This window comes from Rosa rugosa, chromosome 4, assembly GCF_958449725.1.
Source record: "Rosa rugosa chromosome 4, drRosRugo1.1, whole genome shotgun sequence".
NCBI classification, from domain to species: Eukaryota; Viridiplantae; Streptophyta; class Magnoliopsida; order Rosales; family Rosaceae; genus Rosa; species Rosa rugosa.
Window position 1 is genome coordinate 18,415,639 of NC_084823.1, and position 71,744 is coordinate 18,487,382.

The 71,744-nt window shown below is 39.2% G+C and overlaps 4 protein-coding genes and 1 pseudogene across 6 annotated transcripts in view; 3 read left to right on the forward strand and 2 right to left on the reverse strand.

Moving 5' to 3' along the window:
- LOC133707228 (histone H3.3a-like) overlaps positions 1-676 on the reverse strand; it is a 966-nt gene extending 290 nt beyond the window's left edge. The window contains exons 1-2 of the mRNA XM_062132779.1: positions 596-676; positions 1-315 (exon numbers count right to left, since the gene is read on the reverse strand). The exon at positions 1-315 is cut by the window's left edge and continues 290 nt beyond it. Coding sequence (XP_061988763.1) covers positions 1-294 — 294 coding nt within the window. The 5' untranslated portion in view covers positions 295-315; positions 596-676. The remainder of the gene's footprint in view (positions 316-595) is intronic.
- A 15,871-nt stretch (positions 677-16,547) lies between these two features.
- Positions 16,548-20,542, forward strand: LOC133744453 (uncharacterized; annotated as a pseudogene).
- A 132-nt stretch (positions 20,543-20,674) lies between these two features.
- On the reverse strand, positions 20,675-26,073 carry LOC133743454 (YTH domain-containing protein ECT3-like). Of its 2 annotated transcripts, none has more exons than XM_062171396.1 (9): positions 25,793-26,073; positions 25,643-25,704; positions 25,070-25,148; positions 24,013-24,077; positions 23,507-23,872; positions 22,665-23,174; positions 22,154-22,366; positions 21,629-21,802; positions 20,675-21,043 (listed from the first exon to the last, which is right to left on the reverse strand). In XM_062171396.1, the coding sequence occupies exons 1-9, from the start codon at positions 25,818-25,820 to the stop codon at positions 20,930-20,932; spliced, it is 1,611 nt and encodes a 536-aa protein (XP_062027380.1). In that variant the 5' UTR covers positions 25,821-26,073; the 3' UTR covers positions 20,675-20,929. The 2 variants fall into 2 exon arrangements, with proteins under 2 accessions (XP_062027380.1, XP_062027379.1); XM_062171395.1 differs by having other exon boundaries at positions 24,992-25,148.
- A 30,431-nt stretch (positions 26,074-56,504) lies between these two features.
- On the forward strand, positions 56,505-58,806 carry LOC133746176 (small ribosomal subunit protein uS2y-like). The gene is made up of 5 exons (XM_062174339.1): positions 56,505-56,752; positions 57,325-57,587; positions 57,769-57,966; positions 58,086-58,299; positions 58,524-58,806. The coding sequence occupies exons 1-5, from the start codon at positions 56,608-56,610 to the stop codon at positions 58,616-58,618; spliced, it is 915 nt and encodes a 304-aa protein (XP_062030323.1). The 5' UTR covers positions 56,505-56,607; the 3' UTR covers positions 58,619-58,806.
- A 7,485-nt stretch (positions 58,807-66,291) lies between these two features.
- LOC133746051 (WAT1-related protein At1g25270-like) lies at positions 66,292-69,441 on the forward strand. Of its 2 annotated transcripts, none has more exons than XM_062174212.1 (7): positions 66,292-66,790; positions 67,220-67,282; positions 67,774-67,890; positions 68,174-68,435; positions 68,537-68,695; positions 68,825-68,976; positions 69,116-69,441. In XM_062174212.1, exons 1-7 carry the CDS (start codon positions 66,594-66,596, stop codon positions 69,336-69,338), a joined length of 1,173 nt encoding a protein of 390 aa, XP_062030196.1. In that variant the 5' UTR covers positions 66,292-66,593; the 3' UTR covers positions 69,339-69,441. The 2 variants fall into 2 exon arrangements, with proteins under 2 accessions (XP_062030196.1, XP_062030197.1); XM_062174213.1 differs by having other exon boundaries at positions 66,571-66,790; positions 67,207-67,282.
- Positions 69,442-71,744: the final 2,303 nt, after the last annotated feature.

The following is a 71,744-nucleotide window of genomic DNA, read 5'->3' on the forward strand; positions in this document are numbered from 1 at the left end:
AGAAGCCTCCTGCAATGCCATCACCGCATGGCTATTAAAACGCAGATCACTCTTGTAGTTCTGCGCAGTTTCACGAACAAGCCTCTGGAATGGCAGCTTCCTGATCAAGAGATCAGTACTTTTCTGGTACTTGTGGATTTCGCGAAGAGCAACAGTACCAGGGCGGTATCTGTGTGGCTTCTTCACACCTCCAGCGGTGCTTGGGGCAGACTTATAAGCAATCTTGGTGGCCAAACTCTTCCTTGGAGCTTTCCCTCCGGTTGACTTGCGAGCAGTTTGCTTAGTACGAGCCATCTCTTACTCTTAATTTGCAACCTGTTAAATTTGATGAGGGAACCGTTTATCACAATAAACTTCTTGATGTACAATTTATTCTTCCTCCATGTTGGAGGTATATTTATAGAGAGAATCAAATAAAAGCAAAGCTAGAGCATGAAAATTAATACAACCTAATTAACTAGAAATATAAACATAATCCAATTAGGAATGAGAGACCTAGTCAATAATAGTATTTAGCTAGGTTGGGGGTTGGTTTGAATTGTAATTGATCGATGTAAAAGAAGTTTGCCTTGATGATCAATATAAGTTCACTAACCTTTTTCTGGAGTACCTCGCGTTCTTGAAATGACGAAGAGAGAGCTCTTGAGACCTTTCTTATTCTCCAAATTGTTGCATGCAACTGGTATGAATTTCATCCAACAGTTAGCCCCTTTATATAGCAGTTCAATAGGATGGATCATTGGGGAAGCAAGCTAATCCTATTGGTTGAACCTTGAGGAACCAATCAGATTAAAACAACTGCTCCAAGTAAATGATTCTCATTGGTTACAAGAGAGGTCCAATGAGAAGCAGACACTTGTTACAGGTTAATTGGCTGCTCATAAATCAAAACATATATCTAATTTGAACATTTTCTTCTATCGTTGGGATTAAAAAGAAAAAATTTCTCTGCTATAGCTGTGAAATACTGCTTTGCCCTCAATCTCATATAGGAAATTGAGTACCTGAAGGGTCTTTTAGGATTGTAAGTATTTGATAAATTCTTCATCTGGCTAAACATATATATATGATTCATCAGTCTACCACCCTTGATAAGTTGATATACATGCACACATGCATTGTTCAACCAAACCATCACGCCTTGTATCATCATGGCCTAATTGCCTTGCACGAACCAGTTGATCATCAGAGGATGTTAGTGTGTGGTTATTTTGACGTGGCCGGGATGCAAATGAAGCGCATTCCATGTGCTGGCAGATGCTGCACATCTACAAGGCTTGATTATGGTAATTCAAGACGGTTTTGCAACAGACATCAGATGGCTTTTCTCATTAGCTTTTGACGGTGAATTTTTGTTTGTAATTGTCGTGTTCAGTAATCGCTTGCTGCCTGAACATTCTGAACAACTGTAAACGAAGCTGTTAATGTCGAAATAGGCCTGACAACTTTCTCCATATCAGCGATTTGTTCTGAGGATAACAAGGGGCCGGGGTGTTTGAGGATAACTTATTAACTCCTTCATGGAGAACAAGTTGCTGATCGATCAATAAAGCTTAAAGCTAGCAATTTATCAATGCGAGCACACTTGGAAGTTGGCACAGCTATTTCCTATGAGGCTATGACAATGCAAGTATGTTATTAACATAATTAAGCAAGACCAAATTAAAATTTGGTATTATCGTTAATTAAAAACGAACATTGAAGAATTTAGCCTTGGACTCTCAATCAGAAGGTTGTAATGACTGAGTTAGATTAGAGTCTTAGTAATCTCATGTTGGAAAAGTGAAGTTTCCTACTACTATACAAGCATACTAATGCAAATGGAGGCGTACGTTTATGTTGGAAACGGTGGCTTTGATTAGAACCTTAGGAAACTAGTGAAGTCTTAGATTAGAACCTTGGATTAGACAAGTGAAGTCTTATCTTAGTTTATTAACGTAACAAATTAGTTAGTTAATTAGCTGCTCCTTTTATAATCACAGTTTTCGCTTAAAGTAGCTTAATCTTCCACATTTCTTGATTCAAATCAATGTGGGAACTAAAACTCAAGTGGGCAGGCTAGCCAGTCTTATTGAATGATTAATAAGTTTTGATCGAGCTATAATCATGTCTACGTAAGTTCAGGCAAATTGAGCAACAATATAAATCTGAAAATCAAGGTTTTACAACAAAATTGCACTTTTCGATCAATCGATCGGTTGCTAGTTAGAGCCTAAACTTTCTTTAGGGTACGGTATATGAGCTGAAAGGTCCTATTCACATCTTCTCTGCACTTTGCACCTGTGATAAGTTGATAACAACTTTTCCGGTTTGATGGAGGTCTAGCTTGCAATATTCTAAGTTAACGGTGGATATCACATTCTGGATATTGGGAACAATATCAGTAGGGGAATGGTGCAATTCCATCATAGAATTGGAAGGTGTTGGAATGTTTGACTGAAAGAGTGTATGAACAATTGGGTGTTGGGATGTTTGACCGAAAGAGATAGAAGACAGGAGACGTCAACTACCTGATTGCCCTCCTCGCCAGAGACACATTGATTCTCACATGATTAGATGGTGATGAGCTTGAATTTGGGTGGCGTGGTCAAAGAGCACCATGTTGTTGACCTTTTCTATCTGCTTTCCTTGGCTTCACATCATCTTCTTTTGCTCAAGATCACTGCCCAACAGAAAGGACATTGACTGTCAGTAAAATCATACGAAAGGTGAGCTAGGCCAAGGAAGAGAGCTTCCTTAATCAAAGCTCCAAATCTCTATCAATTTGCAAAATGGCAGACCAATTATCTATAAAAAACAAGACATCTAACAAATATCTTGTTTGGCTCCAATTTCGCTGCAGCTGGTCATTTCGCTGCAGCTGGTCAACAGTCTCTTTTCTGCGCGGGCGTGCCAGCACCGTTCGGGTGCGGTCGTCGGGGGTGTCCCTTGACCTGACTTCTATCAAGCGATGGTAGACGAGGAGAGCACCAACCTCGTCGTGAGGATTCTTTGTGCCTCGTGGCGAGGACTTTTGCTGAGCTTCTTGAAAATCACAATCGATACTCGATGTTGTAGATCGAGCAGAGCGAGAACCACTGGGAAGTGAGGAGAACTTGCTAAAGCGTGACTTTAGCTTGGCTGAGTTGCTAGGGCGTTACCCTTGCTTGGCTGGTTCTGTAACCGTTGTGGTCGCGGCACTACCGTCGGCTCCCGAGGAGACTAGGACCGAAGCACGTTGACAGAGGGTTTGGTGGCACTGAAAGTCGGCTTCTGAGAAGACTAGGACTAGGAGTGTGATCACCGCTAAGAGAAAGAGAAGGAGAGGAGTTGCTCTTAGAGAGGTTTGCTCTAGAGAGAACTTAGATCATCTTAGAGATGTTGTTGTTGAATGTGAATGGGTGTTTTAGAATGAGAAGAGAAGGTGTTTATATAGGGAAGAAAAAGAAGAGTGAAATGATGAGTGGAAGAAAAATAATGAAAGTGGAATATGAAAGTGATTTGTAAAATATGGAAAAGATAGAGAAATGATGAAATGAAAGCAAGGCATGAAGGTGCAACAACATGGAAGTGATGATGATCTATTAAAGAGATTGTCTTGAAAAATATATCAAAGGAAAAGAAGAAAAGCATCTAGCTTTCTTCATGTGGGTAGGAAACATGAACATGTGAATATTGAGCTGGTTTTAGGTCAGTTTCTGCCCCTTTATTCCTTCAATTATTTCTCCAACAAGACTTCATTATATTCCTTCGACTTCTTCATATGAAATGTTCCACTATGAGTGTAGATCACCCTGGTAAAATTTCAGATTTTTATTCCATGTGGTTGGGCCGAAAATGCTGCTGGACCTCTTACAGGTCCAGTTTTCCAGTTTTGCTTCTGTAGAAAATTGGTGCTGATTGTTTGAAGGCCTTCCACTCAACAAAAGTTCTTGCACTCTTCATAAGAAATGATCCTTGGGCTGTCTAGAATGGATCTGGAAAGTTTCAACACATTTCGATTTCATTTGGTTAGTCTGCCACCCCTCCTTCCTTGTCTAGCTCGGTTTTTCCTAGCCGAAGTAGGAAAATATGCTAAAGTTGACTTGTCATACTTCCATAGTAGGCTTTATTTAGCCTCTAAATATATATTTCGAGCTTGTCGACAATATATAGCTTGAGCCACTGATATTGGCTCAATTTCTCCAAGACGTGCCTTGTCAGGCCAAAATGTTCATTTTGGGTCCAAACATTGCCCCCCAGACCTCAAAGTCAAAGGTCCTCGTCTTGACTGAAGAGGTCTTGAATCAGCACTCCTCTTATAATGTCGTTGCTCCAAAGCCACTTGTATTGGCTTGACTGTTTCCATATAGGCCTCTAAATAGGCCATAAAGCTTGAATGCCACTATTGAATTGCCTTTGTCATGAACTGACGCTTCCTTTGCCAACTTTATTGCCCCCCATGGATCTGGCAAAACTTGGGCAGGTTGTAGGCATAGTGAAGAAATGATTATGGGCCTCAAAAACAGGCCTTCATGAATGGGCTTTACGAGTGTAGGAACACTAGAATTGTCCCCCATGTCTTATGCGAATAAACTGTCTACGACTCCTCCGAGTCCCAGACATTAGGAAAGTATTTCTTCAAGTATCTCCCATTGATAGGGTTATGATGGACATCTCCATCCAGGTCCTTGAGATGAAAAGCTCCTTTCTCTAAGATTTTATAGATGATGTACGGGCCTTCCCATCTTGGAGTCCATTTGCCGCGACCATCTAATTTTTCGCCAAGCGGGAGAACTGCTTTCCAAACCAACTCTCCTTCGCTGTAACTCCTTCCCCGCGTCCGCTTGTCATAGGCGCGAGCGACTCGTTGCTTTTCCATGACCAAATTATCTAAAGCCTCCAAGCGCTTTTCGCTAAGGTCTTCATGTTCCTGCCACATAGCCTGAACGTAGTCTTCTCCAATGAGATGATGTTGCTCTTGAACTCGTAATGATTGGACGTTGACTTCCAACGGCAGAACTGCATCATGGCCAAACATCAAAGCATAAGGTGTTGTCGCGGTGGGATTCCGCTTAGAGGTGCAGTAGGCCCAAAGAGTTTCATAAAGTGTGTCATGCCACTGTCGTGGATTAACTTCCAACATTTTCTTCAGCAAATTGATAATGATCTTGTTGCTGGCCTCTGCTTGACCGTTAGACTGAGCATAATATGGACTAGAATGGATGAACTGTATTCCCCATTCTCTTGCCAGTTTATCAACTTCACCACCCATGAAAGCTGCCCCCCGGTCCGAAACAAAAACTTCTGGGATCCCAAATCTGCAGATGATGTTTCTGAATAGGAATTGTCGCAACGTGCCACCAGATGCTTCCTTCAAAGGTTCTGCTTCAACCCACTTTGTAAAGAAATCAGTCGCGACGATGATGAACTTGTGTTGAAGTGATGAATGTGGGTGAATCATCCCAATTAAATCCAGCGCCCATCCTCTTGCGGGCCAAGGCTGTATAATGGGCTGCATTGGAATATTAGGAACATGTTGGACCGGCCCATGAGCTTGGCAGTCCAAACAACCTTTAGCGAACGCGATACAATCCTTCAAAATACTGGGCCAAAAATATCCGTGTCGTCTGAGCAACCATCGCATCTTTGGACCTGCTTGGTGGGCGCCACAAATGCCAGAATGAACTTCGCGCATGAGTTGTTTCGCTTCGTGGCCATAAACACATCTGAAATCCATGCTATCTTCTCCTCGTCTGCGAAGTTCATCACCTCTGAGGAAGTAGTTGAGGGCAAGATAGCGAATCCTTCTATCCGTGGCCTGATCAGGATGCTTGAGATAATTGATCAAAGGGATACGCCAATCCACGTCAATGGATTCCAAGGTCGCGACTGAGGTATGATCTGGAGGATCTCTTCTCGCCATCCATGAAGGAAGCGTGTGACGCTCGACTTTAAGGATTCTCTCCCGCACGCCATATCTCAATGTTACCCCTGTTGCCAGCTGGGCCAACTCGTTCGCTGCAAAATTTCGCTCGCGAGGAATGTGCTCAAGATGTATGTTATCAAACTGGTCCAACAGGTTTAATGCCCTGTTCCAATAAGGAACCAACGTGAAGCTATTGCATCTAAACTTGTTACACAACTGATTGATAACCAAGAGAGAATCGCCAAGTATTTGTACATCTCCGATTCCCATTTCCAGTAGTACTTCTAGGCCTATAATGAGGGCCTCATACTCTGCTTGGTTATTGGTACACTGGAACTCCAACTGGAAAGAGTAGGAAAATCGATCGCCGGCCGGGTTTTCCAAGACAACCCCTGCTCCTGCTAGCGTATCTGTTCTTGACCCGTCAAAATATAACAACCAGGGCTGGAGTGAGACTGTGCCTTGATGCAGTACAGCGTACTCTGGTACGCACGCCAAATCTGGGCGATCTAAAGTTGTGGCAGCGACCTCTAAATCTCTAACCGCGGGGACATCCAACATAGGGTGATGTGCCAGAAAGTCCGCGATGGCTTGCCCCTTTACTGCTTTCTGTGGGACATACTGTAGTGAGAATTCTGATAAGGCGAGCACCCACTTGCCAATACGGCCTCTCAGGATAGGTCGCGATAGCATATACTTGACTAGATCGGTTTGAGCAATGATGCAAGTAGTAAAGGACAACATGTAATGCCGCAACTTGCATGCTGAGAAGTATAATGTAAGACACAGCTTTTCCATTGGAGTGTACCTTGTTTCGCAATCTGTGAGTGTCCTACTGAGGTAAAAGATGGCATGTTCAACACCATTTGCATCATCCTGAGCGAGGAGGCTACCAATAGAAGCCTCAGCTGCTGAAACATACAACTTTAATGGAAATCCCGCTCTAGGAGGAACAAGCACTGGCGGGCTCACCAGATAGGCCTTGATTTTGTCGAAAGCCTCTTGATGTTTAGGTTCCCACACAAACTCATTCTGTCCTTGCAACTTCAACAGTGGTGAAAACGGATGGATTTTGCCTGAAGAGTTAGAAATGAATCGTCGCAAAAAGTTGATCCTACCCAGTAGTCGCTGTAACTCTTTCTTCGTTCGCGGGGGAGATGCATTGATGACCGCGTTTGCTTTATCCTCAGGGACCTCAATGCCTCTTTGATGGACAATGAATCCCAGGAAATCTCCTGCCTGAACTCCAAAAACGCACTTGGCGGGATTCATCTTGAGCTTGTGTAGCTGCATGCGCTCGAAAACTTTTCTGAGATCCGTGAAGTGATCTCCACTTTTCTTAGACTTCACGACGACGTCATCAATGTAAACCTCTAAGATCTTTCCAAGTATGTCGTGGAAGATCAAGTTCATGGCTCTCTGATATGTTGCTCCCGCATTCTTCAGTCCAAAAGGCATGACCACATATTCAAAAACTCCTGTAAACCCAGGGCAGCGGAATGCGGTCTTGTGTCTATCTTCTTCCATGACCGGAATCTGGTGATATCCCGCTGTACCATCCATGAAAGACAACAGTTCATGCCCTGCAACTGCATCTACCAACATGTCCGCTACAGGCATGGGGTAGACGTCTTTAGGTGTAGCCAAATTAAGATCTCTGTAATCTACGCAGATCCTCATCTTGCCATTCTTCTTGCGAACAGGCACTATATTGGACAGCCACTTATTGTACTTAGCTACCCTAATAATGCCCGACTTGTACATCTTTTCGACTTCCTCTTTGACCAGAACTTGGGTCTCCGAGTTCATTCTTCGCGGCTCTTGCTTCACAGGCCTCTTATCAGGCAGCGTTGGTAGTTGGTGGCATACCAAGTCTGGTGATAGGCCTGGCATGTCCTCGTATTTTTCCGCGAAGCAGTCCTTGAATTACAGCAATAATTCGACGAGCCTCTGTTTCTCGCTAGGCTCTAAGTAAGTGTTGATAGCCACTTCTATAGGCTCATCAGTTGTTCCCAGATTGACCTTTTCAGTAGGGTCCCTAACCTTCGGAGGTGTGTCATCCAATGCCGCTGGAGCAAGCTGAATCTCTTCTTCCTCCTCTTCTTGGTCCGTGAACTCTTCATTAACAATTTCTAAAGTCGCGACTCGATCATAGGCCTCTTTTTCCAACAAGTATGAGGATAGCCTCTCATACAAGGAATGGACGGCCTCCACCTCTTCCTCCATGAGTTCGTGATCCATTAATCAGCACTTGGAGATGGCACCGCATATCCAGGCCTTTCGAGGTCGTTTTTTGCGACCGCGAGCCCCCATTGTGCCAATTCAGAGGTCGTCACCCCTGTGGGGCGGCCCTTATCATCAATACCAACGACTTGTAAAGGAGAGATTGGTTCTAGGTAATACCTTGCGTCCAAGTAGTTGGCGGACACCGAAAAAGGGCGCGGGTCTGCTTTAACAATTTCTGCCTTGTCCGCGACTCTGTCCCATATGATCAGCTCCTGATGAAGGGTGGATGGGACACAATAACTCCTGTGGATCCAGTCGCGGCCCATAATTGCGCTATATGCCGCATAGCAATCTGTAACAAAGAAAGCGTAAACCCCTTCTGCTGGACCCACCTTGACTCGTAGGAAAATCAAACCCAATGTTTTGGTCACAGTCCCCGCGAAGTTCTTTAGCGTAAGGGAAGTGGATTGGATCTTCTCTTTCTTGATCCCTAGTAGATGCATGGTTCTGGTAGTAATGACATTCACAGCCGCGCCGGTATCAACCATTATCTTATTGACCTTAGTCCCATTCATTTCTGCTGTGATATACAAAGGTCGCATGTGTTGCACCATGGCGGGTGTGGGTCTTGTGAAGCTCATGAACAAACCCTTGTTGTTAGCATCTTCAGTCTCAAGGAACACTGCTTTTTTCACCTGCGTTGTTGCGGCTGAAGTGATCTGCAACTGCTGTTCTCCAATCGCGTCAGTTTCTAAACATTCCTGCGCAGCGACTGGTAAAGCATATTTAGCAGGGAGCACATAAACCATATTGCAAGAGGTATCCACCATTTCTGTCTCGTCCATGTCATCATCAAGATTGAGCTTGGGTTCATCTGCTGAGATTTCGGTGTTGAACTGTTTAGCCATGAAAGCAACCAATGATTCCTCTGCGGGGATTACCGCATTGGCTTGTTCGTGCTCCTGTACCATGGGAACCTGGTTCAACGACTCTGAAATTTGTTTCGCCGTTGGCACTTCCTCTGGGAGAGCGACCACCAAACTTTGAACTTTCTTAGGCCTCCACTGCACAGTTGCGGACCGATTGTCTTTGCCCCCCAGCCTGTCAAAGATTGAAGGCTCGCTATTTCTTCCTTCGTGAGATATTCTCCGCCAAACATTGACTTTACTAGCTGGCGGCGGTTCCCGCCTTGCGGGAACCAGGGACTTCTCCTGAGCGCTGCTCTTGGGGGCCCGTGGCTTTCGCTCTTCACGCGATACTTCGGGCTGCTGTTTCTGAACTCGCGGGGAAACGAATCTCTTGGAGGCCAGTGCCTCCACTTGTCTCTGATACTCTTCTGGAGATTTTAGTAATTGCGATGGTTTGATCAGTCCTTGATCTAGTGCTTCCAAGGTTCGCTTTGCTTCTCCAAACCGTCGCTGGAGTTTTCTCTTCCTTGAAGAGCTCATCTCCACCGCCTTGCCCTTCTTCTGTGTATACCATCTCCCTTCTTTGATGGAGGACGTCGACACTGGCGGAATGTAAGGTCTGGTTAAAACCCCTTGCCGCTTATCTACTTGCTCTTCTTCCCTCGCGGTCTTCAACTTTTTGAATAAGTTTGAGTCCCTTGGAGAAAGAGTTTCTGAACCACTGTATACTCTTGGGCTGCATGGTTGGAAGTTTCTAGAGGATGATACTAACCGTATTGGCGGCAGAGATCCAAAGCGGACAGTCTGGGATGTTTCCTCATCTAGGGCTTGAGTGTCACATTCTTCCTTGCACCGAGAGCATAGGATGATGGGTAAACGAGTCTTGGATTCCCGCTTCATGACTTTGTCTCCAACCCTTTTCAAATCCTTAGCCGCATTGTCTGGACTTTGATTCTGCTGATCTTTTTCACCCCATGCCACGTCCACCATGTTGATGCCGGTATCTGGGAAGGGATCTAGGTCTACCAACGCTGCTGCTGTTTTCGGTGCCTCTACTTGCAAACTACCGTTATTTAACCAGATTTGGATCTGATCCTTCAGCTTAACACAATCGGCTGTATTATGATTCCACATATTATGGAGTTTGCAGTATTTCTTCCCCCTTAGCTGCTCTGGTTTGGGAAATGGGCCGAAGTCAGTTTTCACCATCCTTGCGGCGATCATTTCATCCAAGATTTCATGCGCTTTGTTCGCGTCGTAAGTATAACTTGCAAACTCTGGTTTGGTGAAAACCACCTACTTGAGCTTCACCGGCTCTTTGCACAGTTTCAGTTGCTTTAACGTTGAAGCCTTTTTCCCGGTGAGTTCCAGCGCAGCTATCTCGTCTTCTTCAGACTCGTCAGCCTCTGCCAGGCCGGATTCCTCGCTCCTATAGTAAGGATCATAGGAACTTGATTGATGGCTGAGCGCAGCCACAGTTCTATGCTTCCCAGGCATGTATGTTCCTTTGGATGAGTTTCTCATGGCGTCCATTTCCCTGAGGAGATGCTCAAAGCTCCCTACTTCTGTGATCAGTTCCCCCATAGAGTTGAACATGCTTCCATGCTGTTTTTTGCGTTGGCGGGGCTCTAAGCCTTTGATTGCCAACTTTACCAGTTCTTTCTCCGGTAGAATCACGTTCAACTTTCCTTTCTGGATCTGAAAGCGCTGAAGGTACATGACAGCGGATTCAGTTGGCTGCTGAGCCATCTGAGTGAGTGAAGCCAGATCTACTTCCGGCTCGATAGTCCCGAAGGTTTCCTTGAACAGCTTCTCCATCACGGGCCAACTTGCAACTGATCCCGGTTGCAGCTTAGTGAACCAGGTGAAGGCAGACCCCGATAAAGAAGTAGCGAAGATGTTACACTTCAGATTGTCATCGTTCTGGTATTGGCCACACTGTACTCGAAACCTAACCAAATGTGCCGCGGCATTTTCGACTTCCTCTCCCGAGAAAGTAGAGAACGTAATGTTCTTATATCCCCTAGGATAAGGTGTCTGTGTAATATGCGGTGGGAAGGGCCCCTGGTAGGCCTCCTCCAGGTTAGGCCTCTGGTTCGCGGCCCTGATCATTGCTTCTACCTCCTCTCTCCTTATATATCTTGGATCAGGAGGAGGTGGGTGAACCACTGTATCATCAACTGGCCAGATCAGCGGTGGCGCCTGTGAAGCCTGATTAACCAAAGATATGCCGCCTCCATGGGTCATTTTGTGTTGGGTTGACATCTGCGACATAAAACCCACTACTGGCTAACCCTTTGTGGCTGTGGTGACCTTCGCTGGACTTTCAACCCGGTCAATACCATAATGGCTTGCTGGACGTGGATCGTGGTGCACGTATTCAACTCCGTCGCTGTCATATTGGGGAAACTGGCTATGACCAACAGAGGCCCCTTCATTGATTTTCAAAGTCCTAGTTCCTTGCGTGACTGATGACGCGGCGTTGTTCTTCCCGCCCGTTGCCACAGTAGTTTCTTTACCTCTGACTGATACAGCAATAACGGATGTGGCTGTACTGCCGCCGCTTGCTTTTTCTCGAGCATTTGGTGGTATGTACTTGCCTGACCCTGTAGGCTGGCCGAGGGACCCTAGAATAGCATTGGGGTCCCCTAACACCTTATTCAGGACATCTCTTGCCTGATCCATCTCAGTTTTTTGCATGGCAACTTGGATCGCGGTATTGGATCCCTCACTGCGAATAGCCGCGACTTCTGTGAGAACGACCTTAGTCTGCGCAGCTTGGGCATTTATCAAGGTCACGAGCTGTTCATGTTGCTCCTGGGCTTGTCGTGACGTGTGGTCTATATGCCCTTGCAACAGCTCCGCATTGCGCTCCATCTCCAGCTGGACTTTCGTTATTAGATTGTTGGACATCCGTCGCTGCTCCTCGAATCTTTTAGCCGTCTTTGCCCAGAATGTACTATTGTTTTTTCGCATGATGTTAAGTTGCGCTTCCAGGCTGGTGTTTTCTGGGATAGGGATGGGTACAAAAACATCCGCTCTCACCTCGTCCTCAGCCACCCTGGTGGTATCAGACGCTTTTCCGGCCTCATTAGGCTGGGCGGTGAGAACTGCCTCGCCCTCAGTAGTGGGCTGTTGACCTTCTCCTCGTTCGGTCGTCATCTCTGTTGATGGCGTGTGGAGAGAAAATCTTTGAATTACTAATTCTTCTAAAAGACCACGACAGTCTGCACGCGAGTGCGGTCTGTAACTGGAGGTCTTATGTTTCGGGCAGTTAACGTAAACCTTTTGATAAGGGTTTGCGCTTGACTTCCCAATGGCTTCTGGAAGTCTGAATTGAAAGTAGCTGAATTCAATAAGACACTGTGAATCAAGGTTTAGACGTGCGGCCCAAGTATAGTCGCCTAGACACAAACTTTCTTTCAAATCCTTTGGGCAACCTTACTGAAATGGCCAGGTGGGGGAGGGCGAACAAAAGAGGCAGAATCCATTTTGGCATGAACTACTCCCACATAGTGGTTGAGGCCCATTTGTACGCACTTCTGGATTCAATAACCTGTTATGAACGTTGTCCCCTTTCTAGACACCAATTCACATAGGCTATTCTTACTAAGATGAGAAAGATCATAAGTGTGAAGACAGTTCAACAAGTGTTAATAAAAACCGCCCTTAACCTTAAGGGACCTGAACTAGGCACCAATAAGGAGTTTAGGTCAATATTAACAAAAGAGACTTCACCTATTCCGTTATGATTCACAACCCCTTACTAACCTCAACTTCTTAATAGTGGTGTGATTTACAGCTCACAGTATGTCCCACTGGGCGTGCCAAAATGTTTGGCTCCAATTTTGCTGCAGCTGGTCAACAGTCTCTTTTCTGCGCGGGCGTGCCAGCACCGTTCGGGTGCGGTCGTCGGGGGTGTCCCTTGACCTGACTTCTTTCAAGCAATTGTGGACGAGGAGAGCACCAACCTCGTCGTGGGATTCTTTGTGCCTCGTGGCGAGGACTTTTGCTGAGCTTCTTGAAAATCACCAAATCGATACTCGATGTTGTAGATCGAGCAGAGCGAGAACCACCGGGAAGTGAGGAGAACTTGCTAAAGCGTGACTTTAGCTTGGCTGGGTTGCTAGGGCGTTACCCTTGCTTGGCTGGTTCTGTAACTGTTGTGGTCGCGGCACTACCGTCGGCTCCCGAGGAGACTAGGACCGAAGCACGTTGACAGAGGGTTTGGTGGCACTGAAAGTCGGCTTCTGAGAAGACTAGGACTAGGAGTATGATCACCAGTAAGAGAAAGAGAAGGAGAGGAGTTGCTCTTAGAGAGGTTTGCTCTAGAGAGAACTTAGATCATCTTAGAGATGTTGTTGTTGAATGTGAATGTGAATGTGTGTTTTAGAATGAGAAGAGAATGTGTTTATATAGGGAAGAAAAAGAAGAGTGAAATGATGAGTGGAAGAAAAATAATGAAAGTGGAATATGAAAGTGATTTGTAAAATATGGAAAAGATAGAGAAATGATGAAATGAAAGCAAGGCATGAAGGTGCAACAACATGGAAGTGATGATGATCTATTAAAGAGATTGTCTTGAAAAATATATCCAAGGAAAAGAAGAAAAGCATCTAGCTTTCTTCATGTGGGTAGGAAACATGAACATGTGAATATTGAGCTGGTTTTAGGTCAGTTTCTGTCCCTTTATTCCTTCAATTATTTCTCCAACAAGACTTCATTATATTCCTTCGACTTCTTCATATGAAATGTTCCACTATGAGTGTAGATCACCCTGGTAAAATTTCAGATTTTTATTCCATGTGGTTGGGCCGAAAATGCTGCTGGACCTCTTACAGGTCCAGTTTTCCAGTTTTGCTTCTGTAGAAAATTGGGCTGATTGTTTGAAGGCCTTCCACTCAACAAAAGTTCTTGTACTCTTCATAAGAAATGATCCTTGGGCTGTCTAGAATGGATCTGGAAAGTTTCAGCACATTTCGATTTCATTTGGTTAGTCTGCCACCCCTCCTTCCTTGTCTAGCTCGGTTTTTCCTAGCCGAAGTAGGAAAATATGCTAAAGTTGACTTGTCATACTTCCATAGTAGGCTTTATTTAGCCTCTAAATATATATTTCGAGCTTGTCGACAATATATAGCTTGAGCCACTGATATTGGCTCAATTTCTCCAAGACGTGCCTTGTCAGGCCAAAATGTTCATTTTGGGTCCAAACATATCTTATACCTTAAAAGTTTTGTGTAATTATTAGTACATTCTGTAATGCGGGAAGTGTGAACACGATAGCAAGAGGCTCTGTCAAACGTCGAAAGCTATATGAGATGAACTAGAATCCACTAGCAATTACGGGCACAGCCGTAAGAAATATAGAGAAACTTTTCTAATATTTTTTTTTTTATTGATAACTTGAATGAAAATTACAATCTAAGAGGTGCCTTATATAGGGCACATAGCATAAACCTAATACATATTAGAAAACAAAAAGAACAATTTATTTTAGACTAAAACTAGGAAACCTAATTAAACCTCATTAAATAAAAATCAGAAATAGAATTCTAGATACTAAAGAATATTAGGCAAATATGTATTTAGAATCTCAATCAAGATTTTGCTCGAGAATCCCGATATTCAAAAGAGTAACTTATGATTAATTTCATCATTAAGAAGCCTATTTGAATACCAGTTTTCAATATTCAAATCATTCTTCTTAATTTGAAGACGCTTCTTTCTTTTCGAGATTCTTTGTTGAAATTGGCTAAAATCTCGTCATACATCAGTCTCCTCCACTTGAAAAGAACTCGACCTTGAGTTCCTCTTGAATGCAGCCCGATCATTAGTAGGAATAAAACATGATAAGCCATCAACTTCAACATTCTCAAATTTAAAAGGTATCACCATGAATCTAATACCGTAGACAAGTTTAGAATAAGCATCTTGAAACTTCAACTTCACCACTTGAAAAGGAATGGACATTGACTTCTCCTTGGGTTGATCTTGAACACAATTTGCATGACATGGATATCGATGTGATGAATGAATCAGCTCCCTTGTCTTTAATGACTTTCTCTTCAATCTTCAAAGTGGCTTCTTCATGTTTCTTTTCAGACACCTCAGGATGGTCATTCTTGATGTTCTTCCTTCCAGGCTTTATTTTAATTTTGTGTGACTCCCACCTAAATAAATATGTGTTATCTTTGCAATAACCACCATTGACGCTTTCATGCCATGATCTTCCAAAAAGCACATAAGTGTCGTCCATGTCAATCACGTAACAAGTAATCTCTTCTTTATAAAATTTTTCCATAGAGATGGGAACTTTACAAACCTCTGTTACTTGTGCATATTCATTCTTCCCAAATGGAATCCAGTATGTATCACTCAGCTTCACTGTCATAATTAAAAATAATCTACAACTTTGTTTGCTACAAAGTTCTCTCGTAGACCACTGTCAATTATCACCGAGTATACCTTGTCTTTGATAATACATGTTGTTCGGAAGTCGTCATAATCTGGCGTTGTGAATATCCAACGTTCCATGTTTCTTTTTTTTCTTTTTTTGGATTGATGAAGTTATCCTAGGGCGAATCCCTCGGCATGTTCCTCTTCAACGAAACTTTGATAGATACTCTACAACCAGCGTCGTTGAGGTTGGCGGTAGTGAACTTCTCCCTTGGATTGTCCTCTGCTAAGGAGCGGGCTATACTCGCTCTGATACCAAATAATGGTGGAAGCGTGAACACGACAACAAGAGGCTCCGTCAAACGTCGAAAGCCATATGAGATGAACTAGAATCCACTAGCAATTACGGGTGCAGCCGTAAGAAACATAGAGAAACTTCTCTAATATTTGATTTTTTTATTGATAACTTGAATGAAAATTACAATCTAAGAGGTGACTTACAATTAGAAAACAAAAAGAATAATTTACTTTAGACTAAAACTAGGAAACCTAATTAAACCTCATTAAATAAAAATCGGAAATAGATTTCTAGATACTAAAGAATATCAAGCAAATATGTATTTGGAATCCCAATCAAGATTTTGCTTGAGAATCCTAATATATCCAAAAGAGTAAATTATGATTTATTCCATCATTAAGAAGCCTATTTGAATACCAATTTTCAATATTCAAATCATTCTTCTTAATGTGAATATGCTTCTTTCTTTTCGAGATTCTTTGTTGAAATTAACTAAAATCTCGTCCCACTCACTCAATTTGGGGTGGCATGATTGAAATGAAATTGATCTATCTGATTTGATACGATGCATGTATCCGATTCCAATTAATCCTACCCAAATTAAAGAGAGTGAAAGTTTGTAATCAAGAGTTTAGGCTCAATGTCCTCCCCCCCCCCCCCCCCCCCCATCTCTTCTCCTTGTATTCTACAGTTTCATTAATCAATGTTTGATGGCAACCGCTCTATATATAGGGTCCGGATCATGGGACACTCTATTTTACATAATTTTGACACTCCTTATAAGCCATTAGATTTTATAACATTTAATGGTTTAGATTAATTGTGTATATGCATGATATCAACATACAACAAGGTGATATGGAAAATGACATGGAATTAGATTTATCTGAATTTAGTCTACTGTATTAAAGAGCTTATTAGTTCTTAATATCTTTATACAGAACCTTGATTCTACAGAATATATAACTGAATCCTTGCAAGGTGAAGGAGAGCATAAAAATTCTAATCTTTTAGGGTCAGAAATCGTAATTTTGTATGATTATAGTTTATTAAATTTCGAATTGGAAATGGCATTCGTTGCTCCATCACCAAATCAAAACAATTTGTTCTATATATTGGGGATGGCATTGTGAATAGTCTACTTGACAGTTTATAACTGAAAAGGTTTGTGGGGGAGGAAATACACAACAAATTTTATGCATCTTTTTGTTGTTTGTATTCAGTATTGCAGGCAAGGGAAACTTGGAGAGGTCAGATCTGGAACCAGCTTTATAAGCTCTGAAGGATAGGCTCATGACCAAGAATGTGGTAAGTTCTTCTAGACTTTTACATAGCACTTTCCCAGTCTTTATGCTGAAGTTTGTTTATGAGTAATTTTCAATCTTTTCTATTTATGGTACAGCAGCTACAGCTGTGTTCAGTACTGCTACAATGATTTCAAAGCCATCTAATTTGCTTTCTGTGCTGTTCCATTCTTAGGCTGAGGAGATAGCTGAGAAGCTTTGTGAATCAGTGGCAGCTAGTCTCGAGGGTAAAAAGTTGTGTTCATTATTTACAAGAATATCTTCTACTGTTCAGGTCTGTCAACTTTTCATTCCTCCAATTTTCATCTATGAGCTTGGTTCTCCTAGTTTTGATAAGTTGGAAGACTAACATCTGTAAACATAACTGCAGGCAGCAATGGAAGAAGCTCTTGTTCGTATATTAACCCCTAGGCGCTCTATTGATATACTGAGGGACGTGCATGCTGCCAAGGAGCAAAGGAAACCTTATGTTGTTGTTTTTGTTGGTGTCAATGGAGTCGGGAAATCTACTAATTTGGCCAAGGTTGAGCTAAATCCATTTTTTGACATTATTGAATGCCTCTATACACAAATGGTTATTGACATGTTGCTCTTCCCAGGTTGCTTATTGGCTTCAGCAGCATCAGGACGTTAGTGTTATGATGGCTGCCTGTGATACATTCCGATCAGGGGCTGGTGAGCAACTGCGTACTCATGCACGTAGACTCCAGGTATGACATTTAGGGTAGATTTTAGTTTCAGAGGATAAAGTTAATTATAATACTATTTCAGTCTAAATAATTAACTTGTATCCAATTTTCTGTATCAGATCCCTATTTTTGAAAAGGGATCTGAGAAAGATCCTGCTGTTGTTGCTAAGGAAGCAATCCAGGAGGCCACACTGAATGGTTCTGATGTGGTTCTTGTTGATACGTACATCTGGTCGAATGCAGGTACTGTGTTATTTGGTTCTATATTGCAATGGTTGAGCAAACATATGTCTATAATTGTAGTTTGTTATCTAGTCCTTTCACTGCGTTTGTTGTTTCAAGTCTGCCTAAAGTTACCTACTGAAGTACTTTCAATTGCCAACTACACTTGTTACTGGGGCTATGTGTAAGAATGAGCAAACGGGGATTCCCCCACCCCTGCGCCCCCCCATCCCCGCCCCCGCCCCCGCCCCAAATTTCCCCCGCGCCCCCGTTCCCCATCTGGGGATATTTTCAAATGGGGGATTCCCCACCCCGCCCCCGCATTTGCCATTTTCTCTATTTTGGCAATCTGGGGATATATGAACTTTTTTGTTTTTCTATTTTAGAATTTTCTATTTTCTATATTTTTAGATTTTTTTCCTTTCCTTTTTTGACAAAAAATAATCACAAATCACAATTATATGACGATCCAATGGTCGGATCCTCACGGATCACCTAGAGGATCATCTTTACCGATTTATACGATGATCCAACGGTCAGATCCTCACGAATCGCCCTTAGGTTCATCCTCTCAAAATTATACGAAGATCCAACGGTTGGATCGTCTCAGATTTCCCTTAGAATCATCCTCACAAAATTATATGACGATCCAACGGTTGGATCCTCACGGATCGCCCTTAAGATCATCCTCTCAAAATTATACGAAGATCCAACGGTTGGATTGTCCCGGATAGCCTTTAGAATCATCCTCACAAAATTATACGACGATCAAACAGTCGAATCCTCACGGATCTCCTTTTGAATCGTCTTTTCACAATTATACGAAGATCCAACTGTCGGATCCTCATGAGGAATAAGAACAATTATAAAAATGCCCCGGTTCAAAAAAAAAAAAAAATGGAGAACCCGCATGGGTAATGGGAAACCCCGCCCCCGCCCCCGCAAATGTGATGGGGAACCCCGCCCCCACCCCCGCTTGACAAATGTTGGGAAAACCCGCAGGTACCCCGCTCCCGTTTGCTCATTCCTAGCTATGTGTAACTTGTTGATGTCTTTTTCCTAAAGTTATCTCCTATTGTGCCTTTCAGGATAATGAACCATTAATGAGGGCACTGTCAAAGCTTATCTACATTAACAATCCAGATCTTGTCTTGTTTGTTGGAGAGGCATTGGTTGGGAATGATGCTGTTGATCAACTTTCAAAGTTTAATCAGGTTTTTCTTTTTTTTAAGGATTAAATACTGTTTACTCCCTATACTTATAAGGTTTCATCGTTTCAGTCCCTGACCTTTGAATTTCACCTAAAAAGTCCCTGAACTCTCAATTTCCTCCGAATTAGTCCCTGCCGTCAAAATTTTCTGTTAAAGTTGCCGAAAATGTCTATCATGCCCTCACTTACTTTTTTTTTTTTAATTTATTTTTTCTCTCTCTCTTTTATTTCTTTTTTACATTTCACCTCTTGAAGGTCTGTGGATTGGAACCATCTTGATGTGGAGATGAATAGAAGGAGGTGAGAGAGCCCGAAGAAGAAGAGGTAAAAAAAATAATAAATAAAATAAAAATAAAAAAAGATAGGAAGAATTTTTTATTTTTTTTTAAGTAATTGAGGGTATAATAGACTTTTTAGGGGAAGATAACGGAGTTTTTGACGGATGCTTGACGGCAGGGACTAATTGGGAGGAAATTGGGAATTCAGGGACTTTTTAGGTGAAATTCAAATGTCAGGGACTGAAACGATGAAACCCTATAAATATAGGGAGTAAGCAGTATTTAACCCTTTTTTTAATTCCAATTTATGTTGTTTTCTGTATCATTGTTTTCTCAATGTTTGGTTACTAAAGCCACCCTCCTGCAGAAACTGGCTGATCTCTCACCTTCACCCAGCCCCAGATTGATAGATGGAATATTACTCACTAAGTTTGATACTATTGACGATAAGGTAAGCAAACTGCAAATGGTTTTGGATATTTGTTTGTGCCTTCTTTCTTTGCTTAGATTATACTTGAAATGGTGAATAACTGAATCATGTATCTTTATAGGTTGGAGCTGCACTGTCCATGGTTTACATATCTGGAGCCCCAGTCATGTTTGTTGGGTGTGGGCAGTCCTATACAGACCTCAAAAAGTTGAATGTGAAATCAATTGTGAAGACTCTCCTGAAATGAGAGATTTGGTACTGCCTGCTTAAGTTCATCACTCCTGGCTTGCTCTTTGTTGATTCCTCTTCTATATCTTTATGTTATGAAACTGTGTTTGCTGCTCTTCCTTTATTCTGTATCGTCTCAGTTGACCCATGTTCTTAAAACATTGGTGAATCAGTGCTTTCGGCTTTACACATCTCTCTTTCTTGGTGCAATTGGAGTTCTCCAGGCTTTACATATTGCTAAAATTAATACATAATGGCTTCAAAAATGGAAAGGCCCCAATTTCTGTCATCGGCAGATTCCTCATCAAGAAATGAAATCATGTTCTTTAAAAGAAATAAATTTGTCTAACTACTTTTGTCGACAACAGTGAAGTTCATAAACAAATTAACTTTGTTTAATGACATTGAAACAGAAAATTGGTTTAATTACTTTTGCTGACTAATAATTTGCCAACAAGACTTGCAAAGGTTGTTCCAAAAACTTAAAATTGTCCAATTACTTTTGTCAACCTATGAATGCCGAGGTAAAGTTAAACATGAAAAATAAAATAAAAAAATTGTTTATAAATCACACATGGCTCACAAACTTGTCATGCAATGGGGGGAAGAAAAAAGAGAATTTATTACTACCAAACACCAAATGTTCACAAGAGATTCAACCACAACTCACTGCTCACCAACTAATGACCCAAAAACACAAAGAATTTAAAATGACAAATTGAAGAAGAGCTAGAGAATGAAAAGATAGGGGGAAAAACAAAAGAAAGGAGAAAACAATAATAAAACCAGGCAACCTAAAAGCCAGACCTATCTCATAAAGTGGCTCTAGTTCTGAAAGCATTGCTGTTCATGGTCAAGCATTGAGAGAGAGATTTTTAGCAAGTGAAATGAGAGATGTTCGGTCAGAAGTCATCCCAATCCCACCTGATTCAGATTCAAGGTCTTCCCCTACGGCACTCATATGCTCCTGCAAAACGTTCATAAATTTAAGTCAAAAAGGGCAGAAATTGGTCCTTGCGATGCCTTTTATTTTTTCTTCCTATTATGATGAGATTAATCTATATTTGATTTTGGTTGTAAAAAGGGCTTTCTGATTGGTTGGAATGACATTTATGTCCTGGGGGGGGGGGAAGTAACATAAAAAATGGCTGCTACTGTGCATGAGCTACTAAGAAGGCAGAAGGCAGAGCTACTGGCAATCGAAGATTATTAACAGAATCTTTTGTTCGCCCTGTCCTAAAATTCCACAGAATAACAAAACTTCTGATTACTCTTTTACTGAAAGTGAGGAAAGCATATTGGTCAAAGCCCAGTTGTCACTAACAAAATGAATTAAACTATAATGGCCGCCACTTGAAAGCAAGAAAAGTAATTATTTGGTACCAAACTACAAATTCACTTAATAATAATTGCACAGCCCCCAAAAGCAAGTATAGTTTACATGTTTAGAGCTCTATAAGAAACTTCCAAGGGTGGTATAACAGATTATGTGCTATAGAAGAATCACCAAAAAGAAAAAAGTAACAGATAGAAAGAAAGAATAAAAACTTACAGGGATATCACCATCATCGTAAGTTTCAATCTTTAAAGTCGCAGGTTTACTGCTCCTTTTGGCTTGTAGAGACTTTTCTCGATTTTCATAGAAATTGAAATCATCTAACAAAGATGATCTGGGTGCATAAGTTTTGAATATGTTCAGCATTTCCAAACCTTGCTTCAGTCCAATCTGCAAATAATTATACATTCAAACATCCTCTGTAAAACACGTCTTTGAAAAATAGATCAGAGAACCCTCTGACATCCAACATAGTAAAAAAGGAAAATGGAAAGGACATGTTCTAGACATCACTTTCCCGGGGGAGCAAATGACTATTGACTTAACAGAGTTGACGTCAATATCCATGATAGTTCAATAGGAAAATACAAAGAGATGAAACACTAATCACACGGTAGACTCCAAAAGAAGAACTTACTACTTATATATATTCTTTTTTGGAATCACATGCATTCCAAAAAAGAATATAAGCAGTAAGCTTCAAATAAGAAAAAAAAAAACTTAGAAAATAAAAGGTAGTACCTCTTGAGTGTCCCGGGTAAAAGTTACAGGTCTGTTATCATTGTTTTCAAGGATAATATGCCGCAACTGAGTGTTAGGTATGTCCTTTATTATATGCCATTTAACTGGGAAGAACCCACTCCACTTGTCAACTTGCCAGAAGTCCATATCTTTGTTGAAATCTACCTCCCCAATCATCTCGGCCAGGCCTACAAACTGCCCACTTCCATTCACCTGTAAACGAAAATTAAAATTGAAATTTTATTATATGGACGGGATATGTCAAAAAAAAAAAAAACAATAACAGATTGACAGAAATCAATGTGTAAATGTTCTTTCACCTTGAACTTAACAAAACCAACAATGATCGTTTAGATAATTAAAACATTGCTAGATGTTTCTAATATTAAGTGGATTTTCCAGAGCAGCTATCAAATATTTAGCATTCGGCAAACTCAAAACAGGCGAATCATTTGAAAAACAAGAAAACTAACACATGTGAATCCATATCAACTCTTTTGTGAATTATTACCGAGAAAAATAGGAAGATAGGACACCGTGTGCCTGTCTCACTCGATTTTGCTTCAGCATCACGAAATGCTACATCCAGTTTCTTATTGCCATTCGGAGTGCTGGCCCAAACATCATATTTAATGCTCTTATGGACATCATCTTCACTGTAAGACTTAATGACATAGAACTTCGCACTTTCATAATCAGTCTGAAAATCTGGTAGGTTGTATTTATCTCTACTGACTGTAAATCCCAATACTTCCTTCTCAACTGATGAGTCTGAAGGAGTAATCTTGTTGCGAGATCTTGGACCACGTGTCAACTCAGTTGAAGATTCAAAATCCTCATTTCTGTTATATTTTTCCCTTGACTTGAATCTGTCGTTTCCATTTAATATCCTCCCATTAGATTTGTAGTTTGTTTGACCATTAGGAAACAGACCCTTCTGGTTAGTGAATGATGAGAACCTTCCAGTTGAGGGGTATCCCTTCAAAAGACTGGCTGAGAAATCAGAACCTAAATGAGGCACCTGTAGAATAAAATTAAAATCAAATAAAAAAGTGTAATATAGGTTGCATAACAATTATAGGTTATAAACTTGCCATATATGAGGAAATAAATGCTGAAAGTAACTATGAAATTAACTCATTCACTTCTCCCGAGTTCAATGACTGATTCCATTACTAGTTGTTTAACTGAGGTTCCCCAAATAAGTCCCATATATTAAAGACAATAACTCTAGTGCAAGCTGCCTAACTAGAAACCGATTCCTGGATTTGGCCACTGATAATATATGTACCAAACAAATTTTAATGACATGACATATATCAAAACAAAGTTGCTTTACTTCTCTTTACAAACCTTGTTTAATGATTTGATGGGTTGTGTAGAAGGGAAAGACTTGGAAAATTTGCTAGCAAGATTTCCATTCGTTTTGCCCGACATAAAGCCACTTGACCTAGATAAAGCAGTACCACCTGGTCCAGACTTTAGATTTCCAAAACCAGAGTTTGTTGCTGTAGAGATATCGCCAGAAAATGTTGTGTCCCATGAATAACAAGGCATAGCTTCTGAACCATACGAAACAGGTGGCTGCATATAACCTGAGGAAGAAAAATACTGCTGTTGACCAACACCTTGGCCATCAACACCCATAAGAGTTCCAGGGGCATATGGATTATAGCCGGGGAGATAATAGACCATTGAACCATTGTCTGACTGCACACCCTGAGAAGCACCAAGAAAAGAACAAAACCGTTGCATCTCCAATTAATAATGGTTAATACAGACCCGGAAATGCATTCACAGAATTTAATGCATCTCAAACTTCCAACAGCTGATTAAGACAGAAACAAGAAAGAACATACCGCCTGTGAATTATTAGCATTTGCATAGCGATGTTCGTCCAACTGTGTATAGGATCCATTATATCCTGAAAACCCAAGAAAGTTGCAATTTCATTTAGAAAGTGAATCGGAAAGATGATGAATTGTATGCAATTTTAACAGGAAGTACAATTTCAAAATTAAAATGTATTACTAGAAAAAGCTGCAGAAAGCAAAAGTACATTCAACCGTCAACGCATCCACTTTCAAACAAAGGTTTCAAGTTTTTAATCAGATTCCAATGCTTTAGCACCCGTAGTCAACACTAATAACAGCCAAGACGCCCTTTATCACAGCCAAACCCACCTCCTAGAAGTCGTCAAATCAAACTCACTTGGTCCATGGAAATTTACCAAATTATGACAGCAATGTGCATAGGGTCCCAAGTACATAGATAATTTCACAGCATCTACTTGTCACAAACATCATATGGTGTTTTTTACCAAAAGTGTGCAATAGTTATATTACCCCCCAAATATGAATTCATAATTGGAAAGTACAGAAAAGAATAAGTGCGCACAATGCAAGAGATCGATATTAAAAAGAGGATGACTTAGGGTCCGGTCTAGGCATAATGTTGCTTGCAAACTTAAAGAATGCTATCTTTCTATTGAACAATTTGGTTTCTGTATATAATCGACCATAGGCTTTCGTTAAACACCTGATTAAAGCATAGTTAAACCCCTCATTGGTAATGCTCAGATAAAAAATTATTACTCTGTTGAAGACAAACCGAAAGCTAACTCTGACATTCCGGCAGAAAGTAGCATTTTACACCCGTCATGAAAAGACTAATCTGAATAACATTTTAAGATAATATTAATTAAGGAACAACCGAACAAATCCTAAATTAGTTTTCAATCAAAGAATTTGCCTCTAAATTCACGAGTTTCAACGAGCACAACTCTATACCATTAATAAGATCATGTTTAAAGACAAAAAAACCATTCTGACATCTGACCTGGATAATAATAATTGTAACAGCTAGTGGGTGGATAGTAAACACCATGCTCTCCAACCGACTCTTGATCAGTCTCACCTTTCATGCTGTCGGTGGCATCCCTCGAAGAAGACATGGAGGAGATCGCATCATATGGTATTCCATCTTTCCCAGAAACCTGACGTACAAAGAAACATGGAGAACAGTTTTATTCTCAAGAGCAACAAGCCACACATTATCTGTTAACTTGGCCCCTCATCAACATAATATATAATATATGGTGCTAGTTTCTCTATAAGTTTAAGTCAACACACAATAGTCGGTTTGGGTTGTAAAAAATCAGCCAACATAGGACCGAACAGATTGTCAGGCTTCTAGGTCCATTGAATCCAAGATGTATGCCAAAAAAATAAAAATAAAAATAAAAATAAAGATTCTAGAATCTAACCAAACCCAATGTTATTTACTTCTTTTGGATTCTACTCAACGAATACATCAAAACTAGAAAAAGAATTACACAATTTGAAGCTGATCAAAAGAGCAGCAAACTCAAAAGTACCAAAACTTGACCTCGTAAACCATCATGCTAAATCAATTACTGTAATTTTACAAAATTCTACCATAATAATCGAAATCGAAATCGAAATCGAAATCTAATCGTCTTGAACATACCAGTTGTTGCTCTCCTAATCCGGAAACAGAATCTGAGGCCAACACAGTGGCTACAGGCTCAGCTGATACAGTCAGACCAGAAAAACATGAGCAACCGAGAATCCTACTGAAACTGTAACAGTTTCCATGAAGATTAAGAAGCAGAATTACCTTTCTCAATCTTCTTTTCGCCGGCCATGATCAATATTGAAGCAGAAATATGAGCCAAGGGTTTATGAGAAGGAAATAGTTGTAGTTGTAGTTGTAGTGACTGGTGTTGGCTTAGAAGAGTCCAAAGGCTGGGGTTGTACCCATACAGCGGCTACTGGCGTCGGGTTTTGAAGCCGGTGAGGCCCGAAATTGTTAGGGTTAGGGTTCACAATTTGGGCTCAGAAGGGAGTGAAGTAGAAGAAGAGGGAAGCGAACCGAACCGGCAATGACGTACTGAATGGTGTAAGCCCTTTGGGAGGAAATAAACAGTGTATTGGACGGCCATGATTAGTTCCTACTTTATTGAACAACCTTTGTGAGCCGTTGATAGGGACGAGTGCCGACGTTCTAATTTTTTCTATTCTTCTCTTTTTCTTTTTCTCTTTTTTTGAAAAAGAAAAAATCGGAAGTCTATGACAATTTGAAAACTTGTTACTTTGAAACTTTTGACATATTGTTAACGAAAATTCTTCCGTGCTCCGAGCTTGCCATGCTTGGTGTTAGGGGCCGCACTTGTAATGCCGCAAGCAACCTTGTTCAGGGTCATTAGTTAAGCCTTTGGTTGGTTTGCTTGCGTGCTAGGGATGTTTTGGTAATTTACAAATTATGTAATTTATTTTATTTAGCAATTAGTCTCCTCGGCCTTTTTCATGTTTCCTCCTGCCAGGTTCATGTAAGGCCGATATGCTCTATAGGGAGGGGTTCCTAGTCGGCATAGTTTGGACTACGGAACTAGTATATGTAAGCACATGTACTTTTGCCTCCCTTACCGTCTTACCATCAATAAAAGATGAATTATTCAATCATCTGTGCCCCGTGAGATTGCTCTCTGATCTTTCCTTTCGATTATTCATTGTTCTTCGTGGTTGCCCCAACATTCATATAATTGTGTTCTTGCTTGTCACTAGCACTATTTTAATATCGTGTGGCTTTCATTGTTCCTTGCAAGGTACTCACTAGGCTGACTTGCTTGCTAGCAAGTGTCGCACGGTCCGCTTTGCGCATTGCAAAGTTCGGCCCGTGACACTTGGGCACGTCAGCTTATTCTGGACCGTTGGATATGAAGTTTAAAATCTACTGGTGCAAAATGTCAACCGGATGACCTGCTCTTCTATTCTCTTTTGGTTGAAAACTAACTGTGTTTTAAACAGTTAAACTTATTAGTAAAAAATCAGAAGATTTGGGAATCACAGGCTCACAGGCTCATCCTAAAGCGAGAACTCATGCAGTAACTGGACATTCTTCATCGCCGATGGGTAGCCATGGATATCCCGGCGAATGAAACGGCATTGTTCTCGTCTCCCTCCAAATTTATGTTAGGCTATTTCAATTCCAGAATGGGTTCAACTCCAATTTGTTGACATCGGCGAAACTCTTTCTCAGATCCCCAATTTTTGTCTACTCGCAGTCAGCAGCTAGCCTAGTGAGTTCTTCTTAACTTCTATAAATTTCAACTCTCTAGTTTTAATGTTTTCGATCTACGTCAATTTTCTGCTCTACATTTTACAAATCTCATCTAATTTTTCCGCTTGTTACAACTTTTCTGGGTTTTGTGTGATTGCTAAAGAGTAGATCTTTTAGATCGGCATTACAATTTTGTGTGTTTTGTGTGATTGTTGTTAAATGGGTATGCTTTAAATTTATTATCTGCAGTGGAATTCGTTCCAGTTTCTTGAAACTGGAAATTGAAAATTTTCCGATAACGAAAGTGTTAAAAGTCGAAAGTTTTGCTAAATGAGTTCGTTTGTGACAACAGGTTATTTGCTAAATGAGTTCCAGAGACGGAAGATTGAACATGGAGGAATCACTGGTCCAAGAGACGGTGGAGCCAGATGAGGAAGTTGATGAACGTCACAGTCATGAATTAGCAAAGCCAGAGGAGACTCACTTCATTCGATCAAATCAATGTGTCAGCAGCGCAGATTTGGCTCATGTTAATGCAATGCGGAGTTGTTCAATAAGCACCTCTCGTGCGTATGACTACATTGTCAACACTAGTGGTGGATTTGAGTTTGTTGGATATACTTCCAAGGATATGTTCAATAAGATGGATGCTGACCGAAGAGCAAAGCTTATTGATAGGGATGCATAGGATTGCCTATATGAATGCGAATGCCATAGAAGATCATGGGTTTATGTGCAAGTTCAGCGTTGATGTTGATGGGAGACTTGCAAATCTGTTCTGGAGAGACTCAAGTTCCTTGTATGATTTCACATGTTTTGGGGATATATTGATATTCTATAGTACCTAAAAAACCTATATTGACATAATGGCCTACTAAGCTCACACTATGCCAAAAAACTTATCAAACGACAGACAGAAACTGTTGTCTGATTTGGAGTGCCACCGATGTAGATCGAGTCGCTGTCTGATGAAAATTCAGACAACGGTGGAACGCAGTTGTCTGAGAAACATACAGACAACGTGTATGTGTTAAACGTGTTGTGTGATACTCGACAGATGGCTCGGCAAGTGGCTCGGCATATGCCATGCGCAGCTGCGCGGCAGTTGCGGCGCTGCCTTCAAACAACAGTGCTAGTTTTGAAGCTGTTGTATGTTGAGCTTCTCAAACAACAGACTTTTATTTTGTGTGTTGTCTGACTGATATTCAAACTTCAGTTCTTGGACTATATATGTTGTCTGATTAACATTGGGACAACATAATTCAATTTCTTCTGTAGTCTGATTAAAATTGCAACAAAAGAGTTTAATTGCTTCTGTTGTGTGAGTGCAGATTAGAAGACAGTGATTTGTTAAAAACCGATGTGATATATGAATGATTGCAGTGTGATTTGTCCCCATTTTTGGCCATTCAGACAGCGGGCAGTTATCCTTATATCTATTCTGTTGTCTGATTATTTGAATATCCCATTCCTGAATTAAATTGTGCATTTGATCCATTTACATACCAAATATAAACATTGCAAACCATCAAATATAAACATTCCAAACCACTAATCATTGAACCAAACATTTTAAACAAGAAAAGCATTCTAGTGCATGCCCATCTACTTGGGATATTCATTGTTCCAAAACATGCAACACATGGTGCATGACAATGTACCAATAGAGAAGCACAAAGAAAGATGCTTTCCTTAGCAAAAATGGACCAGCAACAAGCGCGCTACTTCATGGCTCATGCACATGTGTTGACAACAAACTTCTCCCACTCATTTTGCACTTGATCAGTATCCGCTTGGGTGTATTGCAATTGGTTGCTACCTCTCCTCTCATATCTCTTTCCTTTTCTTCTTCTTCTCAACATTATCCTCGGCATGTTTCTAGAATAAGAAAATAAATGTAAGGTATATATCATAAATATATGCTATATATCTAAAGAGTAAATATCTTCAAACAAATGAACTTTTATCAAAGTAGCTAGGTTGAATTATACTGAGTTCTAACCTTGACATGTGATTTTATGACCAAGTGTTTAGGCCATGCTACCCAACTCCCCAAAGCCTGCTTCACTATTTCAATTTCATCTTTCACAGGAAATGACACTTTTGCTTTCTCCTCAAGTGCGACATAAATAGAAACGCGCATATTAGCATGCCCAAGCTAGTGGAGTGCCATGAACGAGTTGGGAAAGACAAAGCAACATGTTCAACAGAACCTATTGACAATTTGCATTCAACCTCAGCTACATTTAACTAAAAAGTGGACCAAAAACAAGATTTATAGCTGTTGCCTATGTATGTTCGAAATAGAATAGATTTAAAAGAATAAGATGCAAGCTTCAGACGTTTTCAGAAAACTGGTAACAATCAAACTTTGATATTTTCCATTTCATTATCGGCCCATACATCACAATTCAAGAAAGCTAGGGATTGCAAGTACCATAATAGAGGTTGTCCCAGAGTCTTAATATTCAAAAAACTTAAACAAGACTCAACTATGGAACACTAAATAATGAGGATGCATCCCACTCTCTTACCTCAGGATTCACAGATTTTGTTCTCATATCATGCTTGCACACGGGGCAGCATGTCCCCCATTTTGTCAGCCATGAGTCCACACAGCTTGAATGAAATTCTGCAAGTAACTCTCAAGTGGTTATGGAAATATTTAAACTTCGAATGACAAGGTAAGAAAGTATTGCTAACTTATATGACGTTCCTATTACTACTATCAGTTGGCAATATACTAGAAAAGAAAAGACGATATAATATAACACTTTCATGTCACTCACACTCAGTTGTACATCTATCACAGGCTCAGAAACAGAGTTTGATGCTCTTGAATACGAACCTAGATCTTCTTCCTTCTCAAAAGTCAGGCAGATCAAGATATATTAATTAAAGCTCTTGCTGACATAAAGAAAAAAATAAAGATATGAAGATATTCTATTCAAAATGACTGTTTCAATTACAAACTTCAACCACTGACGATATTCTAGGTATAGGGTTGGAAAGCTTAGGTGATTGAGACTCTTCTCTACCTGTAAGTGTTCTTATGTGTGTGTGTGTGTGTTTTTTTTTTTCAAACGTAGAAAAAGATACCAATTAGTAACCCAGAAAAACACAAAAACACAAGCAATCAGAAAATACTAAAAGCCAGCCCCACTTCACAACATCCAACTGATTCATCATAATAGAAGAGATGGAATGGTCCCTAGAATAGCAGCAACTGGAGCAAATAATAAACTTGATCCTAAAGCCATTCCACTCCCAACCTCTCTTAAGTAAAATGATCCTAAACCTTAATAGATCCTAAAGCCATTCATCTATTAAGGTTTCCTAGTAAAGTTCCCACAACTTCAATTGGTATGAATAAGTAAAATGAACAGGTTTGATTAATTTGACTCATGTGTGGAATCTATCACACATTAATGGTCAATATATACTATTTTTAATAATTTTTTTCCATGTATACTACAACTTTCACCCTAAATGCAGCTTATATACAAAATAGAAATATTAGTTACCTCAACTTGAAGTCCTTTTCTTTTGCATAAAGCTTTAAGAGCAAACATTACCAATTCGAAGCAAACATTCGAAGCAATGATGAGATTTAAAGCATATGGGATTTAAAGCAAGTCAAGAAAGTACTGGTTGGCTTGAGAGTAGCACTTATAAACATACAAGTGACTGCAAAAACATAAATGGCTCATAAGAAAAGTTATGAACTTAGAACAAAAGGCCCTTGGTCTAAGTGGCATCTCCACAGGGTCCATACCATAGCGGAAAATTGAGTTACAACAACAGCTATAGCAAGCAATGATGAACATTATGTAATATGATCTTATCCAAATCCCTTGTAGAATATCTGGAACTACTCGCTCATGATTAACAATTTCAATCATCATACATCTACTGCTCAAAACGCAAGGTAATCACCTTTGTTAAGCACTTTGCAAAATAAATGAGATGAATCAAGGTAGAAGCATCAGCTATCTCCCAGTCTTGTACATCAAAAGCTTCAGATTCTACAACCTACGTGAGCAAAAGAGGCATGTGAGCATGAACTATAACTTAATATTGAAATTTAGAAATGTAAGCAACATATTTAAGGAAAAAAAAAACAGACAATTCTTAACAAGGAATCAAGCACAAAAGTTTTGGTAGCCTTATATATCCTGTAAACTATGCAACTATGTATTTGAATACCCAGGAAACTCATCCAGAGTTCTGTGTCATCAAAAAAAGTAGACTACATGGTTAATGGGGACAAGTTAGCCATCCAGCCCTAATAAAATTTATAGTCTTTGGCAGGATTTAGGTTGGCTGGCTGAAAACTCTATTTCTATTCAATTACAAACAGTCATTTTGACATAAAGCAAACATTCGAAGATCTGCAGTAAAGTCATTCATCCTTTTAATGTCAACAACTTGATTCATTACCAATTCATGAAGCATTAATTCCCATTCATCCTTTTACTCGTCACTACTTCAATCTCAACTTAACAATTAAACTCATATATAAACTTGTCCATAAACACACATTTAGATATGCACTTAACAGCAATCAAAAGATCATGACGTGCTTAATTCACATTGCTAAAGACTCATCAAACTGAACTCACACATATGCACTAAGAAACCAACTAGATCCTACTACAACCAACTAACAGAGAATGACCTTAGAGTTTAAAATTACACATATCCTGCTGCTTATAATCAAAACAGAGTTCAAGGTCCTTACCAATTTCCAATTTCAAAATGACCCAGCAACTTTCCCTGATCCAACTTCTATTATCCAGATTCCTCATGCCTCAACTGCTCCAAACTAAACAGCAAGTAATTAGGGTTTTCCCAATCCAAATCAAAGCAGAGACCTCAATCAACAAGGGGAGTGAGGGAGGGGTGATGAAAATAGGCTTACCAGACAAAAAGAATAAATTGGCGGCGTCCACGATGGCGCGGCAGCGTCCCCAATCTCCAAATCCATTTTAACCGAAAATCAATCAAACCTAAAACACAATCGATTTCAAAAACATGAAAATTCAAGGCAAGAGAAGTACCAGTTAACAAAACCCGTCCTTGGCCACCACCGTGAACTTCACATCACCAGAAACTAGCTGAAACAGCATCGATTCGAGGAGCTTGTGGACTTTCTTGTGGAGATTCCAATCGGAGATCGAACTTGGAATCCCCGTGTTGCTCGTCTTACATCATCTCGTATAAGGTCTAGGACTGGCTCGTCCTAGACAAGTGTTGATCAAAGCTGCAGAAAACGGAGGCGGCGGAGGGAAAAATAGGGTTTGGAGTTGGGGGATCCGAAGGAATTGGGGGAGTGGAGCTTGGAAAGAAAGAAGATAGAAGAGAGAGGTGGGGAATGCTAACTACTTCCTCTCATTCATCTTCGTCTCCTCACTAACTACTTCTTTGGTTCTTTGTAGAGGCAGGAATTGTGTCGGAGTACGGTGGAGTACGAGGGGGTCGCGAATAAGTTGGAGAGAGCGAGTTAGGGTTTCAACGGTTGAAGAAATTTTGGGAAGAGAAGAGACCAAATCTAGAGAAGGAGAAGAGGGAGTTACCTTCGTGGTGATGTTGCTTAGAATCAAAACTTTGGGTTTCTTCCTTTTTGGTTTGCAGGTGAGGAGAGATGAGAGAGGAAATGGTTGGCTTCTAAGAGATAGACACTAACAAGAAGAGGGGCCTGAAGGCAGAGTTACTTGTGCAAGCCGAGTGGGGAGACAAAGTTACTAAGGCCCTAACCAAGTTGTTAAAGGCGGGCTTTTTTTAATTTTATTTTTTATAACTTTTTCAACGCATGTATGAAGTTAACTTGTCTGATCATGTACATGTTAAATTTGAGTTAAGGAAGCAAGGAGGGAAAATTCCCGCCTATGTGCAATCAAAGTAGCAGTTTTGACGTTAGGGACATGCATTTCTCATTCAGACAACACAAATAAGCCATTCCGTTGTAGGAGCTTAAATCGTGTACCAGCATTTCACTCAAATATTGGTCTTTTTGGGGCTACTCACTCACATTTTGGGGTACATGTGATTTTCTTCCAAACTTGCACAACGGAAACAAAAAAATGTGTTGTATGTTATTTTGTAACTTACTCCCATACAACATATACAACAATACTGTTGTGCAAGGTGAGTCAAAATTTCGACCCAAATTTGAGCAAGGTGAGGGGGAAATTTTTTTTACATTCATACAACAGACAAATCCTTAAAATTGTTGTACAATAATCTTGGACCCAAAAAAATTGATGTACGACCTCCTTATACAACGCCAATCTCATTAAACCTGTTGTGTGAAGCAGTTTTAGTGATCACACAACGGAAATTTTTTTTTCGTTGTCTAAAAAGTGTAGTGTGATGCAGTTTTTGACATAGTGTCAGTGCATTGCAAATTGATTAAGGAACCAAATCCCATTTCACAAATGGAAGCAACTTTTTCACCTGATAGTGACTTCACTGTTTCTGTGAAACCACTAGGGTTGCAGTTTGTCAAAATCATCAACTTCTCAAGGTCATAATCCAGCCCATTTTCCAACTTTGCTTTTCTTTCGGCATCAAGAGAGTCCCACAACACCTCAATACATTTCTTTAGCTGTTACAAAAAAAAAAAGACGAGTATGATAAATCTATTCCATATGATTAAAGACAAGTAAAAACTAGCACCAACGAAAATGAAACTACATATGCAGCAAATGTTGCTCTCTTAAGTAAGGTCTGTCATTAATGTAAGGTCATACATAAATCACTTACCTACCTACTTTATTTATATAAAAAAAAAAAACAAACAAACTATAAAGTAATCTTTTGATGAATCTAAGAGCAAGTAAGTTTTACATTGAGAGTGGCACCTGCTAATTGCTATCAATGACAAGATACATCTAGGTGGAAAATTCTACAAAATGTTAACGTATGACATGCATACAATTGCCTTAAAAGTGGTAATTTGAGTCCTCAAAATAGTAATATTAGTCCTCAAAGTGGTAACATGAGTCCTTAAAGTGGTAAATTTTCTTAGTTACCACATGAGTCCTCAAAATAGTAATATTAGTCCTCAAAGTGGTAACATGAGTCCTTAAAGTGGTAAATTTTCTTAGTTTACCATATGAGTCCTCAAAATAGTAATATTAGTCCTCAAAGTGGTAACATGAGTCCTTAAAGTGGTAAAAATAGTTGATGTATGAGAAATGTTAACATACCATAGCTTTACCCCATCTAGGTAATAGACAAGAGAATGTTTAGTTACATTACCGTTCTCATAATTTCCTGTCCACATATCCCACAACTTGTGAGAATAATTGAAATGGATATATGAGGTTCTACAAAATGAATTAATCAAAAATATTATCTCTACCAAAAAAGAAGACATTGTTTGCTTCACATAATCAACATCTTTTATGCTATTTGTTTTCTTTTCTACCATTTGGGATACTCTGCTATTGTTTTTTTTTTTTAGATTTTTTTTTTCTGGGATAAGTTATACTGTGCTACTGTTATATCAAACTTACAAGTTACAAGTTACTCCATTAAAGCCTATATGCAAGGAGCTATCTCACATCTGACTTTTCTTTTGGTGAAAGAAATAATCAATTGAACAAGAGGGGTGGGCAAAGCCCAGAATGCAAATAGAAACAGAAGCAACATGTACAAACTAACCACAGCTCAAAGACCACCTAATCCCCTAAGCGGTAATATTTCTTTACACTATATTGCTTACCGTTGAGTCTCGAAGCCTTTACTCTCTTTTCTGTTGTTGGTTGCTGGAAAATCTGGCTTGAAATCAATGAGAAAACCTGTTGGGTATTCCCTTTGCCGCCACCTCCAAAACCTAGTTCTTTCTACCCATCAATCCCAACTCTCATCCCCCTTTTAACCTAGCATTGGGCTTCTCGTGTGCTACATGACAATGTAGAATATTATGTAAATATTTACTTTCCTTGTAGATGTAGATTACGTTTTCTGTATAATTGTAGGAGATGTTTTCCTATTTGGACTACTCTTGTATCTCTTTATATACCTCCTATTTTGGAGATGAATAAAATTATTGAAGCATTCCAAATACCTTGAAGTCTTATTTTCTACTTGGTATCAGAGCAGGTTCAATCCTTGAACTTGCACCGTATTCTGTTGAAACCCAAAACCCGAATTCCGAAAAGCATACCTGAATTTCGAACCCGAATTCCGAATAACATACATGTCAATCCCTGCACTGTATTCCTCTAAAACCCGAAACTCGAATCTCGAAGTATTTCACGAACCACCCGGTCAAATTTATTTTTCCATCACCCAAGGCTCTCTCAAAATTTCCATTGCCAGCCTTGAAAAGTCGCAGCATAGCAAACCATCGAAAAAAAAAAAAAAAAAAACCAAAAAAGAAGTAGCAACATAATCATCTGCTATAGCACATCACCTGCTATAACGTGGGACCACAGCATTGCATAATTGTTTAGGCCTAAAGCCTTGCTATAGTACATCACGTGGGAGTCTTCTTTCCATCTGCTATAGCACATCACCATTGAAATCAGTAGCATAGCAGCACAACTTGGGGACAAGCCCTGGTGCAGCCGACAAACTAGTCCACCAAATTTCTAAGAAATTGATATTTTTAGAGGAGAGCAATGGATTGAAATACACAAAATAATTTCAATGTGAATCTTATCAGGAATGATGAATTCAAAGGGGCTCAAATGATCACTAAACTTATATTTTTCTTACATGTCTCCATTGCAAATCAAATGTAATTTTTTTTTTCCAAAGATGGATCTAAAGTTACTTGTTCTGCCATAATTAAACTTCAAAGTATCATGTTAGAGAGATATAATGACTATAAAAGAAAAGAGAAAATCGCAAAGAGTTTTGAAGTTCTCTGTGTCTGTAAGAAAATAAGGGTTTAAGATTTGGGGATGATTGACTTGCCAAATAGCAAAAAAAAAAACATAATTACAAGAGAGGTAGTTAGGGTAATTTGTAAAAAAAAACAATTAAATTAAAGTAATAGATAAATAGAGGAGGTGTGTGAATAGAGAAAATGGGTGTGTGAATAGCACCACCCTAAATCAATATAAAATTATTAAGCTAAACTTTATCATAATCACAAAATTCTATATATATCATAATGGATCTAAATTGTTATCATGAAGGAGAGTTCTATTCATACCTCCTAAATTGTTATTTGGACCTCCTCTCCATATTTTCACAGTAAAGTTCTAAATTTACCTTTTTTTTCCTCTACCCCTTTCTTTTTCTACCTTGTAGACCCCGTGAAATTCCGAACGTCACCTTTGGACGGGATAATTTTTCGCGACCTTTGTTTGGCTAAAGACTTTTGGAAATAGTTTGGGCTTGGGCCTTAGGCCAAAAATAGCTTAAGGTTATAGTCCATAATTTACTTTGGACACCTAACAGACGGGTATGCTAGTGAACCTAGCCCAATAAGTTAGTTGACCTTTGACCCGAACATCTCCCTTGATCCAATAAGGTTCTTGTAGCTCATGATAGCGTCATTGCATAATTTTGAAATCTACTTGTGCATCCATTTACGATTTTCTTATTTTACTTTATTCCTTAACAATTTGTGGAATTTCTATTCACCTTACCCAACGCTTACTCATCAACCATCCCTCCGACTTTCAAAAACACTACTTATTTACTCAATATATATTTTTCAAACTCGAGCAAAATTCCGACAAAACTTACCTCGCCATTTTTCTATCTAAATACAAGTTTGGTAAGCCCAATTCTTATTTAGTCTTGCCAACATTTTAATTTTGACTTTTCTTGTATTTATCTATTCTACTTTTATTTCCCCCTCATTTTGGTTTTTACAACCTATTTTCTTACCCCATGATTTATCTTATTCAATTCTTTTGCTTTCCCCGAGTTGAGCTTCCTCCCTCACACGCAAAACCTAGCCTTCTTCTTTTTTTGTTCACGTCAAAATTGGGCAGAGAGAAAGGAGAACCTCGTTCAGCTCCTCCATTCCACGTTGCCACCATGCAAAGGGCAAGCTCTCCTAGAAAACCATCCCAGGCCTTCAAAAGGGAGTATCCAAGCCAGAGATTGTCATTCACCCCTCTCTTCTCACCCTTTCTCTCGTTCCTGTGAATATTAGTCAGCTTGCGTGCCCCGAAATGCCTAGTTCGGGACCTCCGATCAAAATTCTTTTTTCATCAAATTGTTCGCCTCTGTCTCTTCTATTTGACCTCCAAATTTCAGCTCCATTGGAGTCATTTTGAGACCTGTACACCAATCGAAGTGGGAGCTATTCAGAAGCGAGCCTACTCTGGATTTCTGCTTGAATTCCTTCTCTTGCTCTACCCGAATCCCCTACATCTTGTTTGAGACTGATACTAATAGTTGGTAAGATCCTTGAACTATCAAGTTCCTATTTCTTTCCTCAATTTTTAGGCTCAATACGTTCAAACAACTCTTCTACATATTGAGAAATTTCTGTTTCACTCTGCATGTCCGAGATCGAGTGAACTTCTTAGCCTGCAACTGGGCTCGATCAAATCAACTCCCTCAGCTCTCTTTCCAGTTGAAGCCCTCAAGAAAACTCACCTTTTTGGTTGGTCTTTGGTGAGTATCATCATTTCCTTAACACTGTGTTTATTTTGGTTGTTGTTACGAACTCTTGAAGATTACAAACCTGTTACTATTGTTGTTGGTACCGTGTTGCTTTAACTTGCTTTTCTCATTCATTTTGATGTGTTAGAATTACGCTAGACCATGGTTATATCTTGAACATTAAAATCATGCTTGATCTAAGAGTTTATTCGTTTTACTGTTGTCCAAACATCCTGTTTTAAAACATCATGTTATTGAGCTACAAGACCTCCCCTTATAGTATTAGAGGATGACTGAAATTCTAGGTCTTTAGAAGCTTTAGATACATTCTGTGGGTGTCTCAGAGTCTACTTAACCAGCCATATTGGGTACCAAAAGAGTTTTGAACAAGAGAACAACTTTCTACAGTTTTTCAGTTTTCAGTACAATCTGACCCAGCTGCATTCATTTCAAAACTAGAGCTAAATCGCTGAGAATTTGAGATCAGTTCCTTCTAGAGAAAGATAGTGTACACCAAGATGAACGTTTCAGAATTTGAATCACCCCAAAAGAATGTTTCTAGAATTAGTTATGGAATTTTGAAATATGTGTACAGAACTGATATTTCTGGAAGAATCTGCACGTACCTTGTTTTACTTTAGCCTTTAAAACCTTTACTCTTTAAATGGCTTCACTTGAAATTCAATAACCATTTTAATCTTACTTAGTTGGTTGTTAAACCATCCTCCTTTCAAAATTTTCTCAAGAATTTACCTCTAGTATTTTGAACAATTTAATTTTTAGAAAATTACATAGTAGCACATGACCATAGATGTAAACACAAAAAACCTACTTGTAAAAAGATTTATACAAATAAGGACATGAGCCCAGGCCCAAAAGCCAAATGAATTAAGCCTGATTCCCAATTTTAATGGCAAATGACTAAAATACTCGAGTTTCATCATAATTTACGACACTGCCACTGTCCTAAACCGAGTTTCATCAATTTCCAAACTCACCGATTTGGAAATCCTTCAAATTCTCCTTCCACAGTGAGAATTTCAGCTAGAAGCTTTGAGGGAAGATGATCAGTGACTCGAGGCGCTCTTAATAGGATCGATTTCACTTCCGGAAGTGGCCGGAAAATGGAGAATTTTGCCGGAGAACACAACTGCTACAGTGATGATTTTGGCCAAAATTGATGGTTTTCTGGCCAAATTGCCGTGACCCACGGGTACCAACGTGTAGAGGAGAAAGAGGCGGTTCTTTTATGGGTGGTGGCTCACCGTTTGGTTGCCGGATGCCGGAGAAATCAAGGAAAAACGGGAGAGGGCCGACGTGGGGCAGAGAGAGGAAGAGAGAGAAGATCGGGGAAGAAGAGAGAGAAAAGTGGCTGGGTAGGTTTTTGACCTACCCACAGTAATTTTCCTAATTACCATAAACAGTAACTTTCGTATTTCGCTTATAACTTTTGCATACGAAGTCCAATTTTTACGAACTAAATATGCACGCGCTCGGTTTAACGTCCTCTACGACTTTCATGAAAAAAAAATTCAAATTTTGACCCGGTCAAAAAGTCAACTTTTAGTGCCCCCTAAAATATCGAAACTTAAATAAATTGTATAGAAAATCGTCATTTCTCGTTTTTTTTTTTTGAGTAACAACCACAAAGCTTTATTGAAATTAGACATGAAAAATTTGATTCGGGGCGTAACAAAGGTTTTGTAGTTTACTTTGATATACATGAGGAGCAGATTCATGAATTTAGTATCACTAAGGTTCTGTGGTTTACTTTGATATGATCGGCTACTGTCAATGATATGATATGCTAATGTTCAAATTGAATTGATCTGCTACTTTATAGTTTATGGTTTATGTTAATGATATGATATTCATTGTTTATGGTTCAAATTGGCTACTGTGTGGAGGTGCAAAAGGGTGATGACACAAGAAATAATCGAACAAAACCAGTGAGAAGAAAAGCTCCGGCACGTAGGAAAAAGTGCAGTAGTAGAACTGGACGAGTATGAGTGCAGCGAGTGCAGTAGCAGGATTGGACAAGTGTAGTAGTATGAGTGCAGTAGCAAGATTGGACGAGTGCAGTAGCAGGATTATGCGATGACGAGTGCAGTAGCAGAACAAGAGTACAAGTGCAGTAGCAAAACTAGACGAGTATGAGTGCAGCAGCAAGATTGGACGAGTGCAGTAGCAGGATTAAGCGATGACGAGTGCAGTAGCAAGATTGGACGAGTGCAGTAGCAGGATTAAGCGATGACGAGTGCAGTAGCAGGACAAGAGTACAAGTGCAGTAGCAGAACTGGACGAGTATGAGTGCAGCGAGTGCAGTAGCGAGATTGGACAGGTCCAGTAGCAGGATTAGGTGATGACGAGTGCAGTAGCAGAACACGAGTACAAGTGCAGTAGCAGAACTGGACGAGTATGAGTGCAGCGAGTGCAGTAGCAGATTAGACGGGTGCAGTAGCAGGATTAGGCAATGACGAGTGCAGTAGCAGAACTGGACGAGTATGAGTGCAGCGAGTGCAGTAGCAGGATTAGGCAATGATGAGTGCAGTAGCAGAACATGAGTAGCAGAACTGGACACGAGTACAAGTGCAGTAGCAGAACTTGACGAGTATGAGTGCAGCGAGTGCAGTAGCAGGATTGGACGAGTGCAATAGTAGGATTAGGCGATGAGATGAGAGTAGTAGGAGAGTGAGGTCTGAGATTCTTTCTCTTAGCAACGTGTAGAAGAAAGATATATATATATATATATATATATATTATTTTATTTTTTTTGCTTTTGAGAAGTAACATAAATAGATTATTCTCAGAAAAAAAAAGTAATATAAACAGATTATTATAAAAAAAAAAGTAACATAAATGGATTATTCTCATAAAAAGAAAAAAAAGTAATATAAAGGGATTATAAGTCAAAAGGAGTAGTTAAGGGGGAAAAAAAAGTAACATAAATGGATTATCCTCAGGGGAAAAAAAAGTAACATAAAGGGATTATTCTCGGAAAAAAAAAAAGTAATATAAAATTATTAGAAGTCAAAATGAGTAGTTAAGGGTAATAAAGTAAATTAACTCATGACATGTGGCAAGTGGAGAGCAGATTGTCCTTATTTGTAAGATTAATCTTTATAAAGGGATTACAAGTCAAAATAAGTAGTTAAGGGTAAAAAAGTAAATTAACTCATGACATGTGGCAAGTGGAGAGCATATTGTCCTTAAGTGTAAACTTTTGTCCTTAAATGTTCAAAACCAAATGTTGTAGAGTTTTTTGTGTTTTGAAATCCTATCAAGGGGGTATATGTAGTTTGCTATTTAATTTTCCTTGACCCTTGACAATTCCTTTTTAAACTCTATTTCCAGCTTTTAACAAATTGTCTTTTAAAGGTGTTCTTACAACTTTTTCTTGAAAAACCAACTCCTTCTTGGAACCCAAATGGTCTGGTTATTAGTTAGTAAATTAGATTAAAGGAGGGGTTTTCTTCAGAGAGTATTGAGAGTGAATTGCTAGCTTTTTTTATCGTTGTTTATGTCGCTTATTTGATCTAGGCTCGATATCTTGGTAGGATCTTGTGAAGTTGGTGGTTGCTACAAGGTTGCATTGAGGCCAAGTGCTGCAAGAGAAAGCTCGAGTTCCAAGTAGGGGATGCCTTTAACTCTATCTATGCTTTTCTTGCATATACTATGTTTTATATTAGGCCTCTTTAGCTTGCATGTTTTTGAAAATTATCTGTTTTTACACTTGAAATGGTTTGCGTGGTTGGAATAATGTGTTGGCAATTGATGGGGATTTAAGGAGATGGTTTGTTCCTCCTTGGGGATTGAAAATCCCAAGCCACCAGTGGTGGGCAATGTGCACCATGCCCTTGTTATTGATTATCCCCTTTGTCTCTAGCCTTGTGATAATTGAATTCCGGAAAGTGATTGGCTAGATGGACGGTTATGTGGAAGGAGATCAATTGTCGTGGAAATTATAATTACGTGGTGACGATCTCGTGGAATCACAAACCGGTTTGTATCTACTACCTTTTATCAAAAAGATAACTCATGTTTTCAAACTTAGATATGGGCGCGGGCATGGGCAATGATTGGATGTAGGAGCCTAACCCCTACTTTAGTTTGTTTTGCAAGCTGTCGCTGTCGAAGCTTAGGTACGGAGGATAATGTTTGGAGGCCGCAAATTGTTTTATTTAAAGTTTATTTTTCTCTTTATTTGGCATGTTTGATCCCGTCAAATTTTTGTAAAGATATGTATGGTTGATGATGCGTGTGATTGCTTACCACCAAAGTGGAACCCTAGGGTTAGAACCTCCACTTGAGTTTAGGTCCTAGTGGGCTAGACCTAGAAGACTCACGTAAATTACCATTCAATGAACCTAATGTAAACTTGGGCTAAGAACTAAAAATGACGTAGGTTCTTAATTCAACACAACACCACCTTCCTTTCCTCTTCCTTGTCTAGCTCGTAACCTTGTGGTTACGAGCCAAGCCCACTATGCGAGCCTAAGAATTTTGGGCTTATACATTTCTTGTTCTCCAACCTAAAGGCCTTGTCTCTTTGAGAAATTCTAGGCCCAAAGCACTTACTCCCTAAGTGTCGCGGGTGTAGGATTCCTTGGGGAGGCGGCGCTGTGGTAATCCGGTCTCCGGGTCGCCACATACCTCCACCCCTAGCCACCTCTCTCTCCATATCCAACATTCGTTCCTCAGCATCGGTGAGGCACCCCACCACTTTCAATGGTGCGATATGATGCAACACCCAAGAAACCATAGTTTCTAAAACGTTATCGTTGTTGAAAAATAGAGGCTTGGAGAGTATTTGACTCTTCTCTACATTGCATATCTTGTAAATAGTTCTAAAATCATATGTCGTTGGGTGTAATCAAGGTCATAACTCAAAGCATCACAATTGATCATTCATCTAATCTGAGTAGTGTACGCTTGTAGTTCCTTCAATTAAATTCATGATTTGTTTTAATTTCCCATAAAAAATCAAAACAAATCAATTAATATTCTTTATTAAAGACATGAATACAGAGAACCCATATCAATGTGAGATGTAATTGGTGTGCGTGGTTGATGTTGAGATGACTAGAAGATTTGCTGAGGGGAGAGATGGAGGTGCTAAGCTTCAATAGCCATGGTAGGCTCTCATCATCTCCTTAAGCCCAAGTTGTAAACATATCACACTAAAGCCCAGTTTAACCGAAACAAGCCAACATTATTATCACTTCCAAGCTCAAGTACTTCGAACTAAGGAAAATAAAATTCGCAATTAATAAGCCTATGAAAATCCAAAGTAATTAAATAAAATTACTAGGGTTCACACATGTGGTATGGTTATGCTAATTAAATTTTAACTAACAAATAATTTTTATCTGTTGACCCGGGTTTATGGTATTCGTAAGTGAAAGATCTTCTGCCAACATAGCCATGTTCTAATGCCCTTGGCTGGCTTTGATTTTCTGGTGGAAGATTGACCTTTGTTCTGCATTGGATTTGGATTTGGATTTGCATGGGTAGTCAAACCACCAACTACCCAGTTCATTACACAGCTGCAATCTGTAGTGTAAAATCAGTTATGTGTTTATACGCTGCTGCTTTTGCTTTATTAATATTACCTTGTAATTCTGATGCAATTTTTGCATCTTTCCCTTTCACACTGTTTACTGTTTATTTTCTCTCTTGATGCATTTTTGTATCGTATCATTGTAATCTTTCAATTTCATTAAAGCGATGACCTTATTTTACTCAGAGAAAAAAAAAATTCACTCCTCACATTTAACATAAAACAAATTGTTAAGCTTTTTATGATTCATTTTCTTGACTTTAACAAATTGAAATGTATTAAGTCATATTTTATAAATTGTTGTTTGTCAGCGACGCATAGCGTATACTAATTCTCCATATAAACTATTACACAACTCATCACAAATAGAACTTTGTTAGACTTTTGTCCTTTTTTTTTTTTTTTTGAAAGGGGGCTAGTGCGGCTACCCTCAAGCCTTGATTAATGAAATTGCAGAATACAAGAGGGGGACATAGAGCCTGAACCCCAGATTACAGTAAGCATACAGAGAACATCCTAAAATAATACCAGGATTCTTCATAAATCTATGTATTCTAACAAGCATCAATTAGCAAAGAGTGCACGAATAAGCTTCTTACAAATTTTCATTTAAAAATTTCTATGATTTATATTTTAGTCATTCGCTCTATGTGTGGTCAAGTTTCTAAAGATTTTTTTTTATGATGAAACTTTAAACTTCATTAGCACAAAAGTGGTAATCATAAATCAACCTTTGCTATGGATATGCACTATTACTAAAGAGTTAGAAAAGTGCATTAACTATTCAGATTTTCTCAAGTTTAGCATATGAATATCAATTTAATGAGACTTAACTAAAAACCCTCTGCTAGGGTTTGAGAGAATGCCGCCCATGGGTATGCGTTTCTGCAACTTCCTCCATCTCAGATGGAGCAAATTTCCGGCACTTCCCCTGGTGTCGCAGCCTTCGAGTATGGTCCAAGCCGTCTCTCCCTTTTTTTTACTCTCCAAGACGTCGAGGTCTTCGACCCGTGGTGAAGCGACTTCGTTCATTCATCCTCAGATTGGGTCGATCTGGGTCTTGAGGTCGCCTTCGGTTCGTCGTCCATTTGGATTGGGGACTGTTGGTGATTGGAAAATCTGGGATCCAGGGCGCAGTGGTCGGGTCCTGGGCGGCATCTGTACTGCGGCCAATGGCATGGGTGGCGGCGGGTGCTGTCGGATTGATGGGGCCGAGTGGTTCCTTCTCCAACGAGTGATGGTGGAGCGGCGGTTGAAATCGAGAGCAGAGACCAGTGGATTCGGCGATTGCTATGTCACATATCTGACCGGTGGGGGTTAGGTCTGCTGTAGCAATTCTTCGGTCCTCCGCGGACACCGCCACAAGACTGATGAGGCAGGCGGCGACGGCTTGAGTCGTGCGAACAAATCTGGGACGGGGTTCCTCCGGCGAGGACTGGCGGTTCAGCGATTGGGGGCGAGGACAAGGCAGGTCTGGGTGCCCAGAGAGATTTTGGGTGTCCAACCATGGACCTGGGCCTTTTGCTCACGAAGGGCCTTTGCTAGGGTTGGCTGGGCCTCTGTTCTGTTGAATTGCTCAAGTAGGACTTTGGGTTGGGCCTTACTTCTTGGGGTTTTGCAGCTGGTGAATGAGCCCGAAGCTATGAGGATTCGCATTTGGGATCCGGGAGACTTTTCTTGGGCCCTAAATTTATCTACATGCTGGAATTGCTTCTTTGGTTACTTAGGTAGAAGATTGCTCTCTATTCAGCGCATTTTATTGCGTGGAGTAGGCAAGGTCGGTCACACTACCGGCGGTTACCTTGATAGAAGGTTACCCTCTATTCGACGTATTTATATGCGTGGAAGTATGGTCGGCCATACTATTGGAACCGTTTTACATAGCCCGGCATCTGTCCTGGGCGTCATCAAATGCTTAATTGCATCCTTTCGTACCTTTGTTAGGTTTTATTTCCGATGCTTTATTGCATCTAGTATTTCCCTTACTAGTTTATATTTTGATGTAGTTTCTACATTTTTAAGTTGTAATTTTTCTTATGTTTATTATTAATAAAATGGTTGACTATTATTCTCAAAAAAAAAAAAAAAAAAATCAATTTAATGAGGACATGAATAAGATCTTGCTCATTGTTGTGGTCTCAAATCTAAGAAACACGCTTTCTTTTTTTTTTCTTTATTCAAAACTATGATTTTTAGATTTTTTTTTTTAATATTCCAAGAGATTAGTCATATTCCTGATTTCCACAACAAATCTCTCATTTTCTCCTTCCTTTTTATGACAAGGAAGCCCAAAAGCAAAGGACAAGAGACCTAAATTAATCACAACCAATTTTGGCTTAGATAAGCCTAATAAATCAGCTTTCAAAAGATGAATGACATCAACGGGGGGAGAGCTAAAGAATCTATAGCTAGGTTCATAATCATGACCAATGTTTGCCAACAAATCAGCCTGAATTACACTTTCTGTATATATGGATAAAAGACACATTCCAATCTCTTCTCAAAAGCTCCTGACTGTTTGCCACAAGACTAAAGAGGATGAAAATTATCAGTCATAGAGAGAAGCAACTTCACCACAACAATTGAATCCATTTCTATCTCCAACAATCTACGATCGATCATTCTACCAAGCCATTTCCATACCTTTCAAAAACCTCCAAAGTTCAGCTTCAACAACTTGACCAATGCCTAACTTGGCAGACAACTCATTTATCCACTAACCCTTATCATTTTGAGGACTCATCCAGCACATATAATCTCAGTATCTTTATACAAACTGCCATCAAACATATAACTCTTGCTCTCCCTTTCTTCTTTTGCTATGGTTTACAATAGTTTCATCCAAGTATGTCAAAAATGTAGTTTGCACCCTATGTAATCTTGAAACATGACTAATTTCAACTAGCTAGAGGTTGCCAAATGTAAAGAAAAGTAAGAGACGTGCAAATATTGCAACGAATACTCAAAGCATTTAGTATCGTACACAAGAAGGAAGATAAAGTTTCATCTAACTCAACCTCTATATCTTTAAAGCCAAGAAACAGGCTGTTGTATCTTGAGTTTTCATTTCCTAAGTTCAAATAAGACAAGAGTATGGTGGGGTGATGGTTGATGAGTGAAGTCAATTAATGTTATTGAAGCTATATTATAGATATGCATATTTTAATCCAATGGCTCCTAAACTTCTCTAGATTCCAAAAGTACGTTGATAACTCAAGTGTTGATATTGGTGATGAAGAACCTGCCAATCCTAATTTTCAATTATTGGCTTGTTTACATATCCTATTTTGTCACAAAATGCAAAAGGTGTGTTTGTTTTCCCCTGCATCAATAGTGGCTTTAGAAGCTGCTTTTAGCATTGACAAAACTTTTTTAAAACATCATCAACACTCAAAATGGTTGAGGCTCAAGTTTTAATTGAGTGATTGTTAATGACTATGGGTTTTTGTATAAACAAAAACCCTAGTATATATACTTTTTTTTTACTTTGTCAAGGGGAACCCAAAGGCTTCGTAGGCCCAAGATAAACCCCTTCGGTGCATGTGAAATGCTCCAACTGTGCATTGTAGCACAATGCCTAGCCACTTTGACAGCTTCGGGGTCTGAACCTAGGTTGGGGAGCACACCCAACTAGGTAAGAACCACTAGACCACTTGCAGTGGTTAACCCTAGTATACTTGATTCAAAGCTTCATAGTGAACTAGAGAGGCTTGAGTGATGTAATATTCATTACTTTTCTTTTTTTGTTTTGCATAATTTAAGTTTGTCAACAATAATTTGCTCTGATTTGGGACTTTATTTGTCTTGGACTTCTAGTGAATTAGAATGTATGGTTACTCAACTTTCTAACTTTGAATAACGAAGTGAGGCTAGAGTATGCAAGCATATGATTGGTAGATAAAAGCACGAAGCTTTTAGGTTTAGCTCAAAGTTCTCTTATTGCTTCTTCCTTATGTTTAACTTTATTGAACAATTTTCTTTTAGTATGATTTGACCTTTGGATTATTATGGTTTGCTTTTGGGGAAAATTCTAGACCAAGTCTTAATAAAAGTAGATCAGTTCCTTACAGTCGTAGACTAGCTCAAGATCATGCTAAACTAGCCTCTACCACTACATATAATATATCTAACTCTATATCAAATAGTCTACTTAATGTACTGATACATTTATGTATCGTAAATGAACTTTTTGCTTTTAGTTCAAAGTTTTAAATTTAGGTATGTGATAACTTAACTATAGTTTAGCATAAGATTTGCTTGCATTTTTTTTTAGTATGAAGTCTAAACTTTATGAGTTTTGATGTATCGTTGGGGCACGTAAGAACCTGGTTCTAAAAAGATTAACATAATTTCATGCTCGGATTTCCAGCAAATGTGTGCAGCATGTGGTTTGTTAGACTTCGAGATGAAGGGCCTCACCTATACCTGGACAAATTGGAGAATGAACGTCCGACTTGACTAAGCCTTGGGAAATTTGGAGTGGGTTGAAACTTGACGATTATTTGAATGTCATACTTTGACAAAGATGACTCTGTCAGCCAAATAGTCACCCTCAAGTATAAGGGGTACAAGTAATAGTATAAGGATTTTTAAGAAAGGTTGTTGAACCCACAAGGATTGGATTCATTTCGCTAGCTCGGGTGTGAACTTAAGGAGAGCTAGAATATGCAAATGTACAATCACGAACCTAGAATCACAAGGAAATCTAGGCTCATGGTGAGTATGTGCAAGATGAAGTAGTCATTTGATTTTGGTTTTTGAATTGAAAACAACTAAATGCTCAAATGTAGACTAAATTACTCTAAACTAAACTAGTGATTAAATGGATGAAAGTTAGGAATTAGATTGTCTACCACTAACCTCCCTTGCAAGTATTAATGCATTTCAATATGAATGATGTAAAATTAATTAAACAATTTCTCTCATTGCATCCTTCTCGGGTATGACAAGGGACATGCTCATCTTGTGATATCAAGCAACCCCTTTTGGGTGTAGTACTTAATTACCTACTTAAGTCATGCATTTCAATCTAGTTAGGTATCTAGTGCATTACCCTAAGTGCATAAAGTTTGGAGATGAAGAAACCATGCAAACTAACAAAGCTTATCTCTAAGTGATTGTAATTCACAACTGCTACATGCACACCTAGTGTGCGTTCATGCTTTAACATTCAAAGGTTACCAATCTCGAAACACTATATCATGACATGACAAACACACATACTCAAATTGGTAAAGTCTAAGTATATGCATTCAACTCTTGAACTAGCATGTAGGCATGTTAAACAAAATTGCATCACATCAAATTATAGCATCAATCTATACAAGATTAGCTAGGGCTTTCAACCCTAGCCCTAATAAAGTAACTACTCACTCATGTCCATATAAATTAACACCAAATATAATATACATTGAGAAAAATTAAGAATTTTAAAGAAATAGCAGTGTTCTAAAAAACGGCCGCCTAAGCGCTGGGCGGCGGGAGATCGAGGCAAATATTAGCTAAACGGAGCTCTTAGGCAGAATGGATTTAGGCGGCCGCCTAGGTGGCCTGGATGTCAGTCTGGGTGGTTTAGGCGTCCGTTTGGGCAGCTGGGCGGGTTTCAATTTGCTTTTCTTTCTTTTTTCGCAACACCGAAACCCCAAATCGACCAGACAAGTAGAAACATGTGAAGGGCTAGCTATATATTCAGATCAGATCCATGCCAAGTAATAGCCAAATTGGGCGGGTCCAGACCTAATATGCTAAACGCCTAAACCATTTGATCCCCACAACTCCTATTTGCTCTTCCCACCAAGCCACCGCGTCTCTGCACCACCCTTCCACACAGCTCCACCGCTTTATCTAAGCCTCAGACTCCCTCTGCTCCCCTCGAGCCACCGTAGCTTCCCCCCAAGCCACCCCCACCCAACTTCCCCTTAAATCAAGATCTTGAAATCTGAGAATTGAAACCTTGTTTTTGTGAAGTTATTCACGAGGTGATTGAACAATGAAGAGAAATATGAGAGACTGGAGAGTGGTGGCTATTGGTTTTGCGCAAGAGAGGAAGAAAAGATCATAATGAACATGGCTGTTTGTCAAGAGAGAGAGAGAGATAGAGGGGTGGCTGCTGTTTGTCGAGAGAGAGATGATAGATGGACAAGTGGCTGCATAACTAATTGATTATGTTTGAACTTTGTTAGGTGGCGTGGAAGGCTTTCCTGTTTCTTATACTAATTATATAAATATTCAATCAAGTTGTTGGAGAATGGAGAATGGTCATGTTTGTGGGCACGGGGACTTGGAATAAAATATAATTTTATAGAATATATATTTTATTATTTATAAGTTATAATAAGTATTCATATTAGGCTATATATACTTGATATATACTCTTCTATATATATATATATATATATATGATATAAAAATAAATAAAAATTTAAAAATACAAAACCGCCTAGGCGCTCCTCCCCAGCCCACCGGCCGACTAGCGCCTAGCGATTTTTCGAACCTTGGGAAATAGTGAACTAGTTGAAGCTTGATAAATTGATGGCTAGCTTCTCCATGGTTTTCCTAATTCAGTGCTCCTTGAATCTTCCTTGATGGTGGAATGGATGGATGATGAATTTTTTGTTGATGATGAATGGAATGGAGATGAAGATATTGTGCTCAATTAGCCAACTTTGAGTGGTAGTGATAAAGTAGTACTGGTGGTGGTGATGGAGTTTGTGGTGGTGGAAGATGGTAATTGTGGTGGTAATGATGGAGGAGATGGAGTAGATTGGGTATTATGAGTTTGGATTTTGGGAGGTGAAGATGAAGGTTTTGTGGTGGAGATAAAGATAAAAATGAGATGTAATGGGGTGGCAAGGGTGATGCCCTCTTCAATGGGAGAAGGGATGCTTAAAGAGAGGTGTGAAATGATGGTGAGAAACTAAAAGAAGCAGCCCTTGTAAGAAGCAAATTGTCACACCCCGAATTTTGAATAAATAAATTCAAATCCGAAACGCGATAATTTAACAACAATCACAAGAAAAACACATATAAAATTTTTCATTTAAATTAAGCAACTAAACAAATTGAGCTCACAATCTCAATACCGACTAGTTCTTTAGAGTCACATATTACATTACAGATAGTTTACAAATTAAATTGAATGACAATTCAATAAGTAAACACACCCACCACAACTCACTACACAGCGGAAGACTTCAAATTAAGAGTACCATTCGATGTCCACGCTACCGAACATACACCTCAACTTCGACGACGATCACTCGATATTCTAACCTGCACAATAACCCCAACACCATGGAATAGTGAACTGGGTTGAAACAACAAACCCGGTGAGATTTTGCAAGCTCGTGTGAGTAACCTAAATAACCCCAAGGACGCATTTTTGACTCGAAGACAACAATCATCACAATGATTAATTCCAACAACAAAATCCTTTTCTTTTTAAGGAACACACAGTTCACTACCGTGACAAATTAAATCATTCTAAATAAAAACCGGTAATCTCTGCATAGAAAATTAGTTCAGGAGATCATCGAAAAACACACAATCCAAAATAGACATCATAGTAATCCCTGCATATAGTTTAGTTCAGGAGATCACAATAAAATCAAACAAAAGAAATCATAGTAATCCCTGCATATGGTTTAATTCAGGAGATTACTTAAAAATCGACAATAGAATGGAAAAGGAAAATAAATAAAGAATTCAAACAACTCACGCTGAAACCACGAAATCACCCTTTCAACTCCGAATACACAATCTCACAAAATAACTCGTTTTCAAAACTCGACATCTTTACCTCTTAAGGGTAACATACATCACTAAACTGATAAAATCATATTATCTCAACTCACACCATAATATGAAAATCAAGTCCCTCCTTGGACAACAAAAGAAAGCATACACTCAAAACTCTCTTTCAAAAACATGTACTCCTGAGTGCCATAATACAAAGTTATCCCCCAAGCAGTATAACTGCAGATAGATTAGAGCCCTAACTGAATCGTAACCTATCACCTCGGCCGAGGTTCAGCCTTACGATATCTTTGCACCCAGGTTACCATTGTAACCTTCAGACTTCAGACATTTCAGCCCTCAGAACAAACCCAGGTTACCACTGTAACCTTCGGACTTCAGACCTTTCGGCCCTCAGAACAAAACATAGGTTATCACTGTAACCTTCGGACTTCAGACCATTTGGCCCTCGGAATAAGACATTTAAAGAAGGGCTAAAGTCTGTTTAGTCCCTGTACTATGCCTCTCTCATCGTTTCAGTCCTTGACATTCCAATTTAATCTGAAAAGTCCCTGAGGTCTCAATTTCCGTCTAATAGGTCCTTACCGCGAGAAATTAGGAATTGGCCTTGGGTGAAATGTCCAATATACCCCTCAGTTATTTCTTTTTTCTTTTTTAATTTATTTTTTTCCTTTTTAATTTCTTTTTTTTCTTTTTTCTTTTTCCTTTTTAATTTCATTTTCCTTTTTTATTTTTATTTTTTTCCTTTTTCCATTTTAATTTCTTTTTTTTTTCTTTTTTCTTTTTCCTTTTTAATTTCTTTTTTTTCTTGTTTCTTTTTTCTTTTTCCTTTTTAATTTCTTTTTTTTTCTTTTTCCTTTTATTTTTCTTTTTTTCCTTCTTCCATTTTAATTTTTTTTCTTTTTCCTTTTTAATTTCTTTTTTTTCTTGTTTCTTTTTTCTTTTTCCTTTTTAATTTCTTTTTAATTTTTTTTCTTTTTCCATTTTAATTTCTTTTTAATTTTTTCTTTTTAATTTTTTTTTTCCTTTTTTTTTTTTTCCTTTTTAATTTCTTTTTTCCTTTTTTTTTTCTTTTTTCTTTTTCCTTTTTAATGACCATCGTATTCTGCTGCATCAGTAGCGCCACGTTGGCGAACCAATCCAGATCGACCCGAAACCCCAATTCTTGTTCTCCACGCCAGCGGCCATTTTTCTTTTCCATCACTATTCTTCTTCTTCACTTATGGTTTTTGTCAACTTGGCCATCAAAAACCACCATTTCAACCAAACCCAAAATCCAAATCACCATTTTGAGCAACACCCAAAAACCTCAGAATTTGAAAAAATGGTAGTTTTCAGTGAAAAGTTAGAAAATGGTAATTTTCAGTGAAAAGTTTCTAAATTGAGGCTTGATGTGGAGAGAGAAAGTGGGATTTGAGTGGAAGAGAGAGAAGTAGGCTGTGAAAACAAGAGGGGAGTGGTTTAGCGGCGAATTTCCGAACTGATTGGGAAACAGATGGGTTGTGGAGTTTGATCGGAATGAGATTGGTGGGTTGAGGAAGTAGAAAGTAGGCAAAACGAAAAAGAAAAAAAGAAGAAATAGCAAAAAAGAAATTAAAAAGGAAAAAAAAAAAAGGAAAAAAAGAAATTAAAAAGCAAAAAAGAAATGAAAAAGAAAAATAAAAAAGGAAAAAGGAAAAAAAGAAATTAAAAAGGAAAAAGAAAAAAGAAATTAAAATGGAAAAAGGAAAAATAAAAAAATAAAAAAGGAAAAATGAAATTAAAAAGGAAAAAGAAAAAAGAAAAAAACGAAATTAAAAAGGAAAAAAATAAATTAAAAAAGAAAAAAAAAAGAAAAAAGAAATAACTGAGGGGTATATTGGACATTTCACCCAAGGCCAATTGCTAATTTCCCGCGGAAAGGACCTATTAGACGGAAATTGAGACCTCAGGGACTTTTCAGATTAAATTGGAATGTCAAGGACTGAAACGATGAGAGAGACATAGTACATGGACTAAACAGACTTTAGCCCTTTAAAGAAATTTCACACGACTCACAAATGTCACATCACAACCCCAAATCATTCTTTCAACAATATAAATCGTCAAATATAATTCTGGCATAAGTAGATGTTCAATTCAATAATATGAATGAAAACACCAAAAGTCTACATATCACAATGCCACACCATCCAAATATATATATTTCACGTAAATTACTAAATTTATATATACACAGTCATCCACTCAGGGATGCCTACTAATACCAACTATAGTTCACATGCACCAAAATCGAGAAATTCATTTTTATAATTAAAATCTTATTTTCATACCTGTGAACCGCAGTCCTATGAACCGTAGTCGATCGAGTTCATATCATTTAAACCAAATATTCATTTTCGAAAACGATTTACAATTACTAATTAATTCCGAATATTAAGCAACTCGATTCGTAAATGAACCACGTGAGATTTACTCACCTCAAAATATAGCTGTATCTTCTCTTACAGCAGATAAGGTATCGAATACGCCCCGTCAATCACCTAAGTACAATACAATCTTAACTTAGTACACGAATTGAAAACGATTAAAGTTCGAACCTCCGTTTGCACTAAAATCCCGAAGTAATGCCAATCGAGGTGAAACTTCATCCGAGACCACCCGAGGTCTCCAAAATACTTATACGATCAAGATATCAAAATAACAAGTCGATCGGACGGCCCAATCCTCACAGATAAAAAATCGATCGAACCGAAAATCCTAAAACGCTAAAATTCATAACTTGCTTATACGATTTCCAAAAATTACAAACTATATATCAAAATGCTCGTATCGACGAGAAGATCGCAATGAGGAGCAGAAACTGCCCTAGAGGGGGCCGGAAGCCACCAGAAAGTGCCACCACAGATGGTGGCAGAGCCACCGTCAACCACCGTGAATGGCGGTGAAACCTATATGCATCTCTTCGTCTCAACGAGACAAATAACTTTCCCAACTAGCATGTAATCTAAATCAAAGTGGAAGTGGCCAGAAATTACCCCGAAAGGAAGTAGATCGGAAAATCCTCCAAGAATCCGATTTGCTTGATTTCTTCCTCCACACTTCAGATTGGTTCAAACCACTTGAGGATCATGATCACCGTCTTGAGAGGATTCCAAAAAGCCAAGCGGTTCGAGCTATGGTGGCTGGACGACGAAGATATTGGCGTATCTTCGTCGTTGACCTCCCACTGTAGCTTGAATCGGGTTTTGCTTGCAGCGGCGGCTACGGGCCGAGATAGGTTGCAAAGCCACCACCAACAGGTGGCAAGGTCGAGGCGAAGATAACCCAAGAAATTTCACATCCAACGGTGGCCGGAGGAGGGAGAAATGGCCGGAAGAAGAAAAAACACGATTTTCCGGTGGGAGGAGAGAGAAGAGAGCTCGGGTTTCTCGAAATGGAAACCTGTCCTTTTTTGCAAATTTCAGAAAATTTCGTCCTTTATACCGAAATGGAAACTTTTTCCTATAGCCATAACTTCTTCATATGAACTCCGATTTTCGCGTTCCGCATGTCCACGAACTCGTATCAACGCGCTCTACAATTTTCGTGAAGGAAGTTTTCACAAAATCTTAACGTATAAAAGTCAACCCTTGAGACGAAGCATTTCGAGCGAATAATTGTTCAAAACACTTCTGCTCCACTCTCGAACTACGAAATCGTACCAACGAACACTTCATTAATTTCAGAAAACATTTAGAAATTAATAACAAATTTCCGGGGTCTTACACAAATGGTGGAGTGTTAGAGTGGTAATAGATTCCAAACCAAGAGAAAAAAGGGTATGAGAGTGATGATGTAGGTTAGAGTAGGTAATGATGGTTAAATCATGGTGATTAAACCTACTATTACATAGCAGATTTTTGTGTGCTCAAAGTGGACATTTGGGGTATTTAAGGAGTAAGGATAGTGTGTGAACGAGGAAAATGGATGGAGTTAATTTGGAACCAAAAAATTTAAGATTTGGTTGAGATGGAAAAATAGTGAATGTGTGTGATGGAATAAGTACAATGTTATTCCTCCTCCTGGCTCCTCCATGAGTATGACCGGAATATACATGGCACCATCGTGTGTGGTAGTGCATTGCCAAAGGTGGTGGGCCATAAGAATTTTGTCGGAATTTTACTTTTTTCTCCTTTTGTTAAGATTTCCTACAAAATATGGAATTGGATTACTCAACACTAAAGCAGACTTTTTTTTCTTTTTTTTTTAAATAAAAGGGCTGGTGCGGCTGCCCTCAAGCCTTGATTAATGAAATTGTTGAATACAAGTGGGGGACATTGAGCCTAAACCCCTGATCATAATAAGCAACTAGAGTATGTCCCGAAATAATATCAGGAATCTCTACAAAAAACTTGTATTCTAACAAGCACCAACTAGCAAAGTGTGCGCTACTGGCTACTCTATTTGCTTTGACATAACAGAAAGATAACTCGATATATAACCCGATTACAACGTAGCATAATTACCAGCATTAGCACAGCTTTCCTACTATGTTGCCGCTGGAAAATAGATCCGACGTCACTTAGTCTCACCCTGCCACTAAGCGGCAACGACTATTTGACGAAGTAAGGAACTTGCCGCCGACCTAGAGCAGATAAGGCACTTTGAGTGCACATACAGGCACGCAGCCCGACTAGCCCTACATGACACATATAGGGACTTATTGCTTGCCAAATGCGCAAAACAACTAGACAACTTAAAATAGTAAAAGCATAAAAAGAACATAGAACAACTTGGCCCAGGTCCACAAAGTGAGCCCAAGCCCCATCTCCAGCCCAGATCGGGCCCACCAGCTGCATCCAAGCCCAAAGGACCAAACCAGCATAGTATTCAGCCAGCCCAGCCCAATGCAGTAGCTTCACCGCCCCGCTACCACAACCGCCAACCCACCACCGGCGTTGGGCAACCGTCACGTCTCCGTCGCCGTCCAACCATCGGAGGACAACATCGAGCGCCTCAATCCACCCAACGCAAACCGGCATCTGGGAAATCTGCAGAAGAAGTTAAAAGCATGTCAAATACTTTGCTAGCATTTTTTCGAGTTTTAATTAAAACTGAAACAGGCCGACTCAAAGTTTCGAGTCAATTCGGTTAGAATTTTGAACCAACTAACAACTGTGATCAAAAAGAAATTTTGACCCAACCCAATCCGATCGCATGCGTGCACTTCTAGTTCATATAAGTCGGTCATTTGTTAAAGCCAAACTGAACCAGACCGTAGAGGCTAGGGTTATAGAACCAAAACCACAAAGGGGTCTCATACTTTCAGTTTTCTTAAAAAAAAAAAAAAAAGAGAAAAAAAAGAAACAGAAAACCCTAGGGTTTCCATGTGACCCATATAAAAAGGGCTTAATAGGTTGAAGTTGCACTCTACGGCCTCATTTGCACTCCTCTCTCCCTGCTACAGCACAACTTCGGAGGCGGAGCTGTTCTCTCATCCCGTCTTCTCTTGACCACCATGGCGACGACCACTGCTGCTCCTCCACGTCAGCTCTCCCAGAAGGAGGCTGACATCCAGATGATGTTGGCCGCCGAGGTCCATCTCGGAACCAAGAACTGCGATTTCCAGATGGAGAGATACGTCTTCAAGCGCCGCAACGACGGTACTACATCTCCCCTTCATTCCTTTTTCCCTTCTGCTTTTGATTTTTGTATAGATTTTGAGAAATCGCATCTCATGCTGTATCGAAGTTTGGATTTTTATGGTGTTTGTATTGCTAGGTGATTTTAATTTAGGGTTTATTCACTGGGTTCATTTAGGGTTTTGCTAGATCTATGCTTACAGTGTGGCTTTGATATTCTCTGTACGTATCCCTGTCATATATTTTTTTTGTTAAACGAATAGTTACCCATCTTATTCGAAATTTGAACTCGGAAAAACTAGAAATCGAGAAGTGTTTTTGTTTTTGTATGTTTGTGAGCAACAGATTTGGCAATCCGGTTTGTTTTGTGATGATGCGTTGCGGCTCATTGATAATGCATAAAGCATAAATTGTTAGGATTTGGTTCTTTTTTATCTATCAATTGACATTGTAAATGTAAATGTAGTTTACTTTACGATATCTTTGGTGGTGATAGAGTGGTATTCCTGTGATCTGGTGTACTTTTTCTTTAGTCGGAAAGCAATTGTTTTGGGGCATTGACATTTACTTGATTGCTGTTTGGTGATTCTCAGGTATTTACATTATCAACCTTGGGAAGACATGGGAAAAACTTCAGCTGGCTGCCAGGGTTATTGTTGCTATTGAAAACCCCAAGGACATCATTGTGCAGTCTGCAAGGCCTTACGGACAGAGGGCTGTCCTGAAATTTGCTCAGCACACTGGTGCTAATGCAATTGCCGGAAGGCACACTCCTGGTACATTTACCAATCAGCTCCAGACTTCATTCAATGAGCCCCGCCTTCTCATTTTGACCGACCCAAGGACTGATCACCAGGTGATGGGCATCCTCCTTTTCTAGTAGTCGTTTATGTTCTTGTGTTTGAAACAGTCATAACAGTAAAGCTGTGATATTTGCTAGGAGTATGATTTTGTGTGTGATCATGTAATTCTCTTCTTTCTGATCACATGCTCTTTGAAACGGTGATTGTTTACTAATAGTCTTAATGTGCTTGCAGCCAATTAAGGAAGCTGCTCTTGGAAACATTCCAACCATCGCCTTTTGTGATACTGATTCCCCCATGCGTTATGTTGACATTGGCATTCCAGCCAATAACAAGGGGAAGCACAGTATTGGATGCCTTTTCTGGTTGCTAGCAAGGATGGTTTTGCAGATGCGCGGTTCCCTTAGGCCAGGACATAAGTGGGATGTCATGGTAAGCCCCTGCCACTAGGCGAACAATGTGATGCCTCAATATTGCATTGTATGGAAACCAGTGGGTTTAAGTCTCAATAGGCAATCTATGTCTCTGTTGACCCAAATTTCAACGTGCAGGTGGATTTGTTCTTCTATAGAGAGCCTGAGGAGGCCAAGCCACAGGAGGAGGAAGACACAGTCCAAGCTCCAGAGTACATTGCAGATTATTCTGCTGGTCTTGGTGGTGATCAATGGCCTGCCCAAATTGCTGATGCTTCTTGGTCTACAGATGTGGTGGCCCCAGCTGGTGCTATTCCAGCAACTGCTGCTACCGGCTGGACTGGAGAACCAGGTATCACTCGTCATCCCTGTTTATTTGTGTGAAGTTCTGTGCTAGCATCATTGTATTTTTTCCCACTTGCTGTTTTGGACACATCCACTGTGATTGCTAGAATCACTGTGTTGAAAGAGTTGAATACTGTGGGATAGTGGCAAGGAAACTCAGTAACATAAATATTCGCCTGTTTTTCTGCTTGTACTGATGCATTTTCTTGTTCATATTCTGTTTGAATGCAGTTGCGCAAGAGGGATGGGATTCTGCTCCAGCACCACCGGTTGCCGCTCCCATCCTTGAGGGTGGTGCTCCTGTAGTCGCCAGTGGTTGGGATTAAGGAAATTTTGGTAGTGTCATCAGTGTTGAAAGCTTGTATGGAACTAGAGTAATTTCTTCTTTTTTGGGTTCGTTAAAGTTTTTGGATGATGGATCGGCTGTTTCTGAAACAATTAAGTTCTAGATTTCAGTGTTGTTGGAGATTTTGAGAAAATGCTTTCAAGTAATTTTAATGTTTTATTGTACTCATCTTGTTTCGTTTTAAATACACACTCTTGATAACTTAATACACATCCCTTACTCAATATAGTATGCAATCTTTTCTTCTAGCATTTTACTAAATACACAACTCAAAAATATCTAAACTACCCTCAATTCTCATGAGCCAACATCCATTATCAATCAATTTAGCATCATAGTCCTCATGTCGAAGATCAATGTTGTCTTATGCAACATGATTGAAGACCTAAGATAGCGCAACACGTGACCCAAATAAAATCTTTTATTTAGATACGTGTTGAAATTTGGGTAAAAGGTTATCTTGTTTGTTGACTTTGCTGGTAGGAGATTTTCTATCAGATTAGATTGAAGGAAATAGATTGTTTACATGCTAGAGGTGAATAATAATTTAGGAATTTATTCACATTTTGAATAAAAACAATCATTTCATGTGGATCTTTTCTTTAGGTATATACAAATATAGCAAAGGAAAAAGTTAGAGATGTGTATATAAAATTTCTCTAATTTCCACATAGTAGAAGTATAAATCCCAGTGTAAGTGTGTTCCACATGCTTTTGGTATTAATGTACAAGGTGGTCTCAAGCAGCAAGACATTACAGAACTGGTTGGAATTACTCAGATGTGCCTGAGGTTCATTAAGGAGGGCTGCTACCAGTGATGTGAAATAGTGATGGTGTTATTCTTGCCCCTGACTATTAAAGAAATCAAATTTCGTAACAGTACTCAAAGAGACCCGCCGGTCTGCTCTGAGTAGTTCCTCCCTAAACCTCGTTAACGAGTAGTTCGAATCTGCAGACTGACGTGGGTGTCAACCGGTCAACAAAGCATGATGCCAAACAACACACCGATTATCCAGATTAAGACTGCACCATTCACCACGATCCCATCGTAACCTATACTACTTTGATATTCAGATGAAGTGTGTGACACAATCAATCACTACAAAAAAGAAACATGTGGGGCTTGAGTTTATGAATTATGATGCAAGGAAAAGAGCTACTAATAAAATATTAAAGGAACGTTATTTACCTGTTCTTTCTATAGGTGCGACTATCTCCACTATAGAAATAAAAAAAAGAAAAAGAAAGAAGAAATCCGTTAATAAATACTATATAAAAAGAAAAGGATAAAGAAAGGGTAGACTTTCTACATATGTATCGTTCAGTTAGCTTTTTAGGGAAATAAGTTCTCAAATCTGTTGCCATCTTGCCAAGAATCGGTCTGCAATGTATGGACCAAAACACAATGTTTTACGTTAAAGGTAATTAAACAAAAATAAAAGATAAAAGTTGTTTGTTAGTTAAAATTTAAAAATCAGCATAGCGGTACCACTTTTTCTATTCATACAAATAAAAGAAGAGTTGGCAAATGATTGAAAGACCGATCTAGTTAGGTTGGTATTGCACTATATTGATTTGAATGAGGAACGTGTATGAACACCCTGAAATGGGCTGAAGCATTTGGATAATCTAATCTAATATATCACAATAATTGTTGAAATATCAAAAATATTGGTGAGCTTTCTGAAAGGGAGGTTCTAGTTGGACCTCCAAATTTGATATTTAGACCTCTCCTACTTATTAAACCTCCAATTCACTTTTTTAAATACTTAAATAACTGTACCTACAAGAGAGAGGTTGACTACCAAGGGTTATGATGGTGATACTAGCTGCTTATTATGCTCACACCGGTTGGAGGACAATGCTCATCTTTTTTGTAAGTGTCCAATTGCTGCTGAATTGCTATCTGCACCTCCTTTATCTCTTCAGAACACTTTATTGCCTATGATTAATTTTAAAGAATGGTTATTGGACTGTGCGACTCATCTCAAAGCTGAGGTCTTTGAGAAACTTATGATGATTATATGGGCACTATGGAGAAACAGAAATAGTATGCTTTGGGAGAATGCTTCCCAAACTACCCAACACATGTTACTGTTTACTATGGCCTGGCTAGAGGATTTTCAGCGTGCCAGAACTACAATAGCTCCCACCGTGCAGCACAACAAGCCAAGATGGAAACCAGCTGATCTTGGACAATGCAAATTAAACGTTGATGGAGCATTTGTGCCTCATTTGACGAAAGGAGGTCTAGGGGGTGTTCTAAAAAATTCTAGTGGACAGGTCCAAGCTGCTTTTGCTCACATTGTTCATCATGTTGGATCTCCAAAGCAGGTTGAACTTCTTGCTATTAGGAAGGGGTTGGATTATGCAAAGTCTTTACAACTGCAAAATGTCACAATTGAGAGTGATTGTCTTGAAGCAGTGCAAGAGATTTCATGCAGTGATCATGACCTAAATGAGTTTGGAGCTATTTTGGATGACATACATGAACTTATGACCAGTATTCATGGAGTGCAAATTCTACATGCACCTAGAAGTTGTAATACTGTGGCACATAGACTAGCTAGCATAGCTTTTGAGTCTGATCAACAGGAGTTTTGGCTCCATAGTGCGCCAAATTGCATACTTGATGTAGTACAACACGATTGTAACCATGACACTTAATCATCAATAAAATTCAGCTTTTTACTCAAAAAAAAAAAAAAAAACTTAAATAACTAAGTAGACCTCCTTAATTTTACCAAAACACCATTGAACAATTAAATATGTATCTTCAACAATTTGTTGTTGTTTTTTTTTCTTTTTCTTATCTCTATCAATTCAATCATGAAGAATTGTGGAATAATTTTTTCAGAAACTGAACTACTACCAAAACCTAAGCGCCGCTATGGACGCCAGAAACCCTAAAACCCGTACCAAAACTGCCGCTAGTCAAGCTCGCGCTTCTGCTACCCCAACCATGGAGGATGCGACGGCCTCCCTTGCCCTGGCTACGAACGAAATTGTTGATCTTTCCCGCTCTGCTGCACGAAGAGGATCACAAGCATATTTGCTAGCTCGGCCGCTTGCAGCCAAGCCTGCTCCACTGCAGGACCTTCGACGGTTCTTTCGTCGTGTGTGGGTTCTAGAAAAGGATTTTAAGATCCAAGAGAGGCCGGAGAACAGGTTCGTCATTGCTTTTGATCTCACCAGAGATCGTAACAAAGTGTTACGTGGAGGGCCTTGGCGCTTCAATCAAGCCCCGGTTGTCATGCAGGAATATGATGGGATTGCGCCACCGCAATCTGTGCCCTTGGATGCTCTGTTTTTCTGGGTGCGGATCGATAATATACCACCTCTCTTTGAAGACAAGGACACCATACGAGACATTGCTGCTATCGCAGGTAGGGTTATTGAATTGGATCACAAACTCTTTGACACTACAGGCAAAATTAGGGTTAGGGTTTCTCATGCCCTCTCCAAACCTTTCTTCCTAAAGAAGCGAGTGAAGCTGGCCCCGGAAGTTGAAGAAGAGATTGGTTTCTTCTTTGAGAACCTTGTTGGTAAGTGCCACTATTGTGATTTGATTTTCCATGCGAATGGTATTTGTCCTGCAACAGATGCACGGGCTATTCCAAGGAAGGATGTGAATCCGACGCAGAGAAGACTGGAGCTCATGGGTCCATCTATGAGCTTTGAGCAAAGTCAGTTTGCCAATGGTGTATTCAAATTCCAGGGAATCCATACTTCGGTATTACCCTCAATTGCACGGTCTCTCTTTCACCCGAAGGAGCTGGGTGGACGTAGGCCTGTAATTCTGAGGGGTTCGGACATCAAATCATCTTCCAGTATAGATGTGGAGGATGCCACGCTGGCTTTAGTCCCCATTGAGGCAGCGGCTCCTTCCAAGCGTGACCGACAACCTAATTATCAGTCCCCCAAGAAGCTCAAGGTGCTCCTGCCTGAGTTGTTCACTCAAGTGGGCAGTGCTGAGGCTCCAACCAAAAAGTTAAAGGTGCCAGAGTTTAGCTCCAAATTAAATGCTCGTTCGCTGGGTTTGATAGAGGCTCCGGGAAGCATTTTAATACCTAAGTCTGAGGGGACTGGTACTGCTGAAACAAAGAAGAAGCGTGGAAGACCTCTTGGAGCAAAGAACAAGAATCCCCCAAAACAGAAGAAGGTTGCTGATGCACAGGAAGCTTGTTTTGCTTTCCTAACTAAACCTCCTAGCCCTAGTGTCAAGGGCAAGGAGAAAATTTAGAGTTACTGTTTTTGAAACTCGGCCTATTTCCTATGTTTTTACTTTCATAGTTTATAGGCTTGCTTTTAATAAGTGAGCATGGATGTTCGTTAATGAGTGGTACTAGTTCTATATACCACGTTTTCTTATTTGCCCTCTGTTTTTCAAGGCAGTGGAAAGGTATGTAATGTACTGTTCTAGCTTGAGACTATTAATGAGAAATGTTGAATTTCATTCAAAAAAAAAAAAATCATGAAGAATTGTGTGAGTAAACTGGCTATATTTTTAATGTACTTTCAGTGACGAAACAAGAAAGTGATTCTTGGAGGATCCGAACAAGTAGACAATTACAAAGATTTTTTTATTAATTCAGATCATAGTTTTTTTGTTTGTTTGTTTTGCAATATGGATGGTTCTAGAAAAGATTTTGGTTCTCAGAAAAATAATATATATACATCGATTAAATCTAATTAAAAGATTGGATCTTAATTAGTAATAACTACACTAAGAAATTCAATAAATTTAGTTTATTGAAATTTCAAATTCATATTATTTTTAATTTACTTTTGTATTAAATGATAGGACCCTGTATAGAAATTAATTATCTTTACTTAATTGTTTTAGGTAAATTGTAAAGTTATATAGGTAATATAAGGAATTTCGGGAAAAAATTGAATGTTATATTAATGGGGGGGGGGGGGGGTAAGGAAGAGTATTTTTTTTTCTCTTTGTCCTTATTTGTCTTTTCATATAAGTTGACAAAATCTATTGATAATTAAAAAAAGATGGAGGTCCAAATATCAAATTCGGAGGTCCAACTAGAACCACCCCAATTGTTTACAGTATTGGGCAATATTCATTGATTAGTAGAATTAATATCGAAACCTTGAAAATCCATTGACATGCACGCCGTAAAAAAAAGTCCATATACGAGTATACGACGCACAAATATCCGCAATAAATAATGTAAATTCTCAATTTAGGAACATTGTGGGTCATAAAAAAATATTTTTCTAGTAGTGTCAGCAATTATCACAAGTTGAGGGTTTGGTCATTTGGTTTGTTGCTACAGGGACAGGTCAAGATGTCAAGCCGGGTCTTGTTTGCTTCCTAGGGTTTGCTTAAACGGCTTGGGTGATCGATGGTCGTAAGTGGCTTTGGTGCTATATAGAAGGAAACTGATGGTGGTTGCGCGATCACAATTTAACACAATGTACGTGTGAACGTGGTGACAATTTGGTGTAGTATCTTCGTTGGTTGGCCTGACTTTTGGCAATTGCCACCGAAGGGTTTGGTGGACGTTGCCTGCGAACGTCTCTAATGGCAACAATATTCTGGAGTTGAGGCTGATTGTTGCAGCTTGGTCGATGAGAACTAGGTGTCGCTTGGTCTTGACAGTAGTGCTTTGTCGTTTTTCCCTGTGTTGAAGTTGACAATTTGTTGAAATTAAGCACAAAATTGCTTATCATGAGTTTGGTTTCTTCTGTGGGCTCCTTTTTTTTGTTTTTGTTTTTTTGTTATTCGGGATGTCGCGAGAAATAATAGGTTCCAAGTTTATTATTTTGATTTCAAGATTTTCATGATCGGTGATCAAAAATGAAATAAAGTGAATTGTTTAGGTATTCGATCCTATCTGACATGCCATGTAAGCGTAGATTATTATGAGTAATTTTGCTCTATTTTATTGCAACTGATGTCCTCGGCTAATTTAAAAAAAAAAATAAAAAAAAATTTCAAATATAACCAGCTAGGTATATGATGAATTATCTTACTGAGACTTAGGATTTTAGGATATACAATTTAGGGGAGCCATTCTAATAAGAACCTTTAAAATGAAGACTAGTTTAGAACTTTCTAATCAACGGTTTGAGTGATCCATTTTTCAATTACATTACGATAAGTCAACTGTTAAATGTTTATGTATGAATGCATAGACCACTTCTGAAAATTTGTTATATTAGAAAGTAGGTACAAATAACTGATAGAAAGCGACACATAGTACGATTCGATGTTACACAAAAGTTGTTGTTTTCCTACCAAATTATAGGCTCATATAATTATAGAGGACCTTTATAGCTGTAGAATGATATGAGCCTTCAGTTTGAAGGACCTTAATTCGATGTTACTGCTCTAGCTACTGCCTTCCTTGGAAGACTTTATGCTTTGAATAGCGTTCTCTATAATTAGGTAGATTATGTCCACTTGCACGAATCTATTATCTCCATAGACACACTTCTGGGAAAAAAATTTGGGTAGGAGAATCAAATTCTAATTAACACTAATCTTCTCTTCCAGTCAATTATTGCCATGCTTGGTAGGACAACAACAGCTGTGGAGTACTATTGCCTTCTTTAGAGAAATTCTTAGGTCGGGCTTTCCCATCACGTGGTTTTAGGGCCACCCAATCAGAAGAAAGAAATTTTTTCCTCTTTTTCGAAACTGCCTCTACTCCCTAAATGTACAATACCCAAAAGACCTCCCTGCTGGGCAGTGATTGGTCTGCCGCACCACGTGGCGGTGCGGGTGCCCCACGCAAGTCTTTCTCCCGGCTTTAATACATGTCATTTATATGGCCTTTAAAGTTGGTTTTACTTATCCTCTTTTACTTAGTGGCATCGGAAGGATCATACCGACTGCAGAGAGAGATGAAAAAGATGACGATGAAACAGTGCGTGTAATCCCTTTACACTTCATAGAAGCACATCTTCACTTTGCCTTGTACGGATTTTATAATAATTACAATACTTGATGTCACCTTCTATCGATCTGATCACAATTGAAATGAAAAAGTATGCAATTCGATCGTTTTAGAAGGCACGTTTAAAGTGGAAAAGACAAGCCAAAAGAACAAGCCATGGACTGGTAATTTGGCACTGCGAGTATCAATGAGATGAATTTCCAACAATATGAAATAGATGATAACATGTGATTCTCCACTCCTTCACGTTCTTGATCTGTTCCGATCTGCATATTGTAACCGGTGGATATAACAGATGATCAAGAGTTGGACATAAAATGGTATATCTCATTTGAAAGCTAATTACACTAAGCGGTTACTACTATTTTTTTTTTTTTTCCACTTACATATTACCCTAGATAATACACAGTTAGAAACATGATCAATAAGGTTAATTCTATAGACCAGATAGAGACCAGGTAGAACGTACTTTATATATTCCAGCGGCTATATTAATTGTTGTCTCAAGTAATATTTCGTTGAAGTGAGTATGCCTAGAAGATATATTGGTTTTTACTATTTTCAGCTAATGTAAAAAGAAAGTACTTGCAGGTAGAAAATTATATTTGAAAAAGGTCAAAAAATCTAAAAAATTGTTATGCAGTAAAATTTTGAGAAAAAAAAAGAGAACGCAGCTCAAACGATTTTGCAGCCGTTCGACCGGTGCAAGTTAAATATGGTCTGCATGGGAAGAAATAGATTTTCCTTCGATTTTTGTAGCTTAGTTGAATATAGGCCTCCATGTGTGGTACAAACAATACAGGGGGTGACGTGGGGAACAACCAAAGAAGCCAGAGGCACAGACTAACTTTGCTACCTCGCAATCTGCTGGTTTTAAAATCCCATTTCCCTAAAATTAATCACTACCCAATTCAATTCACTGAGCTCTCTTTAATCACTCACAATCTTCTCCAGACCTCTCTCTCTCTCTCTCTCCCCCCCCCCCCCCCCCCGCCCCCTGTGTGGATGCGCAGATAGTCTCAGATAGATATAGTGATGGGTGGTAGTTGTTTTAATGCTTTGCATGGGTTGAAGCCATTGATGTTAATGCTGGTGGTTCAGTTTACATCTACTGGAGTCAACTTGTTCTACAAACTGGCCGCTAATGATGGAATGGACATCAGGATTATTATTGCCTATCGCTTCAGTTTTGCCACCGTTTTCCTTGCTCCTATTGCTCTCTTCGTTGAAAGGTAAATCCTCAATTCATTGATTCATTGCATGTATCATATCTCCGTTCTATTTCATCCACAACCATTCCTGCAAAACCTATTTACATAGATCAGAATTGCATGCCAGACGGTGTTCTACCTTTACTCTTTTTCAAAAGGAATACGAATGCAACAAGGATGCCTCTTCTTCATTTCAGTGTCATGTTATATATGACGTCACATACTATTAATTTTGATCATTATTTTTTCTCTTTCACATTATATTGATTGGTTTCAAAACAATCTAGCTCTTTTTCAGGAATAACATTGCCTTTACTCTATCTAAAACTCTCAAAAAAAGGACAGACAGAGAGAGCATTGCCTTTACAAAATTTTTATGGAGATGGAGATATTGATTAATTGTTTTTTGGTTAATTAAAATCAATCTGCGCTTATAGTTTTTACATGCAGAAAGAGCAGGCCAAAGCTCACTCGGGTGGTACTCCTCCAAGCATTTTTGTCTGGCTTGCTTGGGTAAGCAAAGCAGCATATATATAAATTATATTTATATATACGTATATAAGAACATATACGTACACATACATAGATTGTTTTTCTTTTGTCTTCTTCAATTTGTCAGCAAATAAAGCATGAACATGGATCATGAATATCATGATCTGGGCATGCATGTATATATGTACACATACTGAGAGAGACAGAGTGAGACTTAAGTACATGCTTACACTTGGTGATCCATTTGAAATGGATGCTGCCAACTGTATGTTGATGATATCCATGAGAACTTTTTACATGACTATCATGTTAATTGTTCTTATAGGCTTCATAAAGTGCTTTTGCATGCCCGGTTATAGTTGTTGACAAACAGAAAAGTCTTCCATTTTCCATTATCACTAAATTATGAACAAAATCTATGCTGCAGCCAGCAGAGATGTTAATTAACATGCTTAGGATAAACAACCTCTTTATATGACACTCTAATTAGTAGTCAATTAATATTGATGCAGGGGAGCATTGTCACAAAATTTGTACATTGCAAGTTTAGCGTTAACGTCTGCAACATTTGCTCTCGCCATAAGTCAACTCATCCCGGCCATAACTTTTGTTTTGGCCATCTCCTTTGGGTACGTAATTGAATCACATCCCAAAATTAATTTATTGCTAATTACTATAAATGATGTTCGAATAGAATCGAAGTTCGATCGGGAATCATCATATTAACAATCTTGTGATCAGTGTCAAAACGGAAGGCTGACAACTTTCTCTAGGTCAAGTCGCCAATCGCCGAGCTAATCGTCCACCAAAACGCTGTCAACTATATATTTTACTGCAAAGTAGATGTATTTAATTTGTTTTATTATAAGTATTGTATAATTTGCCGTAATAATTTGCAAAATGCATGCTTAGGTTGGAGAGATTGAATTTAAGGAGCGTAGGAGGGAAGGCAAAGGTGTTGGGAACATTAATGGGAATAGGTGGAGCAATGCTTTTGACCTTTTACAAAGGTCTGGAAATCCACTTATGGACCACCCATGTTGACCTTTTGCATAGTCATCAGCAACAACCACACTTGGAGGCAGCAGCTTCGCATGAGTATGCTCATCGTCTGTTAGGTTGTCTTCTGGCTCTGGCCAGCTCGTTGGGTTACGCCTTGTGGCTAATTATTCAGGTCATCTCCATGATTTTCATACATATTTTCTTTATTCCAAAGATAAAAAATAATAATAATCATTCTTTTAGCTAATTATAATTATTTTGGTTTTCCAATAGGCTAAGATGGGTGAGAAATACCCTAGTTTTTATTCAAGCGCAGCTCTAATTTCACTTATGGGGTCAATCCAGTCCCTTGTTTTTGCCCTCTGCGTCAACAGGGACTGGAACCATTGGAAGTTGGGTTGGAATATTAGACTTCTAACAGTCTTATACCTGGTACGTGATTTGATCTCAAAATCGATTGACTCCACCTTTCTATATCGGTTGCAATACAACAGTAATTTCTTTCTTCTGCTCCATCTTAAATTTCCACCTTAAGGATCTAGTTATTTATACGTGTTTTAGGGGACTGTGGGTACTGGAGTAAGTCTGACATGTACTACACTTTGCATAAGCATGAGAGGGCCTTTGTACGCGTCAGTTTTTGGGCCTCTGGTTCTTGTTCTTGTTGCCCTCGTTGGCTCTTTGGTGTTGGACGAGAAGCTGCACCTCGGAAGGTTCCACTCTTATCAATTACTCCTCTAATGAAATTACCTTGAATATTAACTTCTCTGATCATTGAACAGCAAGTTGGATGCAAAAAATTATTACTTAATTTTAACTCTTTCTTTCCTTTGTTAAATTTGGAAATAACAGTGTGCTAGGAGCGGTTCTAATCGTTGGCGGCTTATACGCTGTTCTGTGGGGAAAGAGCAAAGACATAAAGAAGGTGAATCAATCGGTGCCAACAACAAGCTATGAGGAGGAATCTGCAGGATCTGTAGTTGAAATTGTTTCAATGCCTCGGGATAATAATAAAGGCAATAACTACATGAATGAGACCGTCACAAATAGTCAACATGATCGTATAGAAACCTAGGTAGATACCCATGGAGAATAAAAAAATGGATCGAAGGAACCACTATTAGGAGATCTCAAGACCTACGTACGATGGAATGAGAGATCGAAGTTTTTAAAACAAATTATATCTATTGTCATCTGGTGACTGGTTTGATTAAAACAGTGTGTACGTACCGTACGTTGTTCTTTTTTTTTTATGTCCTGGGCAACCAGTAAATCCAACGCTACTAGATACTTCAACCTGGAGCTTCAACTCTTGTTCAGAGAAGGAAAGAGATGCTGGACACATCAGCTCCTTTGCACACTGATTAAATCTAAAATATATATTACGGAACATGTAGATCATGTAAGGCAAAAGAGTGAATTTAATTTCATACCAAAATCGAAGTCACCGGAAAACATAAGAGATACCACGAGCTTTCAAAGCTTGATTCGTTGTCATCATTGATTGCATGGAGAAGTGGCTTTTCTATTCTGTTAATTAGTACAGGCAAAGAGTCGTCCATGACTTATCTTCATGATGCAAGCTACGGCAGCCCCTCAAGGTTCTAATGTTCTATTATATCACCTTTATTCTTTGCAAAGTTTGATACCCTAGATACTTTTATCAAGGCTGATAGACGAGATTACGGTGTGGTCAGTCCATTCAGGGGGAGCAATATGTACGTGTGCCTCCATCGAGTCCTTTTCATGAATAGGAATTAGGGTTTCCAACCATAATTAGGGCGAGACGTAGAAGCTAGAGTTGTCATTTTATTTGTAATTCTTTTCTTGTGTACTAGTCATTTGGATGCTAAACATTAAAATTTTCACTTACCACTTTCATTTAAAGCCTTTAGAGAGCCCTAAAAAATGACATTTTCTTCGACTCAATTTTTGAGAAAACTTCCTTCATAAATGTTGTAGATACGTTAAACCTAGTCCATCAACAAAAAGAACTTGAAAATTGGCGTTCATACAACAAGTTATGATCTAAGAAAAACATGTTACTATTTCAAAAAATTACCCTATATGTAGCTTCCCGAAAGGGAAACTTTCACTTTGAATCTAGAATCCCAACTAACGCCAACTAAGAACAAGTTCACCCGTTAGGTCATTGAGTCAGATACTATTCATTATTTTTTTATGTTTTAATTATTTCTACCCTCTGGGTCATTGGCACAATTTTCAAACTGACCTGGGTTACTCTAGGTCATTAGGTCAGTTTGTAGGTCACGAAATTGACCCAGATGATGGAAATAAACATCAAAAGGCAGTGAATAGTATCTGACCCAGTGACCCAATGGGTGAACTTGCTCTAATTTTCTCAACTAGTTTCCCTCCTTCAGCCCAAATACGTGACCCGTTTCCCAGACTACCACACCGATCATGTTCGAAGTTCCTCTTCAAGCCTACAAGCTTCTCGGCCTCATTTTCCTTCAACTACCATCAACATAAGCAAATCAAACAAAATTGGTTGCGGCAGACCCGTTTACTTGACTCGATCGATTTTCGCTTTTCCGACCATCATCAGTTGAGCCATCACCTGGGCTTGGAAGCTCTCTTGCTTACAGCCTCAACACCATGCACCAGCCTCACCTTCCAACTCAGTTGGACACCGCTGGAATTGGGCTTGGAAGTTTCGAATCGCCGAAGCTTTCGAGGGCCTTCCCGGCCAAACCACATAGAATTGGTTTTAGCCCAAGGTACGTATAAAATTTAATCCCTGGCCTTGTTGATAGGAGCATATTTATGCTAAATTATTATTATTTAACCCTATACTTTTCTTTGTTAGTTTATATTATTTTTAGCTGATTTATTTGTTTTTGTGTTTATTAGGTTTTCCAAAGCAAATTGGGAAAAGAAGGATTAAAGAAGGAAAGTGCATGGAATTCTAATTCAATAAGGATTTTCGATGGATTATGACTTTTCTTTGAAGCAAAGAGTTAGAGATCCACAAGGAAACAAACTGGGAGAGTTTTAAGACGGAATAAAAGGCTTTTAGAAGTCACAATCAAGGCCAACAACGCACAAGAGAAGTAGGAAACCATTGAAGCAACTCAAGGAGAATAAGTAAAGTTCGGAGCCCAGAAACGATCGATCGCTGGAATCTGGAGATCGATCGTTTGCCCTGTTTTCCATCTTTTTGATTCTTTCTTCTTTCCAAAACTCATGTATTTCTTTTGTGTGTTTTCAAGATGATGAGTAGCTAATTTTCTTTTAGTTAGGGGCTGCTTTCAGCCCTAGACATGGTGTAACTATGACGTTGGTGTTTATTTAATAAGTTCTTTGAATTTCGGATATTCATTGGTTTATTGTTTGTTCATTGATCAACTTTGTATGTCTATTGATGGTGCGCAACATTAGTATGCATGCTAGGTTGTAAAGCTATGAGTGTCTTGTATGATCATCATGTCGATCTATTTGCATTCTAGAGTACGTAGCG

Bases quoted from the DNA above. Each gene is read 5' to 3' on its own strand.
- LOC133743454 (XM_062171395.1), bottom strand. From the start codon at position 25,820: ATGGCCGGCGAAAAGAAGATTGAGAAAG. The intron at 24,078-24,991 runs GTCAGATGTCAG...TTGGGTTTTCAG, and splicing joins TTACAATTATTATTATCCAG to GATATAATGGATCCTATACA. The intron at 21,803-22,153 runs GTACTACCTTTT...AATTATTTGCAG, and splicing joins TTACCCGGGACACTCAAGAG to ATTGGACTGAAGCAAGGTTT.
- LOC133746051 (XM_062174212.1), top strand. From the start codon at position 66,594: ATGGGTGGTAGTTGTTTTAATGCTTTGCATGGGTTGAAGCCATTGATG. The intron at 66,791-67,219 runs GTAAATCCTCAA...TTTTACATGCAG, and splicing joins ATTGCTCTCTTCGTTGAAAG to AAAGAGCAGGCCAAAGCTCA. The intron at 68,977-69,115 runs GTTCCACTCTTA...TGGAAATAACAG, and splicing joins GAGAAGCTGCACCTCGGAAG to TGTGCTAGGAGCGGTTCTAA.
- LOC133746176 (XM_062174339.1), top strand. From the start codon at position 56,608: ATGGCGACGACCACTGCTGCTCCTCCACGTCAGCTCTCCCAGAAGGAG. The intron at 57,588-57,768 runs GTGATGGGCATC...ATGTGCTTGCAG, and splicing joins ACCCAAGGACTGATCACCAG to CCAATTAAGGAAGCTGCTCT. The intron at 57,967-58,085 runs GTAAGCCCCTGC...TTCAACGTGCAG, and splicing joins GACATAAGTGGGATGTCATG to GTGGATTTGTTCTTCTATAG.